This window comes from Muscardinus avellanarius (assembly GCF_963383645.1).
Source record: "Muscardinus avellanarius genome assembly, chromosome: 7".
Classification (NCBI taxonomy): Eukaryota; Metazoa; Chordata; class Mammalia; order Rodentia; family Gliridae; genus Muscardinus; species Muscardinus avellanarius.
The window spans coordinates 88883945-88954596 of NC_137793.1; the positions used below are offsets into that span (position 1 = coordinate 88883945).

At 50.7% G+C, this 70652-nt stretch overlaps 2 protein-coding genes across 3 annotated transcripts; both read left to right on the top strand.

The window, feature by feature from the left end:
• Nucleotides 1-4085: 4085 nt before the first annotated feature.
• CSRP1 (cysteine and glycine rich protein 1) lies at nucleotides 4086-14482 on the top strand (the record flags this gene model as incomplete). Of its 2 annotated transcripts, none has more annotated exons than XM_080699390.1 (5): nucleotides 4086-4197; nucleotides 10274-10442; nucleotides 11339-11468; nucleotides 13806-13899; nucleotides 14377-14482. In XM_080699390.1, the coding sequence occupies 5 exons, from the start codon at nucleotides 4086-4088 to the stop codon at nucleotides 14451-14453; spliced, it is 582 nt and encodes a 193-aa protein (XP_080555516.1). In that variant the 3' UTR covers nucleotides 14454-14482. The 2 variants fall into 2 exon arrangements, with proteins under 2 accessions (XP_080555516.1, XP_080555517.1); XM_080699391.1 differs by having other exon boundaries at nucleotides 11339-11450.
• Nucleotides 14483-29883: 15401 nt separating this feature from the next.
• Nucleotides 29884-32121, top strand: PHLDA3 (pleckstrin homology like domain family A member 3; the record flags this gene model as incomplete). Its single annotated transcript, XM_080699601.1, has 2 exons — nucleotides 29884-30325; nucleotides 32087-32121. One exon carries the CDS (start codon nucleotides 29884-29886, stop codon nucleotides 30259-30261), a length of 378 nt encoding a protein of 125 aa, XP_080555727.1. The 3' UTR covers nucleotides 30262-30325; nucleotides 32087-32121.
• Between the last annotated feature and the right edge of the window lie 38531 nt (nucleotides 32122-70652).

Consider the following 70652-nt stretch of genomic DNA (forward strand, 5'->3'; position numbering starts at 1 on the left):
GTTTTTTATTTCGAGGTCTAGAGCCCAGCCCCATCACTGGGGTCCTAAGGGGAGACCCCCAGCCAAACACCAGGCTCAGAGGATGCCCGGCCAAGAGGCATCCTCCCTGACAGGTCCTTGGGCTTCACCCATTTCTCCGCCCATGTTCCTGATTCCCCAAGGCCCTGCTGGATGTGGGCCCCTGACATGGGTCCAGGGAGAACAAGGGGAGGCTTGTATGGAGCTGTGGGTCTCCCCCAGAGGGAGAAGGGTTTTGTGTCTAGGAACAAAACACTGCTTGGAACTGGCTCCCCACCACGTGGTTAGGGGAACTTTCCTCCCTTAGGGGTGTCCCTAGGGTATGTGTATATCCCCTGCTGGTTCAGGGGGTTGGAAAGGGAAGAGAGGACCAAGGAAGAGAGCCAGCACTGATGAACTAACTGCATGTCTATCATGCGCAGCCACTCCGAAACATGCTAGGTTCATGGTATGGTCACCCGGGTCACAGAGGACACAGACGAATGGATCTGCAAATCCAGTTCTGCCTCTCCCAGCTGTGTGGCCACAAGCAAGCTGCATCACCTCTCTGAGCCTTAGTTTTCTTATTTGCAAAGTGGGCATATATACTCCATCTTCAGATGATGAAAGGGAAGTAGGATGATGTAGATAAATTGCCTGGTGGACCAATGGCAGTATGGCTCTGTATGACTGGACACACCCAGAGGTTTCCCAGGCCGAGCTGCTCTTGGATCTCACTGGCCAAGAAATGGTCTCGGCTGTTCTGAACCAGCCGCTGGCAGGGGGATGGAATCCCTGTCGGTGGCCACTTCCCCTGGGTCACTTGGTGGAGGGGGCTGTATGAATAGAACCGGAGTTCCCGTAGCAAGGAGAGGCTTCGAGTTAGTCTATGATATGCACTGCTTTTCTTGGTGACTTGTCCTTCATATCTTGTGGGTTTGCAGTCCTTGTTCAACAAGTGCATTTTGCCCCTGGAATTCTCAGGACAGAAGAGAGCTGAAGGGAGGGTGGCGCATCAGAGACTGGGAATGGGGACTAGTCCTGGGATGAGGGAGCTCAGGCACCAAGGCCACCCAAGGAGGCAGGAGAAGCCACGTGTAATTAGAGAAACCCTACCTGCCAGCTGTGTCAGGGATGTGCGGAAGCACAAGGAGCCAGGGTCTGTCCAGCACCTGGAAAGGGCAAAACTGGGCTTATGCAGCAGGCAGTGGTCCCTCTAGACCCCTCAGGGAGGACAGTGAGTCCCAGCCTCTGCACGGCTTCCTCAGCTCTGTGTGCCAGGATGGCCTGAGCACATTCTCCGTGCCAGGCCCTGGGCTGAATATGGGTCAAACCACCACCTCTAGTGACTGTGAGGGGAATGACAGCTTGGGAAAGCAGGTGGGCTGACCGCTGGGGAGGCGCCCGAAGGCAAGGGGAGGTGGCCATCCGCAGGCAGTGGGGAGTCCTCCCACTTTCTGAGCAGACACTGCTCCCGGGGAAGATCTGGGAGCTGTGTGAAGATACACCATGCCAGCTTTCCCCCACCTTTGATCGACTCTCTTGTTGCCTGCACCAGTCCTGTTACCAGGAGGGTGGGCTCTGGATGCCACCTCTATTCTCTCTCCCTTCCCTTCCCTTCCCTTCCCTTTCTTTTCTTTTCCTTTCCAGACTGGCTTGCTGTTAAGGTTGTCATTCTGAATGTGTCCTTGGGCTGTAAAGAAATTGCTTCAACAGCAAGGAATTTTTTTGCTTTGTCTAACTTGAGTTTAGAAATAGATAGGTTTGCCCTAATGATATATAAGACCCAATTTCTTTGGTCTCTCAGCTGTTTCCCCAGCTCCCAGCTTCCCCCTCATGACAACAACCCTAGCACCCTTTGCCTTCCTCTCTTTGCTCAGGGTGGAAGTTGGGGGATTGGTTCCTAGGAAGCTCTCTCAGAAGACAGGATATTTTTCTTCCAGGACCCCTAGAAACCCCTTCTCACTTACTGCCCATGAACATCCCCAATCCATAACCTTGACCTAAGGTTAGGCCCAGGCCACATGCAGAGGCTAAAAGTGGGGCCATTACTGAGAAAAAGGAGAATGTAGCAGATGCCCCCTTTACAGGGCAGCTGTGAACCCTCAGGTGAAGGTGAGAGGCGACTGAGCTGGTGGCCGGCAGCAGGAAGAGGCGTGGAGAGGAGAGGTGGTGAGCCACAGGGCCCGGCAGGCCTGTGAGGGTGAAGGGGAGAGAGCGGAGCATTGTTCCAGGTTTGAGATGAGATCTCTCAATGAGGAAGAGGATGGTCATGGTACCACAAACAGAGATAAAGAAGTCAGGAGAAGAAGGCAGTGAGCTCAGATGCTCCTGTGCCAGTCTGTGCACCTGGTGATGCCCAGGTGGACATGTGCCCCCCAAATTGGATGCACATGAGTCTGGGCTCAGAGGACAGGTCAGAACCACAGATACATGGGAGTCCTTGCATGGAGGTGACAGCAGGTAGGTTGGCACGTAGGAAGTAGGGGAGTGAGAGGGACCACAGGGAAGCACAACTTTTAGGATGCGGGAGTATAAATGTATCTCTCTCCTCTACTCCAAGAAAACCTGTACTTGGGAGGCTGAGATGGGAGGATCACAGGTTCAAGACTGGCCTCAGCAACTTAGCAAGGTTCTCAGTAATCTAGCAAGACCCTGTTTTAAAATAAAGAAATAAGCCGGGCATGGTGGTACGTGATTGTAATCTCAGTACTTGGGAGGATAAGACAGGAGTATTGTAAGTTTGCAGCCAGCCTCTTAGTGAGACCCTCTGCTTAGTGAGACTCTGTTTTATTTTTTTTTATTTATTTTTTGGTGGTACTGGGGGTAGAACCCAGAGGCTTTCTACCTCTGGGCTATACTCCCAGATCCATTTTATATTTTATTTGGAAACAGGGTCTCACTAAGTAGCTGAGAGCCTCACTAAGTAGCCGAGGCTGGCTTTGAACCTGTGTGAGCCTCCTGTCTCAGCCTCCCAAGCGCAGGGATTACAAGCATGCGCCACCACGCCTGGCGTGAGACTCTGTTTTAAATCAAGAATAAAAAATAGGGTTGGGGGTATAGCTCGGAAGTAGAATGCCCCTGGGTTCATTCCCCAGCACCACAAAAAAAAAAAAAAAAGAAAAAAAAAATAGGGCCAGGTGTGGTGGTGCACATTTGTAATCCCCAGGCTTGGGAGGCGGAGATAGGAGGATCACGCAGGTCCAAAGCCAGCCTCACTGGCTTAAGAGACCCTGTTTCCAAATAAAATATAAAATAGGTCTGGGAGTATAGCCTGGGGGTAGAAGGGTTCCATCCCCAGTACCACCAAAAATAAATAAATAAATAAAAATTAAATAATAATTAATTAAAAATGGCTGGGGATGTAGCTTAGAGGTAGAATGCCCTGGATCCAATACCCAGTGCAAAAAATAGAATAAAATAAAAACAAGTATAAATAAGAAATAAAATAGACATAAAAATAAAGGGAATGTGCATGCAATATCCATCCAAGTTAAGAAAAATAACTTTTCCAGTGCCTCAGTGGCCCTCTGGTAACCACCGCATAGTGCTCTGTTCCCTGTCGTAGAGGTGATTCCTCCAAAACAATAATTTGTGATGGTCTTTCACTCGATTTCCTGTAATATTTTTTCCACCGTTTGTTCATCTCTCAACAATGGGAGCTGTGCCCATTTGTGTGAACTTTACACAGATGGGTTTGTGTTTTAGGAGCTTTGAGTGATGGCCTTTCTGTGGCTCCCTCTCTCTGAGCTGCCCTGGAGAGCCCCCTGCGGCGAGAGCTGGTTTAGCCCCGCTGCTCCGGCCGGGTACTCTGCATCGCACGCGCATCCGTATCCTTTAGGGTGCCTAGCTCAGCTCTGACAACATAGTGGCCGCTCAGTAAATAAGATTAGACTGGGGGAGAGACCCCCAAATAACAGTGGAGGATGTGGTGAGGAGCCAGCAGGAAGTGATCCGCCAGATCGTGACCCCCAGGAGCCCCACTTTCACTTTTGCTCCCTCGTCTCTGCTATTGCTTCTTTAGCACTAGAAGTCTATGTTTCCATCTCCCTGGGAGCCTAATTTTGATTTCTATGTCCCTTTTCAGAATGCCGAACTGGGGAGGAGGCAAGAAATGTGGGGTGTGCCAGAAGACGGTTTACTTTGCTGAAGAAGTCCAATGCGAAGGCAACAGCTTCCACAAATCCTGCTTTCTGTGCAGTGAGTACCACCCAGGCCATGCTGTTGCTGCTGGGAGGACCAGACTCAGCCCTTGCCCCCGCTGGCCGGGCCTGTCTGCACCCCAGGGAACTGGTCCCGTGGGATGTAAACAGCTTGACATTTGGCTAACTCGCAGCTGGGGAGGGAAGCACTTAAGGGCCTCTTTGTTCCCTTCAGAAGCTGCCTTCCTGGGGGTGAACTGGCCAGTGCTCAAGGGGGTGGCGGGCGTGCAGGGGCCGAGAGCCAGGCTGGAAAGACTTGGTTAGGAAAACTTTCCACTCCATTCTCTCTCTCTTTCTCCTGGCCACAGTCCCATCATTTCAGAGGAAGACAACCCAAAGTTTCACTACTTTGCAGACCCAAATTATCCCTGGTGAAAAAGCAATAGAGGCTGCAAGCTTATAGTGAAAGTCAGTGTGGAGGAAGAGCGAGGGTCTCCCTCTGCAGCCCCTTCAGGCCAGTGCGTCTGCCTCTCTCGTTATCTACTCTTCCTACTCGGCCTGCAAGGAGAAGAAGGGGCACAGAGTTCAATGCTAGCCATTCTTAATAATGAGAATAGTGAGAGTTGCTTCAGTCACAAGCTTGGATGAGTAGTAAGCTAGGCACAGGACACCAAGAGACAGAAAGAGGTCAGGCCCACCTGGGGGCCATGATGCTATGATGGTCCATGGCTGGCTGGTACCTGAGCCAGCTGATAGATCCAGGAAATGGCAACCTAGAGAAGCCTCTCTTTGGACCCTCAAATGATTGGTCTATTGTGACCAGAGCAGAAGATCTGTGTTAGAAGAAGAGACAACTAGCCGGGCATGGTGGCACATGCTTGTAATACCAGCATCTGGGAGGCTGAGAGAGGAGGATCTCAGTTTGTAGACAACCTCAGCTACTACTTAGTGAGGGCCTTTGCAACTCAGTGAGATTCTGTTTCAAAATAAAAAATAAAAACTAGGGCTGGGGGTGTAACTTGGAGGTAGAGTGCTGCTGGGTTCCATCCCTAGTACCACAAAGAAGAAGAGGAAAAAGAGGAAGAGGAAGAAGAAGAAGAAAAGAAGAAGAAGAAGAAGAAGAAGGAGGAGGAGGAGGAGGAGGAGGAGGAGGAGGAGGAGGAGGAAAGAAGGAAAAAGGAGGAAGAAGGAAGAACTACAGCTAGGTGTATTTCCTTAAGTGCTGGCCAAGCTAAAGGTAGTAGAGTATCTCTGATCAGGAACAGGATCAGAATTCAGATTCTACTATCTGTGTGATGACATATGTCATTCACTTTCTCTCTGGTTGTTTTCTCATTAACATTTACCTCTTGAGGATGTTGTGGGAATAGAAATGAAAGGTGTTTATAAAATGAATAAAGCCCTTAAAGCAGTTGGGAATGTTCAGTAAGTGATAGATGCTCTTCTGGATGTAGGCACATGGGCACACGTTGCCCATTGCTAAGGGGTTCACAGTGTGATGATGTGAAAAAAGGAGAAGCTTACAGGGCTTGAAGTCCCAGACCATCTGGTAGACACAGAAATGGCGTCCTGTCCATCCAACAGAAGAGGAGATTAGACAGGAGACTGGAATGTCCTACATTTCCAGGTGGTTTGGGCTCCAAAATAGGGTGCAGCTAGGCCAAAGGCCACCTGTTCACTGGATATTCTCCAGGTCCATCACCGGGCAGGCCAGCCTGACGCCACCCAGCACGGGCAGCAGAGGCCCCACACTGCCCAGTGGCTGGAGCAACAGCCCCCAGAGCAGCTGATGAATGGGGTGTTGATAATTTTCAGCAGAGCTGGCTTCCAGCCTGCAAAGGAGGCTGTGCACAGCCGCATCTTGTTATCAGTAGCTCATCACTTGGACATTTTCAAGCCATTTCTTTCTATCAGAGGGAAAAAGAGAGTGTTTTGCATTGGCCGGGAAGAGGGTCCAGGCTGCCGGGGTCTGAAGGCTGTGCTGTCCAATGTTGCTTAATCATAGATTAAAAGGAGCCATCTGGAGCCCAGAACTCCTGCCTGTCTCCTGTTTGTGGAGAATAGCTGTCGGTCAGGCATGGAGGGAAGTCAGGAATTCAGGGGGTGGCATAGGAAGGAAGGAGTAGGGCCTGGGGCAGGGTAAGAGGGGGTGTCGGGGATTAGAAACAGAAAGTCAGGCTGGGAACAGGGTGGCTGGGGGTGTTATGCAACCAACACCCCTAGGGAACAGTCACGTGTCCCTCTGGGGTCTTGGAGCCTGGGCAGTTCCTGGGTATTAGAGCTCTCAGCAGATCCTGTCGCACTGCCTATGACCCGGTTTGCTGAGGCATCAGCCCCATCTGCTTGCTCTTTGTGTCTACAGTAGCACCTGGCAGCTGGTGGGTTCTTGACAAAGATTTGTTCAGGAATGGGAAGAGTTTCACTTCTCTTTTTTCAGTCAAGTGGGTGATGTGTCCAGCTTGAATCTGGGGGAAACCCATAGAATCAAAAGTCTTTCCCTCCTAAAGAAGAGAGAGGCCTGAGCCGGGTGTGGTGGTGCCTGCCTGTAATCCCCATACTTAGGAGGATGAGGTGGGAAGACTATAGATTCGAGGCCAGCCTCAACAGTTTAGCAAGGCCTCCAGTAACTTAGTGAGACCCTGTTTCAAAACAAGAAAGGGCTGGAGATAGCTGGGAGGTAGAATGACCCTGGGTTCAATCCCCAGTAACACAAAAAGACAGGGGAAAAAAATACAGCCAGGTGTGGTGGCTTACACCTGTAATCCTAGCACTTGGGAGCCAAGACAGGAGAATCACAGGTTCAAGGTCAGTCTCAGCAAGTAGTGAGAGTCTCACCAACCCAGCGAGACCTTGTTTCAATATGAAAATGAAAAATAGGGTTAGAGGTATAGCCGAGAGGTAGAATGCCCCTGGGATGAATCCTCAGTACCACAAAAATAAATAAATAAATAAATAAATAAATAAATGCCTGGTCTGGGTGCCAGTAAGGGCCTCTTCTTTGTTGGCTAGGCCTGGGTAGTCTCCAAAAGTTCTTCTGGTCATTTGGGTCCTTACCTCTGGTTCCACTCAGCTTGGGAGCCGCACTCTCTTTCCTGAGGTCTAGGATGGGCAAGAGGGCAAGCTGCTGTAATAGGCCAGATCGAAGGAGAGCCCCCCCCCCTTGCTTCTGGCTTCTGACCTGGAGCAGGGGCTAAGTGCATCTGCTGTTCACCCCATGGTCTCAGCAGAGCAGCCAGTTCCCATTAGCAGAAGCTCAGATGCTGATAGGAGAGCCTGGCTCTGGCTTGGAGTCTGCCCTGAGGCTGCGTGCCGATCTCTGAGCTGTTACCTGCTCCCCTCTGGGGCAGGTCGGGGTTGACCAGCCAGCCCTGTGGGAAAGAAGAGCCGCTCTGTCCTAACCCTGCAGTGCTGGCTCATAGAACTGAATCCTGTGTGGCCCCGACAGAGCTGCAGAATCTAAGTGTGTGGGGGAAGCTCGCAGAGCCCTGCAGGGTCTCTGACCCTAGGCTTAGGTGTAAGATCACACTCAGCCAGCAGAAAACAATGTCTAGAATTTAGGGGCTGGGATCTGGCCCAGCATTTTTTTCTAGCTGACTATGTGTCCTTGAATTTTTTTGTGACTTTTCCTTCCAGAAGCAAAGAGAGTCCCTCTCTATCTTTGGGTGGGCTGGGGTGGGGGCCTCCTCTCCCCTGCATTTCCAAACAGCATCTTAAGGCTCCACTGAGCCAGGTGGCACCTGGGAGTACATGTTCCCAACAAATGTACACATCTAGGTTTTGTTTTGTTGCTTAACATGATTCGGTAGAAATTTATTCAGGTCTTCCTTAAATAAGGGATATATTCAGAATTCTCCAGATGAGTCTTTGGTGAACCTTATATGTGAGCAGAGTCCCTGACTATATCTGGATGGAGGGGAGGGGCAGAGGTGAGGGCGAGGTGCCTCAGGTGGGCCACGGTGGGCAGGACCGTGCTACTGAGCACAAAGGCAGGGCAGAAAGGACAGGAGGTCCTGACCAGCACAGCAGGGGAGCCAGCCCAAGGGTAGCAGCTTGTTGGCCCTGATGTTTCCTGCGCTTCTTGCTGGGGACATCAGTGAAAAGAGGCCTCCTTCCCCCAACCACTCTTATCTGTTTTCTGCTTTCCTTCTGGTCTTAGAGTCTCCAGTTCAATTTAGTTCTTACAGGAAACAATTCCAGGCTGATTCCTGACTTCCTGCCCTAGAAGGGAATGCTGGAGCCCTGGCCTGCTGTTCCTTTGCCCTTCTTTTCAGGAGCCAAGCCCCGGGGGAGGTGGGAGGAGTCCATATTTGGGTGGCCCAGGGTGCTGGAATGGGGTGGGGATCTGGAGGACTGGACAGGAGGGTCCTTATTTAGTCAAGTCTCCAACCTGGGGCCTAGGAGGAGGGCGGAGGGCTGACCCTTGGGAGGCAAGAGAATGGCACTTTGCAAGGACCCGTGCTAAGACTTCTCGCAGGGAGGCGTGTCCCAGGCTTCTAGTGCCAGGAGGAGGTGTTTGACGGTGCAGTTTAATGGGCACATTGAATTCCAGCATTAGAGGACTATCATAAATCAAATTAGGATCACAGGGCGAGTCCGAAAGAAAGAGAGTGAAGTAGGATGTTGTGAGAGTAGTTAGAGGTTGGAAGCATATGGCTTCTTGAGGCCTGGGCCTGGCCCTGGCCCTCCTGTTTCCAGGTGTACCAACTTCTTATAATACTCTTATAAGAGCTGGGTACAATGGCACATGCCTGAAATCCCAGTACTTGGGAGGCTGAGACAGGAGGATTGCAGGCCTGAGGCCAGCCTCAGCAACTTAGTGCGACACTCAGCAACTTATCAAGACCTGTTTCATTAAAAGTTTTTAAAAAGCCGGGCGTGGTGGCGCACGCTTGCAATCCTAGCATTTGGGAGGCTGAAACTGGAGGAGGATTGCGGTTCACGGGCAGCCTCAGCTACTTAGTGAGGCCCTTTGCAACTCAATGAGACCCGGTTTCAAAATAAAGAATAAAAAATAGGGCTGGGGGCGTAGCTTGGAGGTAGAATGTCCCTGGGTTCCATCCCGGTACCGAAAGAAAAGAAAAGGCTGGGAATGTATCTCAGAGAAGTAGAACGCCCCTGGGTTTAATCCTCAGTAAATAATAATAATAATAATAATAATAATAATAAATAATAATAGAAGGCCATCATATTTGTCATGTACCTATTGTGTGCAGGGTAATGGACTTAGTATGTTCCATATAAGATCTCATTTGATTATTTCCAACCTCCTTTTGGAGAGGCTGTTATCTATTAATGAAAGAACTGAGGCAGGAATGGCCAGTAACTGAGAGAGAGCTGGGATTTGAGTCCAGGCTTTGAGCTTTTCATGCTTGACAGCTGGCCCATCTCCCCTCTGAGACAGCAGGGGGCAGTCCAAGGCCCGCTGGTGTCATGGCTCACCCCATTCCATCTCTCTTACCCCAGGAGCCAGGAAATCCTCCCCACTGTCCAGCCTTACTTCTCTCTGTGGCAAAGTGATTTCTAAGACTAGAAATTCCAAATTCTGTTGTTGTGATCCTCTTGACCTGCTGATTTCAAAACCCACCATGATGGGCACTCCATACATGTTAAACTTCTCTTCAGAGTAAATCACTTCACCTGCACCTGCTGGCCTCCTGCATCACCTGCTCTGACTCCCACCAACGTGGGCAGATTGTCTCTCCTGCATTCTGCTGTGGGAGGCTGGCAAGCCCTACCTTTCTTCCCTCCTTTTTTCTCCTGTCCTGTTGGGATGCACAGTCTCTTAGCCAAGGACAGAGTGAAGAGTGTCACTTGGCATTCTGTGGTTTGGAGTCAGCCTGGGTGGTTGTTTCTGAACTGTGGGGTGCATCACAGCCTGGGGAGGTAGAAGGGTACAGAGGTCTGAGGGAGACACTCACAGAGACCCAGAAGCAGGGGCTTGGCCACCTAGAGTTAGACCCCATCCCTCTGTTCTCCAGCATGCTGACCATCCCACTGGCCCCTGTGCCTGCACAGCTCCTAAGAGGTTGGAATAGTATGCCTGCAGAGTCCCCAGAGAGCTTCCGTTTCAGGGGGCTGTAGAGAGCAAGCCACTCACCCCAGCAACGATCACCATTCCTGTGTCCTCTCCACAGTGGTCTGCAAGAAGAATCTGGACAGCACCACTGTGGCCGTGCATGGGGAGGAGATCTATTGCAAGTCCTGCTATGGCAAGAAGTATGGGCCAAAAGGCTACGGCTATGGGCAGGGCGCGGGCACGCTGAGCACCGACAAGGGAGAGGCGCTGGGCATCAAGCATGAGGAGTGAGTACAAGGTCTCCCCACTCTTTTCTTGAGTTCAGCAGTGGAAGGCTCAGGGAGTCATTTATCTAGCAAGGAGCCATAGAGCAGCCCTATGCATCAGGCCATTGGAGATGCAGAGGATCCAGCTGGGAACGTAACGGGTCAGGGTCCTCCAAGCATGGAGTCTGCAACCTATATGTTTAAAATCATCAGAGCTTGGAGGGACTCCAGGAATTACTTGGTCTAATGTCCTCATTTTAGAGATAAGAAAACCCAGGGGACCCCTGCGAGTGAGACCAGGGCTCTGAGCAACACCCCTGCCCCACCAGGCTTGCTCAGCCCCACAGTCTTTCACTCCTGCTGAAGGGAAGTCACGTCCTTGCCTTGGAAGTGCCACAGAGTGTCACTGGGTCCACCCCCAGCCTAAACATCTGCTGACCTCTGACCTGCTGGTACAGGGTGGCTGTCGGCTGCCAGCCTGGCCAGCTCCTCAGCTCTGGGGCGACGGACGGAAGTGACGGATGAATTACCAAGTTTCAGCCAAGGCCACTGACCCAGTGGGGATGATTCATCAGCAGATTTCCTCTGGAGAGAATCTGATAAGAGGCCAGCTGCAGAAATGAGGGGCAGAGGAGGGCAGTTCTTAACAAATGAGGCGTTAGATGATTCTGGGGATTACACTGGGTAACTGGGGAAAGTATGATGTTTCAGAGAAAATAACATTGTGCCGAGTCTTGGTTTGTCCATCTATAATGGAGATGATGAGCTGAGAGGTCCTGGTAGCCTTAGCCTTTGTGATTGGCTGGGAGACTACCTGCTTGGCACCAGGTGAAGGTGGGCTGATGCCTGTGCAGTGCCAGCCCCACCTGTATTAGTCATTGTAAGGTATCTCTCTCTTCATATCTTTCCTTGTGCAGAGCCCCTGGCCACAGGCCCACCACCAACCCTAATGCCTCCAAGTTCGCCCAGAAGATCGGCGGGTCTGAGCGCTGCCCCCGATGCAGCCAGGCAGTCTATGCTGCGGAGAAGGTGATCGGTGCTGGGAAGGTAAGGTGGAGAGGGGAAGAAGACAGCTTCCTGAAGTGTGGGTTCCAGAACTTTGCAAGCAGTGTTTCTAGCTCTGCTCAGGGTGGTATAAATGCTGGGCTTTTTTTTTTTTTAATTTATTGGTGCATTGTTGTCATACATTTTAATGGAGTACAAGATGGTAGAGGCATACATGCACACATCACCCAATTAGCCCTTACTCAATTATCACCCCATTGGGGTGATAATTGGCCTAGTGATTGACACTGATATGTTTGTGAATGTACATCATGTACATTAGGGAATTTCCCTCTTCCCCCTTTCCCATCCTTCTCAATTAGGTCTCCTTATTTGCTCGTCTATGGTTTCTCCTTCGTCTAGAGTTCCTCCTATGACCCATTTTCTCCCTAGCTTCTGCATATTAGGGAGAGCATCCAATTTCTTACTTTTTGTGACTGACTAATCTCACTTAGCATAATGTTCTCCAGCTTTTTAACCCTTGCCCTTCTAAAGAAGAAATAAACCTTTGTCTCTGTGGGTTGCTTGTCTCAGTCTCCAAGGAGCTCAGCACCCATGAACCACAACATCCCCAGAGTTGAGGTGATTCATAGGGAGTTGCAAAGATGAGTCTGTATCTGCAGTTGAGGAACACAGTGTCTAAGGGTACATGGATGGGTTTCAGAGAGTCCACAGTCTCCCTGAAATTACATGCAAAGTTTTGTGGAAAGATTTCTTTTTCTAGGAAGAGACTCACAGTGGTCATCAGACTTTCAAAAGGACTTGTGGTCCCCAGATGTACATTCTGTTTCTGGGATGTGTACTCTCGGAAATCTACTCTTATACCCCCCAGGGTAGAGGTTTTCAAGGTTCAAGGCCTATCTCAGCCTCCGGGGACCCTTGGCCAGGAGCCAAGCCTAAGTTTGCCTGAGTCTGAAGCCCTCGCTCAAGGGGATAAGCCACCATCTCTCTTTTGACTGGACCAGGGAAGAAATATTTGAAGACCTGAAAGAATTTTCAGATGTATGCATGAGCAAAGAAATTAAGCTTTTTTTTTTTTTTTTTTTTTTTTTTTTTTTTTTTTTTTTTTAGGGAGGTGGGAAATTAGAGGATGGGTGGATGGGTGTTGGTCTAAGTGCAGTTCAGTTCCCATTCAGGTTGGAGAGCTGGGATAGCAGCCTCTGTGAGGAAACCAGCCTGGGAGATGTTGAGATTGCTCAGGACACAAAAGGGAGGACTGAAACCCGTGTCCCCAGTTCTGCTCCTTGGACCCCACTGCTGTCACTTGGGCACGTGAGGAGGAGCCAGGGGGTAAAGTCCAGCAGCCAAGAAATCTACAGGGAGCCAGCTTCCTGTCTCGCCCTCAGCCTGGGCGCCGGTGGCTCTGCTGCGGAAGTTTCTCTGCCCTTAGAAGGCATTGTTTTGTCCTGCCTGCTCACTGCCAGCCTCTAGCTTCTCCTGGGCTTAGCAGAGCTGTCCACACATCAGCCTCTTTGCCTGCTCAGCTGTTGCTGATGGGAGCCAGCTGCCGGGGAGTCTCTGTCTGTGTGAGAGGGGGCGGTTGCTGTTCCTCCCTGGGAGGCTTTCTGCCCCATACTGCTGCAGGACACCTCTTAGAGCCACAGGGGGCCTTCTGTGGCCCCAGGAGGAACTGCATTCCTTGGGCCTGTTCTTGCTCAGTTCAACTCATCTCACAGTCCCATTCTCCTTCCAAAGTAATACCAACAGCACTGACTCAGGACCTCGTCTGTGCCAGCCCCGGGCGGCACTACACACTGATGAAGTCGTTTAGGGCTCACAGCTGCCTGGCGAGGGAGGGGCCATGTCATTCTCCAAGAGGTGATGGCCTTTGGGCAAATGAAACACAAGTTCCAGAACTTTAGAGGCCAGGCTGGTCCAGGAGAATCCCAACTACACATGCCTGCTCTGTGGCTAGGTATCAGAGGTTTAAATGTCAAGTACTCACTCACATCCTCTGCAAGGCAGACAGAGAGGACAGGGGAGGCTGTTAACCAGTAAGAGGCAGTAACAGGAGACCAGAGCCTTCGCTTACACCACTAATCCACAGCAGAGGGGTGTGTAGAGGGCTTGTCTGGCCCTGCTGATGCCTGGGTGGTTACCTCCCTCCCTTGCCTGCCTTTTATAGTATCACTGAGCAGAGCACCATTGTGGTACCTCACGGCAACATATCACTGAGGTGAGGTGAGGTGAGGTGGGTGGGGTCAGTCCCTGGCCCTCTCTCTCCATAGCCCAGCAGGCTTGGGAAGTGCCCGTCCACCATGGCTCTGTCAAGGGGAGTGGGCTGGGGCTGGGGACGCTCTAAGCCCTGGCATCAGCATTAACTGTTTCCTTCCTACCTAGTCTTGGCATAAGTCCTGCTTCCGATGTGCCAAGTGTGGCAAGGGCCTCGAGTCAACCACCCTGGCAGACAAGGATGGCGAGATTTACTGCAAAGGTGGGCCATTTTACCTCTAATGGAAGATCGGGAGGCCCTAGGGGTAGGGAGCCCAAGCAATTATGCCTTTTCTGATTGGGAACCAATTCTGGGCCTTGGGGTCCAAGTGGCAGAGCATCTAGTAAGAGGCCTTCATTTCTAATGTGGGGAGAACAAGCTCAGAGGGAGAATCAGAGTCAGGTGGCAAATCAGGTCAGGGGACTGGGCAGGGCCCTGGGTTCCCAACTCCCTATCTACTGCTCTTATAGCAGATAATGCACCTTCTCTCATTTCAGTGGCCCAGGAAATGGGTACCTAGTGGTACCAAAAGCCTCCTCACTATTGAGACTGAGGCACAAGAAGAGATGGGGGGGCGCTGGTAGATCGTTCTCCAGAGGCCAGGCTCCAGGGGTGGCAGAGGGAGCTGCCCGGGGGTGGGGGTTGGGGGTTGGGGGTTGGGGGGAGAAGCACATCCTTACCCCTCTCCTCTCTCTGCAGGATGCTATGCTAAAAACTTCGGGCCCAAAGGCTTTGGTTTTGGACAAGGAGCTGGGGCCTTGGTCCACTCCGAGTGAGGTCGCACTGCCAGTCACCCCTGCCATGCTTTCCATCGCCGTCCCCTCCCCAGCAGCCTCTGAGACCTCCAGGACTCTTCTCTCTCACTGCCCAGCTGCACATCACTAATGACTTGAACTTGGGCATCTGGCTCCCTTTGGTTTGGGGGTCTGCCTGAGCTCCCACCCACTAAGGAACTACCCCTGCCTGACATCTCACACCATCACTATCTGTCTTTTTAGTCTATGCAGGACCAGTCCCTCTTTCCCCACACCTCACCCCACAGACTTCTGTTTTTAGCCTTCTAGACTGAGTGGTCATTCTCAGCTGGCCAAGATACCCACGAGGAGCAGCAGCAACAGGCCAGGAGAAGGGGAAAAGCCAGACTAAGATGGGTGGGGGAAGGCTGGGTTTATTGTTGGATCTCAGATATTCTTTTACATAGAAAGAGGCTGGGCTTCTGGATGTCTTCTAGAATAAGCCTGAGGATTCCCAGCTCAAGGAGTCACTATGGGAGGCAGACAAGGGCGTGAGCCATAGAAAGAAGCCACTTGCTTTTCTAGTTCTTTTGCCTTAGAGCATCTGTAGAACTGGGGTTCTTGTACTTGGGATTGGAGGAAAGCAACCCAATTCTAGGGACTGCAAAGTCAGGAGGTTATCTAAACACTTTAGATATCTAGTTCCATGTTGGCTGGCGGGAACCTAGTGAAATACTTCCAACATACATTTGCCTTTTTCAGTGGTCTAAATCTAAAGGTCAGATCTGGCCTTGGCTGTGATCCTGAGGTTGTGGTGGGCAGCTCCTCCCTTCTCCCAGCACAGCCCAGGCTAGTGCTCTGTCCTGGCCATGCCTGATTGTTCCCCAGATGCGAAGGAAGCAGACACATCCTCAGCCTTCATCCCATACCCCTTCCCTCTGTGTCCAGTCCTCAAGACCCCCCCACCCCCGCCAGCCCCAAACCTGCCCCTTCCACTCCAAGCTTCTCCAGGGACTTTCTCTGGTCACATCAACCTGTCCCTTCCAGAGGCCCAGGTCAGGAGCATTGGGGAGGCGGGGGAGGGGCTGGGCACCGATGCTCCCAGCAACAACACCATCTGCAGCTGTCCACTGCAGGGCTGCAGGCACAGGCTGTATTCAAGCTGATTTCTTATCTGGTCAATAAAGCTGTTTAGAACAAAACTCCGGTGTCCTGCTCCTGTGTCTGTGAAGCACTGTTGCACCCTGGGGACTGGGAGGGACCTGGATTGATGGAATCACATTAGCAGGTAGCCTGGTGGGAATGAATCAAAGAGGATTCGCTCCTGCTTTTTTAAGGACTGCTGGCTTTTCAGTACCAATGCTAACTGAACCATTGTGCCTGATGTGACCCCACCGACCGAATACCAGGCTCTTACTCTGTCTGGCCTCCACTTCCCACATCTGGGAATGAGAACTGCATGGACTTTGGCACTGGAGAGGCCCAGCGAGGCCCCCAAGTGTGCTCAGAACTTCTCCCAGCTTGGAAAGCCCCAGTGGGAGAGGGGAACTCAGCCAGAGGCACTTTTGTGTCAGATCCAGAAGGCTCACTTCTGCATAGGAGGTGAGGGCTGGAGTAGGGAGGCTCAGCTTCCCTCCCCCCTGTGAGAACCCTCACAGCCAAGACCACAGAAGCCCTGAGTTTTTGGAAACAGTTTCCTCTGATGGGTTGTATTGTGTCTCATCTCACAGATACCTGTCTGGTGCTTTGGGGCTGGACTTCTGTTTCAGCCCTTCTGGAAAATGTATCCACATTGAATTTTCAAAAAGAAAAACAAGCAGAGGCTTTAGCAACAAGGACTCATCTGCATATTATTCAGTGACCAATCCGGGAGGAGCCTTGACAACCCCACCACCTGGAATGGGACCCTGTGAGTATAAGGCCCATCGATGGTGCAGAGCAGCGGGCAAGTGTTGGCTGGAGATCAGGAGAGACTGCTAGTCCCGGGTGGGAGCTGGCTGGGATCTGAGCTCCCCAAGTAAGATTGAGGTCTTTTTCACCTCATACTTCAGTAAGTATGGCTGGCACAGGGCATAGCCCACGGGAGACGCTCAGGAAGGTTTGTGTAGGGAGGAGGATGGCTGTTTCCACAAACAGAAATGAGGCCTACTCTGGGAGCAATCCAGGTCAATGGGCAGGTTGGGAGTCTTTGGGGCCCAAAGCTGTAGACAGGCTGCCCTCTGCTGGCTGCACGCCGGGCCTCTCGCAGCACAGTGGCTATCCTGCTGCAGAGCCATGACCTTCCCTTCCCGGCCTGCAACACAGAGAGGGGAGGGGAAGGCACGCATCTCACACACTTCTCTCTTCTCTTCTCTTCTCTTCTCTTCTCTTCTCTTCTCTTCTCTTCTCTTCTTTCTTTCTTTTTCTTCTTCCTTCCTTTCTTTCCTTCCTTCTTTTTTCTTTTCTTTCTTTCTCTCCTCTCTCTCTCCTCTCTCTCTTTCCCTTCTCTTCTCTCTCTCTACTCCATTCTCGCAAATTGAACTCAGAGGCTTTCAATCTCCAAGGCTGAACTACACCCCCGACCCTATTTTACTTTGAAACAAGTTCTCACTAAATTCTGCGGGCCACGCTAAATTGGCGAGGCTGGCTTTGAAACTTGCGATCGTCCTGTTTCAGCCGCCTAAGTACTGGGTTTACAGGTGCGCACTACCATGCCCAGCTTGGCAGGCACGTCTTGGGAGTGAAAAAAGGGTAAAAGCAGAGGGCTGCAAGCCACAGGTGGCTGGGCCCGGAAGTGCCCACAGGGAGAGCGCCCAGTTGGGGGCGCGCCAGGGCAGTAGCAGAGGGAGGGAGGTCAACTAAGCCGCGGAAGGGCCTGGCATCCGCTCTACCAGAAGACACCAGGTGGCGCTGTGGAGTCGGAGCAAAAGCAGACGCTCCCTTTCCATGCATACCACGCCCCCCTCTTCTCCCCTTGGGTCCAGAGGACCCTTGCTGGCACGCGTGGTTAATCCCAGATGGTAGCCTATCCCTGGGAGGATTTGTACTAATAGCAGCCCGTGGAATTCCAACCCTTGGGACTGACCCAAAGGAAGAGGGTGAGTGCGGATCCTGATGTCCATTCAGGTATTTCCTTTCTGTAATTAAAGCAAGGGTTTCTGTGATCTAAGCAAGGATTCCCTCCAGGGTGTCCAGGAGAAAGCATGTTAGGAGCAACCCCAGCGCAGGAGTGGCCCTGGGCTTTTAGGCTGTGATGGGAAAGTCCGCAGGAGTGGCCCTGGGCTTTTAGGCTGTGATGGGAAAGTCCACTCGCCTTCCTGCCTTGGAGAGCCTTAACAAGCTCTTTGAAACACGTGAGAGGCTAGGGTGGGACAGGAATCCCAGAGGGGGGCAGACCTCAGGGTGAGGACAGAGATGGGGGTGGTGTAGATCTGCTATTAGGTGTGTGAGTAATCTCTGAATCAAGTGCCTAGCAACTTTTTGCGAGGGGTAGAAACCCAGTAAAGCCAGGGCCTTCAAACCTGGAGCTGGAGGGAGTAGTGGTGGTCAGTGGAGCAGAGTGAGGGACCCTGGAGGATCAGGCACTGGATGGTCCTTGCTCCCTCCCCCTCAGCTCCTGGGCCTGCCTCCAAATCCACCCCCTTGTGAGAATCTTTGGGGACAGGCTTTTAAAATAGATTCCCAGACCCACCCCTAGAGATTCTGATCAGATTGGCCTGGGTGGGGCCTGGGAATATGTATTTGTGATCCTGACACTCAAGCCCAGCCAGGCTTGAGAACCTGTGGCCTAGTCCAGCCTCCCAGCCAGGGAACCCTCTGCCCTGTAGCCTCCTGCCTGATGGAGCAACGCTGAGCTGCTTGGCTCACCTGGCTGCTGGAGCTGCCTCTGGACACTTCCAGCGATTTGAGAGGACTTCCTGGAACTTTTAACTTCTGTCTCCTACAGTCATCCAAAGGGGGTCTAATCCCTCTCTTGCACAATAGTGCTTCAGAGACTTGCAGAGAGCTGCACTTCTGCCTGTGGGTTCCCCTCCTGCCTGCACCTGCTGCAAACATCCTTGGGCTTTCAGAGGTTCCCAAGTGAGATATTGGGAGCCCAGAGAATCGATTTCATTAGGTGAAGAGTAAAGGGGGGGTGGGGGTTAGGGATGGGGTGGGGTGGGGGACTGAGGATGTAGCTCAGGGGTGTAGCATTTCCCTAGCAGGGATGAGACTCTGGGTTACATCCCCAGTCAGTACTGCTTAAAAAAAGAAAAAGAAAAGGAAAGAAAATAAATTAAGAAAGAGAAGGAAAAAAAAAGAAAAAGAGCCTGGGGACTTGTGATATGTGGGGGGGGGAGCAGAAAGCAGCTCTCTCTGGGAAATATCTCTTTGGGGTCCAACTCCTCCACCCTTGCCTTTTTCTTGTGGACATTTTGGAAACATTAACCTATCATCTCATGGGATTACTCTATGCCACTCACTGTTCAAAGACCTTAAATATATTAACTCATTTTATCCTCACAATAACCATATGAGACAAGGCCATGCCATTGACAAATGGTCAAATTTAAGTAAGGGACCAAAGAACTCGGGAGCTATCCTGAAGTCAAATGGCAGAGCAGGATGTACATGCAGGCAGCTGTGCCCGCACTATTGTACTGACACCCAGTGCAGAAAGGGCCCATGCAGTATAGGGGTGTATAGGCAGTATAGGAGTGGCCTAGGATAGAGAGGAGGACTCTAGTAGTAGCTAACATTTACTAAGCACATACTATGCACCTGGCACTGGTCTATTGCTGTCTTATTTGATGCCCACTTTATCACTGAAGAGAAAGCTAGGAATCTGGCAATTTCTAAGTGACTTATCCAAAGCCACCGGCGAGTGGTGGATTCCAGATTGGAACCAGCTGTGTGACTCTGGGGCAGCCTCCTCCCCTCTGGGTGTCAGCTCCTCATTTGTGAAATGAAAATGTTGGCCTAAATTAGTTCCAGGGAAGTGCTTCTCAAGCGTAATGTGCATACACATCTCCTGGGGATCTTGTAAAACGCACATTCTAGTTCAGTAGTTTTGGGTGGGGCCTGAGATGCTCACAAGCTCCCAGGGGAAGGTGGTGCTGATGCTGTGATCCCAGGACCACACTGGAGCAGCCAGGCTCTAGGGGAGCCGCCCCACTCTGATGTTCTGAGTTTATGGGCCTAGGAAGACTCGCCCCAAAGGCCACGAAAACTCAGGAAGCAGATTATGGCGGAGAAAGCCCTTAGTGGGCATTTTCCAGGCCTGGACAAGCCCTCGGTTCCTTTTCTGAAGTACCTGCCCCTGAGCCTTCTGTACTTCCGCCCTGCTGACCTTTGCATGACTTCTCCAGAGGGCTCAGGGGCTTGGTCCTGGGCCAAGGCGGATTGTTGCTCCTTGTTAGAGACAGGAAGAGGAGGCCTGCAGCCCTGCCTCCTGAGGACACCAGTCCCATGACAGTCACGCTATCTAGTCCTTTAGGGATATTCTAGGCACATGGTTAGGTTATGTTCTCCTCTTCCCTTGAAGTTAGATGTGGCCACAAGGCTTGCTCTGCTATCTAAAATGAGATAGAAATGACTCATGCCACTTCTCTAGGGAATCCTTTAAGAGCTACCACCTAAGTCTTCATATACCTTCCCTGTGGCATAGATGGAAGGAAGCAGGTGTTGGATGGAACCTCCATCAACCTGGATCAGTGTGTTCTACAAGAACCGCTCCTGGCAGCCCAAGTGGGACATGTGGTATGAAGGGTGTAGCCTTTTCTGGTTAAGCTATTTGGGGTAGGGGAAGTTCCTTAGTATAGCATAACAGAGCCCAGGCTGACTGCCAGGTGTACCAGTGTCAGCTGTAGCATACCAAGGCCACCTTAGGGAGACAGTGCTTAGCGCCGGGGAGCCACGCTTCTGCAAAGTTAGGATCACGGCCTGTCAAAGATCTAATGCTTAGCTCTGGCCGGGTCTCTCTGCAATAAGAGGCAGTATCTTGGCCAGGGTAGGAGGCTTTCTTGAGCATGTAAGCTCTATCTCCTCCTGTTTTGCCAGACCCCATGAAGAGAATTCTGATTCACCCACAGCCTAGCCCAGAGCCAGCTCACAGAACATTTTATGCACACTCAGTAGACAGAATGTACTCTAAAGTTCCTGTCTGTGAATCTTTCTGTGGATTACATCCAAGAAAGTCCTGCTAGCCTCCCTCCCCACCTCCAACCACTTGTTAATTTCTCCTTGTCCTTGGTCTCAGGTTGTACAACTCACAGCTTCCTCTTTTTCCTGATCTCGACAGTAGCATGGCATAGAAATTTCCCTGTTTTCACCCAGCGTGGTGGCACATGTCCACCATGTCCATGATCCCAACTACTCAGGAGGCTGAGGCTGGAAGATCACAAGTTTGAGACTAGCCTCGGCAACTTAGTGAGACCCTATCTCAAAATAAAATTTAGGAGAGGTCAGGTGATGTAACCCAATACCTTGCATGTGAGTCCTGAGTGCTGCAAAAAGATAAAGAAGAGAGAGAGAGAGAGAGAGAGAGAGAGAGAGAGAGAGAGAGAGCTCGTTCCCTATTATCAAAGTAATACTCTTTGATAATGAAATATAAAAATTCATATTTCTTTCATATTATGAAATGTTTGAACATCCCTTGCCTAGAAGGAATTAACACTACATCCTCCACCCCTGTAATTTTAGGGCAATCCTATAAAGGTTTTCTCATAGGATTGGCATTGAAATTTTCCTATGGGAGGAAGAATCCCATTCATGCGTAGGAAATGTCAGAGTTGGGTGGGGATTTATTAATCCTTCAGCCAGTGCTCACATCACCAATTAGAATGCTGCTTTATACTGTTCTGGGTGCAAATGTGTGAAAGTGAAGCCAATTCGGTCTGGCAACACCTATGGCAAGCTAAATGACCACTGGCTGTGGGACTGGGGGAACTAGAAAGATGGTGAAAAGACCGAATCTTTTGCAATAAAAATGCTTGCAAGGACAGTCATGTGCTACGTAACATGCCAGCCAATTCTGGGCCACATACATGATGGTGGTGTCCCTGGGAGCAGTGGTGCACACCTGTAATCCCAATACTTGGGAGGCTGAGACAGGAGGATCATAGGTTGTAGGCTAGCCTTGGGAACTTAGGTCCTCAGCAACTTAGCAAGTCCCTATTTCAAGATAAGGGATATAAAAGAATGGATTGCAGTTAAGAAGGTAGAACATCACTGAGTTCACTCCTTAGTACATGATTAAAAAAAAAAAAGGACAGTGGTCTCATAAGATCACAGCGGAGCTGAAAAGTTCCTACTGCTTCCTGTCACGATACCTGTCACAAAGTCATGCCACACATGTTGTGGTGATGATGCTGTAAACAAAAAAATATACAGCATTTAATTAGGTACAATGTGTAATACTTTTTTAATTTTAATTAATTTATTTTTGTGGTACTGGGGATTGAACCCAGGGGCATTCCATCTCTGAGCTACACCCCCAGCCCTATTTTTTATTCTTTATTTTTTGAAACAGTGTCTCACTAAGTAACTGAGGCTGGACACAGACCTGACATCCTGCTGTCTCAGCCTCCCAAATACTGGGATTACAAGCGTGTGCCACCACGCCCGGCTCAGTATATAATACTTGGTAATGATTATATTATTGGCATGTGTACTTACCACACTGTGCTTTTTATCATTTTAGAGTGTCCTCGTTCTAAGGATAGAAAAGAGTTTACTGTAAAATGGCACGCCAGGTTGCACCAGCAGCATCCTCCTCCATCTCATGGATGCTTTGGTTCGTAAGTGCATCAAGGATCCAGGTTGAGTGATTGACTTGTACCATCCAGGTTCCCGTACCCACACTCCATGAAGTTTGCAGAGTGACAGAATTACTCAACGATGCAGCTCTGAGTTCCTTTTGCCTCTGAGAATGTGTCTCTGTTATTAAGTGACACGTCTGTATTACTTGCATTTAAAGCACATTATTAGCTGGGTGTGGTGGCGCACGCCTGTAATCCCAGTACTTGGGAGGCTGAGACAGGAGGATCTAAAGTTTAAAGGCAGCCTGAGCAAGTAGGGAGACTCTGTTCCAAAAATAAAAAATAAGATCAGCCTAGAGGTGTAGCTCAGAGGTAGAATGCCCTTGGGTTCAATCCCCAGTAAAACACACACACACACACACACACACACACACACACACACACACACCACATTATTTTTAAAAAAAAAAAAGAGTCAGGAGTAGTAGCACACATCTGTAATCCCAGCCACTTGTGGAAGCTGAGGCAGGAGAATCACAAATTCTAGGCCAGTGTGGGTAACTTAGTGAGGCCCTATCTCAACATAAAATGAAGGGCTGGGGATGGAGTTCGGTGGTTGACCACTGGCCTGGCATACGAGAGGCTCAGGCTTTCATTTTCACTATGAAAAGGAAGGAAGGGAGGGAGGGAAAACAAAAGAAGAGAAATCTATGGAACAGAAATACAATTATGTGCCGAGGGTTGCATAACGATGGCTGGCAGGTTGGTGAAGGTCACTAGTTCCTTGGCGAAGGTCAGTCTCCCTATGGTGTCCTGGCTCCTTTGTCCAGCATCACTGAAGATCGTGCTGATGCTCCCACAATGTGGGCATACAGATGGCAAGATGGCATGGGAAAAGGGAAAATTCTGCAGGCCCCAACCTGAACTCCGAGCCCGCAAATCCAGTCTCCGTCAGACCCAAGCTGGGATCAAATGCCTTCAAGTCCAGACCCAGCCCCATCAGAGAGGGCAGTGGGCGCTCTTAAGACGAAAGGGATCCCTGGTGAATCAGGAAAGTTATTGGGCTGGAAAGTGATTAAAGGGCTGAGCGTGGGAGGGGATTTCCACGGAGAGAGCCAGGCCCAGGAGCAAGCCTGGGCGGGTCGGCTACAGGGTTGCTGCCCACTTGAGGTCTGTCGCAATGGTGCCCATAAAACTCAAGTCATTAGAGACTTGAAACCTTGGTTAGTTTTTAGAAAAACAGAGATAGGAGGAAACCCCAAAGCCCGGAACAAAGGCGGTACATCAAAGGGATAGGAGCAGGGGAGGAGAAGTCTGAGGAGAGGTCAGCCGGGGCAATGGGGAGAAAACCGAGGACAGGAGGGTGGACCCAGAAGCCCAGAAGCTGGGAGGAGGGTTGAAAGCTGGTTCTCAAAATGTCATCTGGGACCAAGAGCACCAGAAATGCAAATTCTAGAACCTACGCCAGACCTACAGAGTGGACTCAGGAATGGATTCCTGCTCCATGGAACAGTGAAGCCAGGAAACCCATTCTTGGGGGCCCATCTAGGGGAGTTAGGGGCGCCTGGCCTGATGACTCGGATGTGGAAAAGGCTGAGGAGGGAGAAGCAAAGATCCTCTTTTCTTGCCAGACTTTCTTGGAAATCTGTACTAAATTTGCAAGGTATTGGCAGCCTTTACTTTACAGACAAGGAAACTGAGGTCAGAGTCTAGAAGTGAGTACCGTCCAAGGTGCCACTGAGCGGGGCTGTTCTCCCTCTCTGACTCCATTCCCTGGGTCTCGGGTGGGTCGTAGAATTTGCATTTCTCATGCTGTTGGTCCCGGATGACATTTTGAGAACCACTGCTCAGGACCCCTGCTAAGAAGTGCAGAATCTTAGGTTTCACTTTAGACCTACTGAATTAGAATCTGCATTTACAAGATCCATGGGGGATCTTTTTACATATTACAGTCTAAAAAGCTCAGGTCTACAACACACAGCCTTTTCCTGGACTGGGGAAAACCCAGGCAACCTAGGTAAACCTTCTAACCCCATTTCTGTGGGGCAATGAGACAGCTCCTGTGGCCATGGGGACCCTGCGCCTCCACTGTGTTTTCTGAGACTGGAGAACAGTGTCGAGGACAGAGACAGAAGGGTCTCAGCCCTGGGGTCTGCGCTGTCCTGATGCTTATACCCTACTCTAGGAGGCTCTGTAGGGCCCACCCTGGGGGCTCTCATGAATCCCTGAGACCAGCAGCTGACATCCACTTCTCTCAATCAACCCCTGCTCTCAAGGCAGCTTGCGTATATCTTAAAAATATATGGAATAGGTATGTGCCTATTTTATTTTTAAACTATGTATTGTAGCCGGGTGTGGTGATGCACGCTTGTAATCCCCATGCTTGGGAGGCGGAGACAGGAGGATCACGCAGGTTCAAAGCCAGCCGCTCTGGCTTAAGAGACCCTGTTTCCAAATAAAAATATAAAAATGGGACTGGGAGTGTAGCCCAGAGGTAAAAGGGCTTCCAGGAACCCCAGTACCACCAAAAAATTTTTTTAAATAAAAAATTTAAAAAAAATATGTATTGTGCAGGAGTGTGACATATTAAACCACGTAGAAGCATGCTTATAAAGTGACAGAGGTCACACTGGTATGAATCCTTCCAGATAGAACCTGTACAGCGGAGGTGAACTTTTGTTCTTGGGGGTCATGTTCTATACCACATTACGGAGCACCAAGAGCTGGTGCATGTATGTCATGGTCAACAGATTTACATTATGATGTGAAACTATAATGTACCAATAAAGGCACAAAAAAGGGGAAATTAAAAAATAAAATATACCACATTACACTTACTATACTGAACTATTTCCCACAGAACCACATTGGTCAGAATCTTTCCCAGTACATCGGTTTCATCATGGCTAACTGCTCCACTGCCTCAGTGTTGATTATTGTGCACCTAACCTGATCTTTAAGGGAAGCGATGCTGGCATCAGGTTAAAAAATCTAGGACAGAATGATGAACAATAAAACAGTGAACGTCTCTATCTTCCATCCCATCATTCTTCCTCCAAAGAACTACTATTAACTCTTGACTTTTGTTTTTTAATTAGTACATTTGATTTTGGTAACAGTTCAGATTTGTGGAAAATTGAGCAGATAGCTCACCATTCCCACATACCTCTTTCCCATCCTTAGAGTTTCCCTATTGTCAGTATCTTGCGTTGGTGTGGTACATTTGCTGCAATTAATGAGTGAATATTGATCCTTTTATTATTATATTACATTCACTTTTCTTGCAAAGTTCTGTGGGCTTTAACAAATGCATATCATGTCTACTGTTACAGTGTATAGAATAGTCTCACCATCACCCAAATCTCCTATAACCATCTACGTTTCCATTACTAGTTTAAAAAATACACTTAGACCTCCTTTTTTTTTTTTTTTTTTTTTTTTTTTTGGTGGTGCTGGGGTTTCTGAAAGCCCTTCTATCTCCAGGCCACACTCCCAGACCTATTTTTATATATTTTTTTGAAACAGGGTCTCTTAAGCCAGCGCGGCTGGCTACGAACCTGCACGATCCTCCTGTCTCCGCCTCCCAAGCGCGGGGATTACAAGCATGCGCCACCACGCCCGGCTTAGACCTCCTTTTTTTTTTTTTTAATGCTAGGGATCTAGCCCAAAGGCACCTCTGAGCCAAACCTCCAGCTCTCTTTTACTTTTTTTATTTTTTGAAACAGGGTCTCGTTAAGTTGCTGAGGCTGGCCTCAACCTGTGATCCTCCTGTATCAGCCTCCCAAGTACTGGGATTATAAGCACGTGCCACTGTGCCTGGCAAGACCTCTTTTATTGGTTTATTAGCTCTGTATAGCATTTTTGATCCCCCGTAATGAAAGAAGAGGAAACACTTTCATTATCATTTTCTACCTCTCAATATTTGTCTCTCCGTTGCCAATTCAGTCACTCATTGGACAGCTATTTATTGAGATCTTTCTGCATACCAGCCAACATATTAGGTGCCTGAACAATGGGGTTGATGAAAACAGATAAAATTCCAGGTGGGCATAGAGCCTGCAAGAGGAAATAGACAATAAATAGGGAAAACAGGATCTAGAGATGGTAGTATATGCTATAGAGAGCAATTAAGCAGGGCAGGAGATACAGCTGTGTCTCTGTCTATGGGGGGGGTGAGGTTTGATGCAGGCTGTTGGGAGAGACCTTACAGAGAAGGTAGTAGCTGGAGAGGAAGGTGAGGAAGTGACCCAGGTGTCAGTGTGGGAGTGTTCCAGGCATCAGGAGCAGGTGCAAAGGTCCTGAGGAAGGAGTTCTAGTATGCCAAGGGACGGTGAGGGGTCCGTGCAGGGTCAGACAGAAGAGGCAGGCTCTGGAGGGACCGGCGGCAGCCGCGCCACTCACAGTCACTTTCCTGGGTTAGATGAGAACACTGACATGATGATGAGTGATACCATCTTACTTCTGCTTTATATTTTCAGAGTGTTAATTTACATGCTAATCTGTTACTAAAATTATCTTCAATACTCCTTCTTTAACAGTTTATTAATATTATTTATTCAGTCTTAAACAATTTTCATAATAGTCTAGAAAACAGAAGTTGATCCTTTTTGCATTTCCCTTTGCACCATTCTTGCCTCTACCCCACCTAATTCTATCTTTCTTTCCCCTTGGATGTGGGTAGCCTCCTAGAAGAGACCCTCCTTCCCACATGGTCTTCTTCCCCCCATATGGGGTGGGAAGAGTCCTTTCCAGTACAGGCTTCCCTGGGGCCATTTTGGAGGCTGGCTTGTTCCAGCTGGACTCAGATTGACTGACAGTGCAGTTCGGCTTTCCCTTTGGGGTGGCCAGAGGCTGAAGCCAGTTTTGGGTTGCTACCAGGGGACATCCTGTCCATCTCCCAGATGTAATGAATCAATAAGAATTGAGTAAGAATCTCCAGGGCCCAGCATTGCCCCAGCCTCGTGCTCCAAGAGGGCTAAGCTGTAGCTCCTGTTCCAGGGGAGGTGTAGGAATGCCCCAGCAGGGAGGCACCGCCTCCTCTGCACCCTGCTTCCCCTGGATCTCGAAAACGTCTCGATCTTCTGATAGCTTGAGTAATCCAGCCTGGGCCTGAATGTTTCCCAGATGGGCTACCAGGCAAGATGCCAATTCTAGCAGAATGAGTCATCTCTTGTCACAGGAGGTCATGAGACTGGAGGACAAGACTCCTAGCTTCCGAGGACCTGCTTAGGCCTCTAGGAAGATGAGGTGTTGTTGGGACCTGGATGTTTAGTTTAAACAAACAAACAAACAAACAAACAAAAAACCCTTCTGGCCGTAGAGTATGCCCTGCTGAGTTTCCTCCTATGGCCCTTGTTGCTCACTCTTGATAGACAATGTTCCTGCTGTGCTAGAAATTGAACCCAGGGCCTGGCTGGTTCTAGGTAAGTGCTCTGCCACTATGCTGAATCCCGGGAGTTTTCTCCCCCACCCCTCATTGCTCCAAAAGCCTGACAGCCCTCTACCCAGTAGCTCAAGTCGAAAGTCGGGGGTGGCTGGGTCATGTCTAAAGGTTCTCAGATGCTTATGTAGAAGCAGTGTGGTATCCTGGGAAGAACCTGGGTCCCTGTAGCCCCCACATACTCCTATCCTGGCCTTACCATTTACAAAACCATGACCTCCTTTAGTTTGATTGACTTCTCCGGGTTTCACGTCTTTTCAACAGAAAAATATGCCCAATAGTAATTCCTGTCGTGAGAATCTAAAATACGTGCAAGGGCTCTGTAAACTTTAAAGGCCTGTATGTTGTCAATTAATGTGTAACTGGAGAGAACATGGATGAGTCCCTGGCCCAGTGCTGGGAATGGGTCTACAGCCCATTCCCTCAAGGAAAGAACATGGCAGGACTCTGCCGCCTGGTGCGCTCAGCAGACTCCTGTGGAGGGGCAGGGGAAGAGCCAGGAGAGGGCAAAGCTGGTAGACAGGGCCCCTGAGGCAGGGCTGTGTCTGCTTCAAGCTCCATTGCTACTGTCCCCTGGGCCACAGGAGACACATCTTGTTTGCTTCTCTTCTCTGATGGCCCCTCTCCTGGAGAGGCATTCTGGGAGTCAGCAGTTCCTGTGTATGCACAGAAGGGTCTTGTGCCAGGGCTGTGGATGGAAAGCTGACAGCTGCCCTCCCTGACTTGGGTCTGCAGGGGAGGGCACCCCCTGGCCCACAGCTGGATCCTCCCCGTGCCCGCTAGTTTCTGCTCATTGGGCAGGAGATCAGAAATGCAGGGTGTGGTGTAAAGAGGTCTTCTTACTGCCATTATTACGTACCATTATTCCCATAACAATCTATTATTAACATGTCCATGAATAGGCTTTTAAGAACCTTGGCCTGGAGGAGCTGAGTGAGATGGGACAAATGAGGCCCTCGGAGAGCCACCTTCCAGGACCTGGCCTAATCTCAGGCTCCCCACCCTCCTCCAAAGACAATAACAGTGGGGAGAAGAGCGGAAAAGCTCTGAGAGTTGCCTGGCCTCGTCCTCCGCCTTTCCCAAATGATCTTTAACTTCTTCATCACAATAACCCCGTAAGATGAGAAGAAATTAATCATCCTACTCGACAGATGTGGACTTGGAGGGAGAGTTCAGAAGCTGCCCAGGTAGGCAGTCTGTGTGGAAGAGCAAAAACTAGCAAAGTTCTAGAAAAGAGAGAAACCTTCTCCCTCCCGGGCCCCCTTCAGTTTGGTGTCCAGAGAGAAGCCCATTCTGGGGGTGGGGGGAGGTCAGGGGAAACAGAACCTTGGGGAGGGGGCTGCTAGGCTGCAGCTGCGCTCAGACCTGGGCCTGACCGCACCGGCCACCTCTAGTACATGGAGGGCCGCAGACTGTGACACCCAGGTCAAGATGGGGATTCCTTCTCTCCACTGAGGAGTGGCCATGAGTGGCCTCGGGGTTCTCCTCTCTCCATTTCGCACTGGCTGCCTGCTGCACATCTCTCCGCAGCAGATGGAGGTGAAAGTCGGAGAGGGCTGGTGCCTAAGCCCTAGACAGCTGTGGACAGTCTCTGCTGCGTCCTGCACAGACAGATCTGCTTATGGGACTTGAGGCAGAGGCAGGGGCGCCAGGACCCCAGCGGCCTGGGGAGCAGCCAGCAGTTGTCTGCCGCTCCTGTGGGACCCATGGCACAACAGGACGGCCGCGCAAGGCCACCCTCTCGCAGGCAGTGACCTCTCATCTAGGAGTCGCTCCTTTCCTCTCCCCCAGCCTCTTCTTTCCAAGACCCAGGGGGCCGAGGTTCCAAGAAGCGGCAGAAGGCCGGCCAGAAGGTCTGGGCTGTTGGGCAAGCGCCCCCGCTCGGCCCAGCCCGCGCCTCGGCGCCCCGCGCTGCACGGGTGGCGAGCGCGCTGCGGCCCCGCCCCCGGGGCCCTGCCCGGGCGGGTGCGCGGCGCGGAGGGGGGCGGCGGGGCAGGAATGCGCGGCGGGAGGGCGGGCGGCGCAGGAGGCGAGCGGCGGAACATGTAAGGGCACATCCCGCGAGCTGCCGCCCAGCGCAGACAGAGCCCGGCGGAGCGAGCGGGCAGCGGGGCTCGGGGCCCCGGAGCGCAGCGCAGCGGGCAGACTCAGCAAGGCCGGCTGGAGCGGCGCGGAGGAGCCCGGGTGGGTCCGGACAGCAGCGCGCACCCCCGGGCAGGGCGCAGGTGGGCAGGGCGCACGGCCCGCCAACGCTGGGCCGGGAGGGGCGCCGCGCCCGCCACTACCTCGGCTCGCTGGGAACCTCGGGGCGCCCATGACGGCGGCGGCGACCGTGCTCAAGGAGGGCGTGCTGGAGAAGCGCAGCGGCGGGCTGCTGCAGCTGTGGAAGCGCAAGCGCTGCGTGCTCACCGAGCGCGGGCTGCAGCTGTTCGAGGCCAAGGGCACCGGTGGCCGGCCCAAGGAGCTCAGCTTCGCCCGCATCAAGGCCGTGGAGTGCGTGGAGAGCACCGAGCGCCACATCTACTTCACGCTGGTGACCGAGGGCGGCGGTGAGATCGACTTCCGCTGCCCCCTCGAAGACCCCGGCTGGAACGCCCAGATCACCCTGGGCCTGGTCAAGTTCAAGAACCAGCAGGCTATCCAGACAGTGCGGGCTCGGCAGAGCCTGGGGACTGGGACCCTCGTGTCCTAAACCAGCAGGCCTACCATCTTGCCGTCCTGCTCCCGGCTACCGCTGTGCGCAGAGGTCATGCCAGGTAAGACCGGGGTGGGGTGGGGGTGGGGGGGACTGAGGTCTCTTCCCCCCCCCCTCTCTCTATGCTCCTCAATCCTCTACCAAGAGAATCAGGGCCCAGAGCTCCATTTCCAAGCCAAACAATCCTAGGGAAGGGTCCATCAGAGAATAGAAGCCCAGGAGTCTGAGCATGGGAAGCCTGGGCTGGTGGCCAACGAGGCAGAGCTGGCCTCTCCCCTAGGGCACCAGGCAGGACAGTCCTAAAAGCCACCCAGGTTTCTGAGAGGGAGATGGGAGCCTTGTGACGGGCCTGACCATAATTTGATGAGCCCTGGTTCAGATGCAGGGACATGGCCTGCACATTTCCTCCACCACCCACCCAGGGCAGGCTCCTAGGGCTAGGAAGAACTGTGCATGGGGATGAACAGCAGAGACCCACCCTCTTCCTGCTGGGATGAAAGCTTGTCTTAGAGTTTGAATGTTGAATTGAGGCAGAAAGGCAGTATCCTTCAATTAGCAAAGGAGTCTTTAGGGGTTGGGAGCAAAACCAAGGGTTCAGCTCCCAAGGGGGGACCCCAGTGGAGATTTTGCTAGGTCTCCCTGAGGGGCCCAGCTACCCTTTCTGGACTGTGGGGTTGGGCTTTAAAACCGACCAGTTGAGAGGACAGGGGAGCTGAGGGATGGGCAAGGAGGGCCAAGGCCAGGCCACTGATGCCATGAGGGATGTGCCTGTCCATCAGCCTACGCATGGGTGCCAGCCACGGCCAGGCTGGGCCAGAGGAGGGCAAGCTAGAAGAGGGGACAGGGCACTGGGGCAGGGAGGGTGGCTGCGTCCAGGATGGGGTCATAAGTTGTTTTTTGTGATGTCTTCATCCTCCTTGACCAGTGGAGCAGATGGTGGGGGTGGGCACTCTGTGGTCAGGAAGGCTCAGGGGAGGAACCAGGAATAGAACCTAGAAGCCCTGGCACTCAGCCCTGTGCCCTCTTCCCCAGATGCCGCTCCCTCCCCGTGGGAACACAGAGCAAGGTTGAGGAAGGGTTTATACCACTCTTGGCCTCACTTCTCTGATGGAAAGCTGTATCCCGTTGCCCCCACTCCACCTCCTACCCCGCCTCATAAGCCTTGGCCTGCACCTTCATCATTCCAACAGGTAGAGAGCCCCGGTGAGCCTGGCGCCCCATCTAGTGCCATGGCCCCTTTGATCCTCCTTAACTCCCTCCCATGGCGGAGTGAGGGCTGCTGAAGACTGCTGAGAATGGATCCACACTGATCCCTCAGGCTGACAATGGGGGCGATCTGGGGGAAGCAGAGTCCACTGAGCGCAGCATGTGGTATAAATAGTCGGCCCGCTACCCACGGGCTCCATCGTGGATGCATCCAACCCCAGACTGCAGATATTTGGAAAAAAACACTTATACTGAACATGTATAGGTGTTTTTGCTTGTTGATATTTCCTAAACAGTATAACAGCTACTAACATTTACATGGGGAGTGGGTATTATAAGTAGTGCAGAGATTATTTAAAGGAGTTGGGAGGTGTGCATAGGTTATACGCAAAGACTACATCATTTTATACAAAAGATTTGGACATCTAGAGTTTGGTATCTGTGGGGTATTCTGGAACTGTCCCCTCGGGTAATAAGGGCTGCTGTATTATTTTCTGTGTATCCTGGTGTAGAAAAGGATGGGAAGGTCTTTAAAAAAAACAAACAAACAACGCCCTGCTTCTAGTGGAGACTACTCCAGTGTTGCCCCGTCCTAACTGCTGCTCTTTCTCACCAGCTTCCCTGCCCCTCTGGCTGGTGGAGACCTGACGTGCACCCCGTGGCGAGGCAGAAGCCATGGACGCGTGGGGGCTTCGGAGCTGAAGGAGTGGATGGGGCTGGAGGAGGAGGACAGAAGGCCACGTATTGCTGAGGATGAAGATTCAGCTCCTGGAAGCTCAGACTGTTGGGACGTGCCCAGCTCAGGGTCTTCCAGCCACGGGCCCTGCCTTTCATACCATGGTGGAGAGTTGGCCTCAAAGCCCTTACCCACTGTGGTCCTGCCATTGGTTCTGCAGACTGCTGTCAGGCCCTGGCTCTGCCCGACGCCTGGAGGAGGCAGTCCCCTGTGGGGTGCTGAGCCAATACCACAGGACTCAGAAGGCCAGCCTGGTGTCCAAAGAATGAACCACCATGGGACAGCTTCTGGACTCAACCTTGAGGAGGGGGAGCTGCTGGGCCTGAGCCCACACCTGGGGGTCTCCTGCTGCTTTGGTCCTTCTGGGACCCCCACCCATCCAGGCCCTCTCTTTGCACACTTCTTCCCCCACCTCTACCCATCTTTCCCCCACTTTGGTGCTAGGCCTGGAGGTGGTGGGGGTGGGGTGGGGGTTCGGCCATTACCATTTCATGCCTGTCTTAAAATGAAGATGCCCTGTAAAGGGCAGTAACCACACTGTTTGCTGAGTGAAATTCTTTGCCCGTAAATCACCAGGGTTAGAGCATCTCCCTTTCCACCCCACTTTCCCAGTCTATAGCCCATTCTGAAGTCTCTAGCCTGAGTAGAAGAGGATACTGCAGCTTCAGGAGATCCAGCCTTGCTGGTTCTAGGAAGGAGGGCCCTCAGTGTGGCCGAGGGGTGTCACCACGGCCATCTCAGTCCCTAGATGCTTCTGTAGATGCGTCTTGCCCCTTCCATCCTGGGAGGTGGCTCCGATTTCTGGGTACAGCTTACCTTCCTGCCATTTACGCACTCAGACTTACATATTTATACGGAAAGCCTTCTTTACTGCATGGTTTAAAAGGAGTAATATCAACACGGGGGCACTGAGATGCAGAGCGATAGCTGCCCTGAGTTGTACAGAAACTGCTGATTGGGTAAGCCATGACCTTGCCGCGTGTGAACAGCAGCTCACTCTTCCTTTCTTTCCTCCATCTCCACCCGCTCTCACTTTCCCTGCTGCAGAGTGGTGGCCACCTTCAGAATTTCTGGCCCCCTTCAACAATTTGAAGTCTCTTTTAATACCCTTTTTATGCTCCCAACCTGTTTTGTCTCTCTCTGGACTTCTGCCTTCCAATCAAGACTTCCCTGTCTCATGTCCTGGTGCCTCGGTCCTTAGAAGCATCTTGCTTATCTGCGGTGTGAGCTATATTTCACAATTGAATAGGAATTTACAGTTCCTATGGCCTCTCTCATCTCAGTAGGCTGTACTGTCACCCGAGGGCAGCTTAATCCCATCATGGCAAACAAGCAACATGACCGTGGTTGGTGCTGAGAAATATCCAGGCTCAACTAGAGTGCTGTGGTTAGTTGGTGATGTCTTCCGTGGCCTTTGGGAGAGAGATGGGGAGAAAGGCAGCACTTACACAGGGGATGAAGAGAAGGGTTGGTCACCACCTCACTCTTGGTTCAAGCTCTTTTATGGCTTCTCCATCTTCCTATAAAATAATAATGCCTAAAATAGAATCCTTGATTATTCCTCCTCCTCCTCCTCCCCCTCCTCCTCCTCCTCCTCCTCCTCCTCCTCCTCCTCCTCCTCCTCCTTCTTATTCTTGTACTGGGGATTGACCACAGGGATATTCTACCTCTGAGCCAGACTCTACAACCCTATTTATTTGTTTATTTATTGTACTAGGGATTGAACCCGGGGGCATTCTATCCCAGAGTTACACTCCTAGCCCTATTTTATTATTTTATTTATTATTTGTGTGTGTGTTACTGGGGATGGAACCCAGGGGCATTCTACCTCTAAGCTACAGCCCCAGCCCTATTTTCATTCTTTTATTTTGAAACAAGGTCTCACTGAAGACCTGTGCTTCTCCTGTCTCAGCCTCCCAAGAACTGGGATTACATATGTGCACCACCACGCCTGGCCTTATTTTTAAAATTTGAAGCCGGATCTTACCAAGTTGCGGAGAACCTCACTAAGTTGTTGAGGGCGGCCATGAACCTGCAATCCTCCGATCTCAGCCTCCCAAGTACTGGGATTATAGGCATGTGCCACCACACCGGGCTGGTCCTTGATCTTTGAGTCAAACCTAAGGGTTACTAGTGGAGGAAATGAAAGCATAAAGAAAAGGGGTATTCAGGCCCTCCAAAATGGGGGATGATGTGAGCACACAGCTCCAGACCACGAGACAATCATTCAGCAAACTCAATGCTTCTTATGGGTCAGGCACTGAGCGCTGCACTGGAGATACATAGACAAAAGAGGCTCAATCCAATCCATGCCCCCAGGATCAGAGAGCTAGCAAGGAGATAAACAAATGACAATTGGTGCCAATAGGGAGGCAAAAGGGCACCAGGCAGTACTTCCTCTGTCCAGCACTGTTGGCCTCAGCAGAGCTGAGAGATCATTCTAGAAGCTCAGCTGCAAAGGGCAGCGGCTGGCACAGCTTGTGTGGGGTGCCAAGGGCAGAGGGCAGGTGGAGGGTGGAGGGGGAGGCAGGCTCCGGTTTCTGGTGTTCCCTACTTTTTTGGAACACTCAGCCTTGTGGGTTCCAAGTATGCTTCAGTTCTTGCCCAAAGCCAGGTTTGGTTTCTCCCCTCCCTAGAGAGTCCTCTGGAGAGACCCTCTGCAGACCCGGATGCACACATCAATAGAGGCAGTGGCTGTTGCATTGAGATAATCATTGACACCATTTGGAGATTCAGGGGCTTCCTGAGAATTCCAAGCCTCAGCATAGAGGTCTAGCTCCCAGACCAGGATTTTTAAAAAGACAATGACCTCTTTGGGGTGTTTTTTTTCTCTCTGCTGGGGCAGGGGCACCCTACTTCCTGGGCTCAAGGTTGCCCTCACTCTCTGAAGTTTGAGATTCTGATTTTCGAAGAAGGAGCAAAGGCCTTCACCCTAGGAATGCTTGGCTGGACCGCAAAGGAGGGTCAAGACCCCTTTGGGGGCACAAACAGGCCTTGATGGTGCCAGCAGACATGCATGAGATGGAAAAACTTTTCTCAGTTGGGCCCCAGGATGCTGTGAAGCCAGGGAGGGGCTGTTGCCACCAACTCTCCCCCTGCCCTGGCAGCCCCAGCCTAACCCCCGCCTGGTACGTGAGTCATCGATGGGAAAATGAGACAGGGCAAGTCTCAGCCGAGCAACTGGGAGTCCACGAGGTGGGGTGGGGAGGCCGAGGGGGGAAGGGATGGGCTCCTTCTGGTCAGGGTGAACTGGGGTTGGGAGCTGAGGCTTTGGCAAGAGCGAGCCTGTTGCAATGGAGAGGAGTGTGAAGGGCCCCTGGGAGTCCACGGGCTGGAGCTGCAGCAGGAAGGAGTGAGGGTGGATCTGTGGGGCATGGTGGAAGCCATCTGGAAACCCAGGGCACCTGCATAGGGGCTATGGGCAGCTGTCACACCAGGGCCAGGACCCAAGGACCCTGGCCAGAATGTGCCGACTGGATGCCACGCTGCCCCGAGGCTGCCCAGAGAGCTCTGGCTTGGCCTCTTCTGGTCTCCGGCTCCATCTGTCCACCGAGGTTCACCAATGCCATCTGTCTAGAACACAATTCATTCTGCTGAAACCACCAGCGGCTTCCCCACTGCCATGGGGGAAAGCCAGGCTTCCTGACAGGAGCCTCTGTCTGTCTGTCTGTCTGTCTGTCTGTCTGTCTGTCTGTCTGTCTGTCTCTCCTCTGTCCCCACACTCTTCATGCCCCACACTCCAGCATGCAACTGTGTTCTAGGACCCGTGGAGACTTCCTGGTACTGTGAGGCCTTTGCGGCCCCCCCCCATACACCCCACCTGCCTTCCCTACACATTTTCATATTGTTGATTCTGTCCTCTGCCACATCACTACCTCTGAGAAGTCGTCCCTGACTACACCACCTAGAGGCCAGCCTGAGCAAGTGCTCCCTCCGTGAGGCTCCTCCTCCATTACACTGCGCTGCAATTGACGGCCTGTGCCACTAGGTTGGCTGGTTCTTAGATTTGTCGTTTGGACACTCCTGGTATCTTGGAGTATCTAGCACACAGTAGATTCCCTGCCTCCCTCCCACCTTCTCTTTTTCTTTCATTTTTATTGATATTGGAAATTAAACCCCGTTAGGGGTTACGTTAGGGGCATACTACTTCTGAGATACATCCCCAGCCCTTTTTTATTTGGAAATATAAAGTCTTGCTAAGCTGTTGAGGCTGTCTAGAACCTGCGATCCTCCTGTCTCAGACTCCCAAGTACTGGGATTATAGGCCTGTGCCACCATGCATGGCAAAATATTATTTAACTTTTTGTGTGCGCATATGTTTGTGTGGTACTGTGGATTGAACCCAGGGGAGTACTACTCCTGAGCTACAACCCTAGCCCTATTTTAGCTTTTGATTTTGAAACAGGCTCTCACTAAGTTTCAGAGGCTATTCTCAAACCTGTAATCCTCCTGTCTCAGCCTCCCAAGTACTGGGATTACAGGCGTGTGCCACCATGCCCCGCTACACAGATTCATAACAATAAAAATGGCAAATAGTATGTATGTTTACGCTGTGCCAGGCCTTGATCCAAGAGCTGCACAAATATGTACTGTGTTAAATCAGGTAACACTCCAACACCCTCGGAGGCAGGTCCTATTATTATGACTCCCATATTTTACATTAAGACAACGAGGGGCAGAAAAGAGAGAGCCACCTGTGAGCTGTGTAGTGGGCGAGTTTCACGGAGGTGAAAGGACCCTGGCATTGAAACAGGGTGGGGTCCAACAACAGGAGAGAGCTCAGAGAGGTGTGCGTGCGTGTGTGCGTGTGTGTGTGTTTGGGGGAGGGGAGGATCTTCACACACCCACAGGAGAAAGGCCTGGGGCAGAAATGGCCTGGAGAATGGATGGAAAGAGCATTGAGACTCTGGAGGAATGACTGGGGTTCCGGGATCAGAATGTTGCTCCTGTGTGGGTTTGAAATGCTGTGTCTCGGGGCTGAACCCCCCCTGGCCTGCAAGGACTAGGTTCCACAGCCGTAACTTCTGCATGGCAGCAGCTCTGGTCCCAGAGCCCTGGAGGGAACACTCATAACCTGCTTGGTGACCACCATCCTGGTTTGCCCAGGCTTCTCCAGGTTGAGTCCTGAAATTCCCACATCCTACAAAGCCCCTTTGTGCTGGACAAACTGGGGCAGTTAGTCACCATCCCCTGCCCCAGGGGTGAAAGCTCCAAATCTCCCCTCCTATTGCTCTCACCGGCCAGCTCCGCCCTGGCGCTTAGCCCGCTGAAGAGGCTAGAGCGGAGTCCCAGCCAGTGGGCCACAGTGCAACACCCGGGGCACCACCACCTCGCCTTGACCCAACACTGCCGTCCCAGAGAAGAGGCGCCGGCTGCAGGCGCTGGGAGGAAAGCCAGCCAGGTGTTCCTCAGAGCCTCTTTATCAGCTCTGGGGGCTTCTACTGGGGCCCAATCCAGTTCAACTCAACCTCAGTGCCTTGTTGAACACCTAGCATTTACCACACAGGTAGCAGATCCTGGCCTCATCGAGCCCCCAAGGTCACGGAGACAAAGAAGGCAGCTTGGGAAAGGTGCAGGCAGAGGCCAGAGGGCCAGAGGGATGGATGCAGGAGACATTTTAGTGGGTCCTCTGAAGGGAGGACAGGCTCTGGCTATGGTGGGGGGAGCATTCTAGGTGGATTAATTGCCTCTGCAAAGGTTCCAAGACCAGGAAAAGTGAGATGGGACAGGAGACACAAATAGGTTTTTACCAGAAGCTGGGGCATGACCACATAGCACAGAGGAGATGGGGCTGGGGGTTAAGCTTCTTTCTATAGGTAGTGGAGCCCATTCGTGAGCTCAGCTACACACATACACACACACACACCTCTGTATACACGCACATTCCTTTTTTTTTATTATAAAAAACATGTTCATCGAAGAAAAATGTCAAAGGACAAAATTATAATGAAGGAAACAAGTATCACTTTCACGTTCTTATCTTTTGGAAATCATCTTTGCATTTCCACCTACATTTATTTCTATGTAATATATAATTATTATATACAATATGCAATTACAGGGTCAGGTGTCATGGTGCATGCCTGTAATTCCAGTACTCAGGAGGCTGAGACAGAAGGATCACAATATTTTTTTTTTTTTTTTTTTTTTGCGGGTCTGGGGATGAAACCCAGGGGCATTCGACCTCTGAGCTACACCCCCTGCCCTATTTTATATTCTTTATTTTGAAACCAGGTCTCACTGAGTTGCAAAGGGCCTCACTAAGTAGCTGAGGCTGTCCGCGAACCGCTATCCTCTAGTCTTAGCCTCCCGAATGCTGGGATTACAAGCGTGTGCCACCACACCCAGCTAGGATCACAAATTTGAAACCTGTCTCAGCAACTTAACAAGACCCTTAGTAACTTAGCATGACTCTGTTAAAAAAAAAAAATGGCTGGGGATGTGGCTCAGAGGTAGAATCCCCCATTAACACACACACACACACACACACACACACACACACACACACACACCCCGCAATTGTATCTCAAGCATGAGGTCATGCTGTGTGTAATTCAATTATTATTATATCCTGGTTCTGTGTGTGTGTGTGTGTGTGTGTGTGTGTGTGTGTGTGTGTTACTGGGGACTGAATCCAGGGGCATTCTACCTCTAAGCAATACCCCTAGCTCTTTTTATTTTTTATTTTGAGTCAGAGTCTCACTAGATTGCTGAGAGTTTGCTGAGGCTGTCCTTGAACCTGCGATCCTCCTGTCTCACTCTCCCACGTACTGTGATTACAGGTGGGTGCCACCATGCTTGACTTATATCCTGGTTCTTAAGGTGTCAATATATTGTGATTATCAGGCCATGCCATTAACAAATTTTTTAAAGTGTCTGTATTAGCTTATTATATTTACTATTATTCTTTTGGCAACCCAGTCCTTTATTATTGAACACTGATGTGTTTTTGCTTTTTCTCTGTGGTATAGAAGGCAGAGATTACCATTTGTGCATTTGAATTTCTGGTTGTGGTCTCAGAATAATGACTGAGGTGTAATGTCCAGGTCCCCACTGGAGGGTGGACGGGAGGCGCTGACTGGGCTTTCAGGATGGAGGTTGCTCTGGTCTGTTGAGATGCAGAAGATAGGGCATCCAGTTAGCACTGAGGTAACGAGGGCTAGAAGAACAGTGGGGGGTGGAGAGGCAAATAGGAAGTGATGGGAAGATAGAGACTAGTGTGCAAAGCGCCCACTTCAGGGCAGGCGCTTGAGCACGGCGCCCACGTGGAGGTGTCCAGTAGCAGTGGAAAATGAATCGCTCTAATCGCAGCCCTGCATGAGAATCTTCACCTGTGACTTGGGCAAATTACTTGGCACCCCATTAAAATGGGGATGGTAATAGGCCTACTTCCCAGGATTCGTCAGAAGTAATTAAGAGAATGCCTGTAAAGTAGATAAAGCACACAGATAGTGCACATCAAATGTTTGTTTTTATAGTTATGTTAATAATCTTCCCAGCAACCTGGCTTTGCCTAATCCCCATCTAGAAAACTGTGTGTAATTAACAACGTAAATTAGTAACACTTAACTCAGTGCTTTTACCCAGTTCCAATCCCTAGCCTTCACAGAGTGTGGTCTACATGTCAGACTCCATGCTAGACTTACCTCCTTCAAGACAAGTACCCTGATCTTACAGAGGGTGAAGCCGATGCTCAGAGGAGTCCATTGTCTGAGATCCACAGCGGCTGGCAGTGGATCTGGGGTGGAGGGAGCTGGCTCCCCTCTCACCTGCCTTCCCGCTGTTTGAACTTCCTGGCTGGAATTGAGGATGGGGAGAGCAGCATGGCTCTATCAAGACTCCTTTGTCAGCAGACTGTGCTGCGTGGTTGCTCTCCTCTCCAGCATGGCTCACTGGGCTCTGTTCCAGTGGCTCAGGGACCTGCACACACACCAAGCCCCCCGGCCCCGGCCCCCTGCCAGGAAAAAGAGGGCCAAGTGTGCAATTTGTCTGACTTTACAAGACGTGTTGCCGACCAAGCCAGGAGGAGAAGGTGCAAGTTTGGCCCTGAGAAACCTTGGCTGACTCCCTGTTGTGAGGGAGGGTGCCTCTGCACTAATCAGGGGAGCACAGATACAAACCGAGCTCAGAAAGCTGCTCCCAAAAGCCAAGAGCGTCCATTAATGGTGCTGGACTGGGTGGTCGGGGTTGTGGTTTGGAGTTTTAAAGCTATATATGCAAAGGGAGGATTCAGGGCCCTCTGTGCTCATCCCACTTCCAAAATACATGCAGCCAACGAACATTTCTCACAGTCTGGGTGGTCTCCCATGTGGGTCCCACCTGCCTGGGATGGTGGATTTCTCCAGCTGATAAAAACACAGGCCACTCCCCGCAAGGCCTGTGGGGCCCCCTCCCTGTCCCTGGACTCTTTGTCATCACTGCTGTTTCTATCCAGGGCTGTGACTCAGAGATCCTTCAGATGTGACCTTCAGAGTGTAGTATCACAACAGCCCTGTGAGGGGACATTTCCTAATAGTTAAATACGATAAATCCAGAGCTCTGGGGAGTAAAGTCTCCTCCCCATGGTAAAACCAGGGTTCCCGATCCCACATTCAGTTTAGAATGGAAAAGATAAGTGTACCTATCCAGGGTCCTCTACAGTGAGCTAGAACATGCACGAGAGCCAGCTGGGAAGTCAGGAGGGGATGTCCCCAGCTCTTTTACCCTGGCTTCTATGGGGGCATTGGGGGCTTCTGTGCCAGTGCCCACTGTTAGGCTGAGATACTTTCAACAGAAAAGGCACTGGAAAGTCCAGAAGGTGCCTAGGAAGATGGAGGAGGATGAGGGCCCACCTTGCTTTGCATAATGTCTCCTGAGTTCCCCATCTAACACTGACTGGTCCCCTGGCTGCACAGTGGTGAGAGGGCCACTGGACCCCAGCAGCCACTGGAACTGACTTGCAGCCAGCTGATTAACTGTCCTCAACTGGACCATGCAGGGCAGCAGCGCTGGCGTTTTCTTACATGCTGTCTGCTGGATTCCCAGGCCAGCAGCTAGGTTGGGGTACGGTGCGCAGGTGCTCAGTAAAGACCTGCAGAAGAACGAATGTGCAGTTGTGCATGTGAGTCGGGTGCACGTGTGAGGTCCTGGGCTCACTGGCTCCCAGGCGAGTGCCTGCTGTGTGTGGGCGGACACGGGCTGGGCTGGGCTCCCAGAGCTCCTGATACACTTCAAACAAGTAGGGCCTGGAAGAAGTTAGGCCGGTACACAGTCGGGGGTGCACTGACGGTGCCCCTGAGTGCTCTCTGCGGGAATGCTGAGAGCCTGGAACCGGAGGCAGCACTTCTGGGTCCTCATTCAGGCCCCACGTTTCCCAGCTCTGTGACCCTGGGCATGCCCCTGCTTGCCGGCCCTCACTTTCCTGCTTATAAAACAAAGCAGTTGATCAGCAGTTGCCACGAATCCAGGGGGTGGGCAGAAGCTCCTGGATGCTGATAAAGCACAGACCCCTGGCCCTATTGACAACCTACTGAAGCTGAACCTCCAGAAATGGGCCAGGTATCTCTATTTCTAGGAAGTTCCCATAGTGATTCTGAAGTTGCCAGACCAAAGGAATGCTGCTCAGTGACCTCTGAGAGTTGGTGGCAAGTGTAAAGAGCTCAGGGTACAGGTCCCTGGGATTTAGGGCCCAGGTGCTCGGTGAAGATTTATTGGATGGAACCTTCTGAATGTTTCTCTCTCTCTCTCTCTCTCTCTCTCTCTCTCTCTCTCTCTCTCTCTCTCTCTCACACACACACACACACACACACACACACACACACACACACACACACACTGCAAGCTCACATACATACATTCACTCAGCCTCTGTGCCAGGGTCCTGGGGCGCGCCATCTGGCAACAAAGGCAGTCTCCTTCCTCCATTTCCTGTGTTTTCTTGACTGTAGCTTGTCTTTTGTGGTTGTCTTTGTCAGATCCTGCCAGTAGCCAAGAATTCCCTGCAGAAAGGGCCCCCCCATCCTGGGGCAACTGGACTCTGGCCACATTCTTACTGGTTTAGACTTCCGTTTTCAATGCGTTTAGACTAGGAACTATAATTCTCTCTCCTTCCAGGAATACTACCTACATAAGGTCAAGAATAAAACACAAAGCAGCCGGGCGTGGTGATACACACCTATAATCCCAGAACTTGGGAGGCTGAGACGGGAAGATCACAGGTTGGAGGCTAGCTTCACCAATTTATCGAGGTTCCCCAGAGACGTAGTGAGACTCTCTTTCAAAGTAAAAAATTAAATAGGGTTTGGGAGTTTATCTTGGAGGCAGAATGCCTCTGGGTTCAACTTCTAGTTCTAAAAACAAACAAACAAACAGGCAGACAGACAAACTTTATATAGGAGAGCATGAAGTAAAAATCAGATTGAATGCCAGGCATGGTGGCACACTTGTAATCCCAGCGCTTGGGAGGCTGAGACAGGAGGATCGCACAGGTTTGAAGCCAGCCTCAGCTACTGAGTGAGGCTCTCAGCAATTTAGTGAGACCCTGTTTCCAAATAAAGTATAAAATAGTTCTGGGAGCATAGCCCGGAGGTAGAAAAGCCCCTGAGTTCCACCCCCAGTACCACCAAAAAAAGCAGGTTGAGTTCCTTGGGCCAGCTTGCATGGCAACCCTTTCTGCTCTGGCTCCCGCAGGACCTCCCTGCTCTCCATCCCTGCCTTTACCCGACCGACCCATCCTAGGTGCTCCTTTGAGACCCAGTCTAAAGTCATGGTGACAGACTCTAATGTGGCTCCGCCCTCTGATGAGCCCTGTTTCCTGGAATCACGCTTTGTCCAACTCCCTCCCTTGGGAGCAGACGGGCCTAGCGACTGGCTCCCAGCACATGGGATGGGGGCCGCTTTTGCAGTGAGGCCTCACAGAACTGTGATTTTCGTCTTGCTCATCCTGACTCTCCCCCGTGCTAAATTTTTATCCTATTTTATTTGTAGTGCTAGAGATGTCTTACTTGTTTTGATGAGGCAGACACCACAGTGGGAAGGCCCGCTTGACAAGGAACAGAGGGTGGCCTCCAGCCAACAGCCCACGAGAAAACAAGCCCGCTGCGTGGGTTTGCAGATTCCTCCCCATCTGAGGGAAGATCCCACTCCTGGCAGATGCCTTCACTGTGGCTTGGTGAGAGACCCTGAGGCAGAGAACCCAGTCATACCGTGCCTGGATTCCTGACCATAAAAATTATGAGGCCATAAATGTGTGTTTTGTTTTTGTTTTTGTTTTTGTTTTTGTTTTTGTTTTTGTTTTTGTTTTTGTGGGTCTGGGGATGAAACCCAGAGGCATTCGACCTCTGAGCTACAGCCCTTGCCCTATTTTTTATTCTTTTTATTTTGAAACAAGGTCTCACTGAGTTGCAGAGGGCCTCACTAAGTAGCTGAAGCTGTCCGCGAACTGCGATCCTCCAGTCTCAGCCTCCCGAATGCTGGGATTACAAGCATGTGCCACCACGCCTGGCTAATGTGTGTTGTTTTAAGCCACTAGGTTTGTGACAGTTGGTTACATAGCAATAGGTAACTAATACAGACACCTTCTCCAGGAAGCCTTCCAGGGTTCTTTTCTCACTCCAGTCCTGGCCCACTGCCCCATCCTTGTCCTTCACACAGTCAAATTGACTGGTTTTCTCTAGGAAGGGACCACATTATACTATTTTTTTTTTTTGGTAATATTAGAGATTGAACTCAGGAATGTTCTAACTCTGAGCTATTCCTCAGCCCTTTTCATTTTGAAGCAGAGTCTTGCTAAATTGCTGAGGCTGACCTGGAAGCTGCGATCCTCCTGTCTCAGCCTCCCAGTACTAGGATTATAGGCGTGTGCCACCGCATCTGTCTCTCTTCGCCTTTTGTCTTCAAAACAGCTGTGCCCCTTGGTTCACTGGCAAGGTGCCCTGTGGCTCGCGGGCACAGCACTGCTAATCCCTGCTTCTGAGGTCGTGTCTCCAACTCTTCTCTCTGCAGTCTTCTTGTGCCTCCCTCTTGTAAGGGTGTGTGTGATGGAATTTAGGTCACCTGCTCATCCACAGAATCGCATCGAGATCTTTCATGGAATCCCAGCCACAAAGCCTTTGCCACATGAGGGAACTTTCAGAGGATACAAGGATTAGAATATGGACATTTTAGGTCCATTATTAAGCAGTTCCAAAGGGCATGCCCAGCAGAAGGGAAACCGAAGCACAAGGCATCAGGACATCACATTTTCTTCTGGAAATCAAAGCCTGGAGTTTGAACTCTCAGCCCCACCTTCCTGCCACTAACTGCTGTCCCCAAATGAAGTGAGGCTCAGGACAGACAGGGCCAGCTTTGACTCTGCCCATCTCCTGTGTCCCCTGGCTCCTCTTCCTGCCCCCTCCCCTCTGCTGGCGCCGGCGTAGGAGGCCCTGGCTGCATGACAGGGAGTCTGGCCTCCGAGCAAGGACTCTTCTTTCCCTTTTCTCCAGAAGCATCTTTCCCCAGCCCAGGCTGGGTAGCCCCACAGTGCAGGAGGCTGTAAATCCCTGCCCGCCCACGGAAACAGCTGGGTCCCAGGCACAGCCTGTGTACTTAACCCCTTCCAGGCCTGCGGACCCCTCCCTGGGCTGAGCTAGAAAGGGGTGGGATTGCCTTGGGCCGAAGCAGGGGTTTAACCTATACATGTGATGCTGGAAGGTGGCCCTAGTATCGTTTATCAGAGGACTTTAGACTGCTCATCTTGCCAGCAGCCAGGAAGGGCTGGGCTGGTTGACCCCAGTGGCTGGCAAGGGCCACGGGAGGAAGGGTGTTGCCTGAGGCACATGAGGCTCCTCTTCGGTCATCACTAGCATCCAAAAGGCCTTTGTTCAGAACCAGACTATACCAGGCTCTGGGGTGAGTGCTGGACCAGCTGGAAATACAGCACACACCAGCCACAGGGAAGGGTTGCTGACAGCTTGCTGTTTACCTAGCTCTCTTCTCACCAGGCTGTAAGTTGACGAGGGAGCAGGGAACTTGTTTATCTCTGGCACATAATAAGTTCTCTATGAATGATACAGGGGGTGCCGGAAATTGCCAGCTCTTCAAAATTATTTTTTTCTTTCCATCTTTTTCTATCTCTCTCGCTTTTGCTCTCTGGTGCTGGGGATCAAACCCAGAAACATTTATCTCTGAGCTACATTCCCTTCCTATTTATTTTTATTTTGGAATAGGGGTCTTGGTAGGTTGATGAGAGTCTCACTACTTGTTGAGGCTGTTCCTGAACCTGGAATGTTCCTGTTTCAGCCTCCCAAGTCCTTGGATTACAGATGTGCATTATCATATCTGGCTTTATTTTTTATTTTGAAACAGGGTCTTGCTAAATTGCCTAAGTTTCGATCTGTGAATCTGTGATTCTCCTATCTCAGCCTCCCAAGTACTGGGATTACAGGCATGTGCCATCCTGCCTGTAATCCTGACATCAGATCCATCTGGGAAAGTTAATACTGATTTGAAAGGTGTGAAAATGTTCGGTAAAGTTAGGACATTATTTTTAAAATCTCTAAGAAACTAGAAGAAGTCATTTGTATTTCTGAGTGGGTAGGGAGGCTACCATTATCGTGAACATGTGGCCTGGTAATAGGTTTCCAAGGCCACTATTTTATCTGATCTTTCCCATCCTTAGACTATAGATGATCCCTTCTCCCTTTGTGGATAAAGAAATAAAAAAATCCAGAGAAGTTCAGAAACTTGCTCAAATTCACACAATAGTTCAGGGCATGGTGGTGCACTCCTGCAACCCCAGAATTTGGGAGGCTGAGACAGGAGGGCCCCAGACTTGAGACCTGCCTCAGCAACCTAGTGAGACCCTGTTTTAAAATCAAAATTAAGAAGGGCTGGAGGTTTAGTTCAGAGGTAGAATGGCCTGAGTTCAGTCTCCAGTACTTTAAAAAAAAAAAAAAAGGAAAAATAAAAGAAACCGCATGGTTGTGTGACACAGGAGTGGGGATGGGAGGGAGCCCAGGTGAGCCGCAAGAAGGTGGTGAAGGTGCCCTAGAAGAAGCAGGGCCATCGGGAAGCAAAAAGAACATTGGAATACCATGTCCAGAGTGAAGGGAGCTCTCCTCCAGTCCCTGTCCTGGGGACTTAAGGTAGTAGCTGGACAATAATATCATCTTAAGGAATGCAGACTGTGGTTTAGCACTGCCAGGTGCATGGTATAAATTACTGAGCAGTTTGTCCAGTAAGGACGGCAAGGGAACAGGGATGGAATGATGGAATGGAAGTTCTGAACACAGGGTGGGCAGAGGCTCCTTGATTAGCGACAGCAACCACGCTGGCTCAGAAGGCACAGAACAAATTCTAGTGAGTGCTGGGCTATGGTGGGTGGGAGGGAGGTATCAAGACGCAGTCACAGTGCTCTAAGAGATGGCTCCGTGTGAGCCTGGTGGGCTTGGCAGGGCCCTGGTGGGTCACGATCTGCTACAGAAAGACAATAGCCCCAGAGAGCCTTCTCAGGACAGGGCAGACGGTGCCAGGCTGCCCAGCAGGACAAGGGGCCCTTGTGCAGGCCTCAGCCTCAGATCCTGCCCCACCCTCCTTGGCCTTGGAGGGGATGGTCGGAAGTGCAGATCGCAGAGCGCCTGGTGGGAGGGAGACTGGAAGCTCATGCGCTGCGGGGCCAGGGCTATGGCTGGGGTTACCTGGAGGTCTCTAGGGTTGGGCTGGGCTGTAGGTTCTGGGTTTCTGGAGCCTGGAAGAGGCAGGCTTCTGGTGGAGCTGGAGGAGTGGTCTCCTTTGGGCAGTACAGAACAGAGACCTTGAGGTTTTCAGACTATTCTTATTTGATTTGCAGAACAACCAATGGGGTATGAATGCAAAGCAGGATTACCCCCATTTTGCAGATAAGAAAATGGAGATTCAAAGAGATGGAGCCTTTCCCAGGGAGTAAATGCTGGGGTGGGATGGCAGGTGGGCTGGGAGAAGTTTTCTTTCCATGGGTCCAGGAGATCTGAAGGCCTCCACAGAGCAGGGTGCAGGGTGCTGCTGGGGGTGAGGGTCAGGGTGCTATTAGCCAGCTCTCCAGCACAGCCCTCCTCCCGGCATTCCTCCGTCTGCACCCTCTTCCTCTGCCTCTCCTGCCCCTTCCGGGGTGAGCCCCTGGGAGCCCCGGCCAAGCCTGCAACATTCCAGGGAGGGAGGCACAGGGGCCCAGCCGGCAGCACAGATCACAGATCGACTCAGCTTTTCCTTGACATTCCACACACCCTGGGCGTTTGGCAGGAGGCCGGAATGCGCTCCATCGGAACAATTTGTCTTTCATGGTGAATTTGCATCAATCACCCCATTGTTCCTTTTCATTTTCCTGGACCACTCTAGCTGGCTCAGGGCTCCAGAGACGTGTGTATTGGGGAAGAGAGGACATGGGGTGTGTCAGTGGAGGTGCGCCCCCTGGTGGCCAAAGCTGCAAACTCCCACCCAGGTGCCCAGTTAAGCTGCTTTTTCCCCCCCTGTACTGGGGATTGAACGGAGGGGCATTCTACTTCAGAGCTACACCCCCAGCCTTATTTCTTATTCTTTATTTTGAAACAGGGTGAGGGTTATACTGCTACTGGCTGCAAGCTAATGTTAAAGAATCAATAGTCTATATTAAACAAGGCATCTTAAAGCAGAACTATACATCGTACAAGGACTGATTCGTTGATTAAAAAGATTGTGATTAGAGGCTTCCCCCTGTACTTCCTCTAGGAGAGGTGGGTCAGTGTTTGTCAGCTGGGTGTTCAGGGTGACATTATAGACTGTAGCTACTGCAGATAGCAACAGTCACCCGTACTTATTTTCCCAGTGTTTCTCTAAGGTTTGAATACATCCAGGGCAGCCTTGGAGGTGTTACTGCAGCCTTTACTGTCTCATGATGTATGCGCTCATCTGTCCATTTCCTCATGAAGGTCTCGGGGCCCCCCACAGGCCTGGAGGCGGGATCCCCAAAGGTGCACACAAAAATATACATCAGCAGCCCAGGCTTCCCTGCTCTGCCTGGAGCGTTTACTGTGAACACTTTGTTTATCCGTTTTCACACAAAGGCGGCAGCGCTCCAAGGGCTCACAGGACTCTTTTCACTGACGAGACCTCACTGGACCCTCACAGCAGTAGGGTGGCGGCGGGATCCCATTTTACAGATAAGGCTGAAGTTCACAGAGGTTAAGTAGCCCGCCCAAGGTCACCCAGTGTGTTGGCAGCAGAGTCAGAAAGCTTCAAAATCCACCGCCTTCCTACCTCGGGGCTCTTCTCTGTCAAAACAAAAACATTCTGGGGGAGGCAAGATCTCCTTACGGCCACGTAGGTGTGAATGAGCACATTGAGGTCCCCAAGGAAACTGGCTGAGAGCAGTTGAGCAGTAAAGATCTCAGCACCCACTCCTTGGCCTCAGCCTCTGCCTGAGGCGGGGGCTCAGGCAGCAGCCCTGAGTCACCCTGACTCCTCCCACCTCCCTCAGTCTGCAGTGCAGTGGGCCACCTGCCTCATCCTTAAGGCTGTCACCTTCCTAAAACTCAGGTGTGATCATCCTGCATCCTCGAAGATCAGTCACAGCTTGCCTTTACCACAGGACGGGTCCACGCTGTGGGTCCACGCTGTTACCTGGTATTCAGAGCCTCCCACTGGCTTCAGCCTCCCTGCCAGCTTCCTAAGCTCTGGCCCCACAGGCACTCTCCCACCACACCTGCGCTGTCTTTCCTCCAAACTTGTGCTCATAAAGGTCCCTCTGCCTCTTCCTACTCTCCGCCAGCTCCAGGCGCTGTAAGAGGATTCCATGAACTGGGCAGCTTAAGCCTCGACCTTTTATTCCCACAGTTCTGGAGCTGGGGAGTCCAAGGTCAGGATGCAGGTGGATCCTGTGTCTGGTGAGGGCTCTCTTTCTGGTTTGCTGACAGCTGCTTCCTTCTTGTATCCTCACAGGGTCAAGAGAAAAAGTCATCTTTCTCGGGTTACTTCTCCTAAGGGTATCAATCCCATTCATGAGGCTTCTACTCTCAAGACCTGACATCTCCCCAAAGTCTCATCTCCTCATACCATGCTAGTGGGGGGTTAGGATGTCAGTGTGTCAATTTTGCCTTTCCCCACACCCCCCTATGTCCTGGAGTCAGAGGAGCGCAAGACAGGTGTGGGCAGACCACACGTCATTGTCCAACACCCGACCCACCCGGCCCTGCTTTTCTTGCTTTGTGGCAGACACCCTAACTTTCGCTTCCCTTAGAAAGCCAAGGCCTCTGGGATATGGATGCCTTAATCTCCTGATTACCTCAAGTGCCCCTTCCTCTATCCACATCTCTCTTCCCTCCTGCCTGTGTTTCTTTTCCTCTTGAAGTCAAGCTGGCCACTGGTACTTTTTTCTTTCTATTTAATCTTTTTATTGTGACAAATATATATATTACATATTTATTTATTTACAAATAAATATATACATAATTTTACCATATTTGCCACATTTAAGTGCACAGTTCAGTGGCATTAAGTACCTTCACATTGTTGTATAAACATCATCACCATCCAGCCACAGGACTTTTTCATCTGGCCAAACTGAAACTGCATCATGCCGGGCGTGGTGGCACACGCCTGTAATCCCAGCATTCGGGAGGCTGACACAGGAAGATCGCAGTTCACAGCCAGCCTCAGCTGCTTAGTGAGGCCCTCTGCAACTCAGTGAGACCCTGTTTCAAAATAAAGAATAAAAAATAGGGCTGGAGGTGTAGCTTAGAGGTAGAATGCCCCTGGGTTCCATCCCCACTACCATAAAAATAAATAAATAAATAAATAAATAAATAAATAAATAAATAAATAAATAAATAAAAACAGCCGAGCGTGGTGGCACATGCTTGTAATCCCCGCGCTTGGGAGGCGGAGACAGGAGGATGGTGCAGGTTCGAAGCCAGCCATGCTGGCTTAAGAGACCCTGTTTCCAAAAATAAAATAGGTCTGAGAGTGTAGCCCGGAGGTAGAAGGGCTTCCAGGAACCCCAGTACCACCAAAATAAACTAACAAATAAATAAAACAAAAATAAATACATAAATAAAAACAAATAAAAATAAATTGTACCCATTAAACAGCAGCTTCTATCCCTCATTCCCAGTCCCTGGCAACCTTCCTTCTACTTTCTGTCTTAAGGAACCTTATATAAGAGAATTTCTTGCGTGTGTGACTGGTTTATGTCGTTCAGTACAATGTTCTCAAGGTTCCCATGTTGCAGCACGTGTCCTAATTTCCTTCCTTTTAAAGATGGAACAATAAGGATCTGGTGGCGCAAGCTTGTAATCCCAGTACTTGGGAGGCTGAGACAGGAGGATCCAGGTTCGCAACTAGCCTCAGCTACTTAGTGAGGCCCTCCCCATCTTAGACCCTGTTTCAAAATTAAAAAATAAAAAATAGGGCTGGGGGTATAGCTCGGAGGTAGAATGTCCCTGGGTTCAATCCTTAGTTCTAAAAAAGAAAAAATAAGGATGGAACAATAAGCCAAGTATGGTGGCACACACCCATACATCTCATTACTTGGGAGGCTGAGATGTGAGAATCACAGGTTTAAGACCAGCTTCAACAACTCAGTGAAACCCTCAGCAACTTAGTGAAATGCTGTTTTAAATAAAAAATAAAATATGGCAGGAGGTATAGCTCTGAGGCAGAACACCTGGGTTCATTCTCAGCATCCCCACCCCACGCACAGGTGGTACAGGACTCCGTTATATATCTCGGCTACATTTTGTTTATCTCTTCATCTGCTGATAGATACTTGGGCTGCTTTCACTTTTTTTTGTGTGTGTGGTACTGGGGTTCCTGGAAGCCCTTCTACCTCTGGGCTACACTCCCAGACCTATTTTTATTTTTGGAAACAGGGTCTCTTAGGCCAGTGCGGCTGGCTTCGAACCTGTGCGATCCTCCTGTCACCGCCTCCCAAGCGCGGGGATTACAAGCGTGCGCCACCACGCCCGGCTGCTTTCACTTTTTAACTGTTGTGAATAATGCTGCTCTGATCATCAGTGTACAAATAACTCTTCCGGATCCTATTTTCAAATCTTTGCGGAGTACACCCAGCAGTGAAGTGCCTGGGCCACATGGTAATTCTATTTTTATCCTCCTGAGGACCCCTTTTTCCTGTTTTCCACGGTGGCTATCCCATTTCATATTCCTACCATCAGCGCGTAAGGGCTCCAATTTCTCCACATCCTTGTCAACACGTTATTTCTTGTGAATTTGATTGTAGCCATGTTAATCAGTGTGAGGTCGCATGTGGTTTCAATTTACCTGTCCCTAATAATTAACACAATGGAGCATCTTTGTGGCCACTGGTGTATCCTCTCTGGAGAAATGTCTGCTCACGTCCCTTGACCGTGCTGAAGGCTGTCCTCCTAGTCATCTCTCACAGCTTTCCTCTCTGCTAACAATATTGCTGTTGCCTTAACTTAGGTCCTCCTCCATAACTACCTTTTATTTTTTAAAATGTATCTATCTATTTGTTGTGCAGTGCTAGAGATCGAACCTAGGGCTTCCTGTCCTTTCTAAAATTCATGTCTGACAGTGTCCTCTGGATCCTAGTCCTTTGACAGACCCACTGAAATGCTTGAAGTCCTAGATCTCTGGGCACCTGTCCTCCTCCATAACTACCTTTTATTTTTTAAAATGTATCTATCTATTTGTTGTGCAGTGCTAGAGATCGAACCTAGGGCTTCCTGTCCTTTCTAAAATTCATGTCTGACAGTGTCCTCTGGATCCTAGTCCTTTGACAGACCCACTGAAATGCTTGAAGTCCTAGATCTCTGGCACCTGGCAGGAAGACTAGGTTTCATAATTTGTCATCACCCCTCTGTCACCTCCCAGCGTCCTCCCCTTCTGCCTGTCCTTAGACTAGTCGTTCACACCCTAGTAAGGGCAAGCTACTAAGAGTCTCTCTGCACCTCATGCTGCCTCGTGCCACAGTGCCCACTGGTCAGCTTGTTCCTGGAGTTTGCAATGCCCTTTCTCCTTGGTTGCTGAATGAACTCCTATGCTTTCTACAAAACCTAGCTTGTGGGTATGCTCTGTGAAGCTGAGTCCCTCCTGGGAAAATTCACCTCTTTCTTGCTTTTCTTTTCTTTTCTTTTTTTTTGGCAGTACTCTAGATTTAACCCCGGAGGGTGCTACTACTGGGCTACACCCCCAGGCTTTTTTATTTTTTAATTTTGAGACAGGGTCTAAGTTGCCAGGCTGTCCTTGAACTTGTGGTCCTCCTGCCTCAGCCTCTTGAGTAGCTGGGATTATCTGTGTGTATCCATCACTTCCTTCTTAATACTACAATAAAACATGTATGTTATTGCATGCATTACCAATGTTTAGGGAATTTTGTGTGTATTCATGTGGACGGCAAAACAAGAGAAGTAGACTTGGCTTCCATCTGGATTTTAGTTTGCATCATGAAGAATTCACATAATCGAGGTGTGGGGAAGCAAACAGGGAGGGTATAGGAAGTGTATTTAAATCCAGGCTGAATTGCTGATTTTGAGGTCATTGCAATGGGAGATGGAGGGGTTGGTGAGAGACCATATCATTTCCTCACAGGCTGTGAAACTCTTGACTTCACAAGTCGCCCTGAGAACACACATATACTTAAGCAGTGGAAACGGAAGCCGTGATTTTCTTCTGAATCTTATCCCCAGCCAGGAATTTTCTTCAGACCTCAGCCTCCCAGAGGACGACCCGTCCACACCTTCCTGGATTCACACCGCCCTCTAGTGTCAGCGACCTGTACCTGGCCCTTTCTCCGCTCTTCTGTGGGCTCCATCTTCCTCCCTGGGGCCCCCGGCATTCAGGTGTCCTCTCCTGGGATGATAAGGGGTCTCTAGGACCTTGGAGACAGCTGTGCAGATAATGCTGGTTCACCACCACCATGTGTGTCCTTGAATGGGTACAGAGGAACTTTGTGATCCTGAAATGGAGATGTGTAAAAGCTTCTGATTTCTAAAATGATGTCTGGGAATATTTATGGATTTCAAAAGTTTCAGAGAGCCTAGTTCTGGTGGTGCATGCCTGTAATCCCAGTATTTTGGGAAGCTGAGACAGGAGGGTCACAGGTTCGAAGTCAGCCTCAGCAATTTTATTGTTATTGTTGTTGTTGTTGTTGTTATTATTATTATTATTACTATTAGGTATTGGGAATTGAACCCAGAGACATTCTACCTCTGAGCTACACCCCCATTCCCTTTTAAAAAGTTTTTATATTGAAACAGGGTCTTGCTAAGTTGCTGAGGCTGGTGTCAAACCTGTGATCCTCCTGTCTCAGCCTCCCAATTACTGGGATTACAGATGTGAGCCACCATGCCTGGCATCAGCCTTAGCAATTTAGCAAGACCGTTAGCATTAGCGAGATCCTGTTTTATTTTTTTTTTAAGGGTTGGGCATGTGTCTTGGAAGTAGAACACTGCTGGTTTCAAACACAAGAGAAAATGTTTTCAAAGAAAGTTCTATCCTCGCTCCCCAAAGTTCAAAACCACATAGCCAGTTAAATCCTCCAGAGAACTCCTGTGCTGGTCTTAAGGAAGACCTCATTATAGGAAAGATTAACAAAATTTCCCTTTTTTATTGTGTTAGGGATTGAATCCAGGGCCACTCTGCCTCTGAGCTACACCTCAGCCCTATTTGATTTTTTATTTTCAAACAAGCTCTCACTATTGCAGAGGGCCTCACTAAGTTGCTGAGGCTGGCCTTGAACCTACAACCCTCCTGTTTCGGCCTCCCAAGTACTGTGCCATCATGCCTGGCTAAGATCAACATTTTCAAAGAAGCAAGGTTGGCATTATGGTACCCGCGTTACAAATGCTTCTCTCAGAGCTGTCTTTGCTGCCGTCTAAACTTCAGCCCTAGAATTAGTGCAAATAACTTCATTGTGAACAAGGAATGTGTGCAGGGAAGGTTGAGGGGACCCTGGATAAGGGATCAAGATTGGGAATACTTCTGATTGTCACCTGGGTGTAGGGGGAGGGGAGAGTTTGGAATAGGGGGACTGTTCATATAAGGTCAGCCACTCTGAAGTCTTTACACCCAAATTAGTGATCCACACATGTCCTGTCTGTCTGTCTATCTGTTTCTGTTTCTCTCTCTCTCTCTCTCTCTCTCTCTCTCTCTCTCTCTCTCTCTCTCTCTCTCTCTCTCTCTCTCTCTCTCACACACACACACACACACACACACACACACACACACACACACACACACACACACACACACACACACACACGGTGCTCCCTCTAGTGGCATGAAAGAGAACTTCATTTCTTTCTCAGGAATAGAGAGGCAGCTCCAGAGAAAAAGTTTGTCAACGCCGGCTTGGCCTGTAGAAAGGACGCACATATACAGAAGAACCCTAAGAAAAATCATAGCTCCATCATCAGTCTGTTTCATTTGATTCTGTATGTATATTCTCTTAGACCACAAAATCCTTAGAGCTCATTGGCAATGGCCAATCCTACTCTTAGATTAAATTTTTTTTTTTTTAATTGCTGGATGCGGTGGCGCATGCTTATAATCCCAGCACTTGGGAGGCTAGACAGGAGGATTGCTGGTTCAAGACCAGCATCGGCTACTTAGTGAGGCCCTACACAAGTCAGTGAGACCCTGTTTTAAAATAAAAAGTAAAAAGTGGGCTGGGGGTGTAGCTCAATGGTAGAAAGCCTCTGGGTTTAATCCCTAGTACCGCAAAAAATAAATAAATAAATAAATAAATAAAAATAAAAATAAAAAAATATATATTGATTTCTGTTGCTAGCTGCTACTGGACAGGATTAAAAATTATACTTTATTTTGTAGATGATAATGCAAATCAGGATAACAATAATAATCTGCTCAAAACAAAGAATAGTGGAATGTTCTCAAACTTTTTGGATGCAGGACACTTTTATACTCTCTATTGAGGATCCTGAAGACCTTCTATCTAATTCAGTTAAGCCTATCAATATTTTTGATGCTTTAAATTAAAACTTAGAAATTGAAAAAATATTAATTAATTCATTTAATGTCTATTTCCCATGTTAAATATTTTATTATAAATATCTTATAAATGATATAAATAAATACAAATACAATAAAATATTTATTATAAATAAGATATTTTGTGATAAAAATCACAAAACAAAAATAAATAGCAAGAAAAGTGGCATTGTTTTACTTTTTTTTTTTTTTTTGGGTGCTGGGGATTGAGCCTGGAGGCATTCTCCCTTCAAGCTTCACCCCCAGCCCAATTTTACTTTTTATTTTGAAGCAGGATCTCACTAACGGCCTAAGTTGCTGAGGCTGGCCTTAAACCTGAAATCCTCTTGTTTTAGGCTCCCAAGTACTGGGATTACAGGTATGCAACACGGTGCCTGGCTTGTTTTACGTTTTTACAAATCCTGTTAATATTGGGCCTGATAGAAGAGAGCTGGATTCTCATATCTGCTTCCACATGGATCTGTTTTACTATTTCCATTAAAATACAAAATCATCCAGCCTTACACAGATATGTAGTTGGAAAAGAGAGGAGTATTTTAATAGCCTTTTGAGAGAATTGTGAATATTCTTTTTGGCCATTACTTCAAGTTCAACGAGTGGGAATTTTCTAAAGTTTAGCTACACTGTGCGGTTTGAAACCATATGAATGTGTTTTTCATAGTTCCCCGCATTATATAAAATCCCCCTGGTTGATTTTTTTGAACGGATGTTTTACCCATGCATGATTTGACCCATGCACATTATGTCTCTGTTGTTTGGAAGATTCTGATGTCTTGAGTTAGGCAGATCTTCTGAATGTTGACACAATTCATATACTACACAATGAATTTAAAAACTGCAGCCTTTGACATCACCCCTGATCTTATCAGAACAGTCTTTACATGCTGGGAACCTGTCTAGTTTACACTGGCAGATAAATGTTGTCCAAGATTCAAAGTTTTGCCTGAATGTTATAACTAACAACACATCCTCTCGTCCACTTTACTTGAAGTGACAGCCTTACTTTGTTCACCAATTTTGAGGAAATATCTGCCAGTATTCAAGTCTGACTAACAATGGTCTTTCCGTCAACTGTTCTGTAGCAAGGACATAGGCTCCTCTTCTGCCTGCGAGTGTTTGCCAGGCGGCTAACAGCAGGATTCGAGACTTGGCATCTCTGCATCACTTTGCATCGGCTCCCTTCTGAGTCACCTTAGATTCCAGGAACAAAATCTGATTGATAAACAGCTTGCAATGAGTCCAAGCTACCCCCCTCCCAGGCAGGAGCAACTTTCTTATCACTGACTAACCGATCCTGAGATAATGATGGTGGAAACCACCCCTAGCAAGCTCACCTGCTTTGCCAGTGTGCCCTTGCTCATCTGCCATCTATAAAACCATGAAGCCCTTGTCAGTCCCTCAAAGACAGGACTAAAGATGTGGGTCCCTCGTCTTCCTGGTGTAGCTACACTGATTAAAGTTCCTCTCCTGCTTCTCACCATTATCTTTCTGTTTGGTTTTTGGGGTGAGCGGCCAGACCTGACATGTTGGATCTCTGGCCAGGCTTCCAGCCTGTGACCCTGGTAACAATTCTTTCACTAAGTATCCTCTTGCATGACAGAATTCAGCCAGAAGTGCGTATATAGTAGAAGGGCTCTACAGGTACTAACCATCTTCAGTTTAATACTATCCACAATCTTCCTGCTTCATCAAGGACATGCTGTGGTGAAGCTGGCTTTCCCCTCAGTGAGCTCACAATGGGAAGGAGACGGTACTCCTACAACGGCTTCGCGCCACTGTCTCAATTCCTTCTAAGGCACCAGCAGTTTTACTCACCTTTGCCTTAGCAACATGAATGCAAAGGCCAACACTGTAAAAAAGGCAAATCATGCAGCCCCCTGAGTTGGCGGACTGCACTTTGAGAAGCACTGCCGCGACAAGATGGTCCGTGATGGCAAAGAGATGGGTCTGCCGCTCGGAGCCTCCATCCCCCACTTTGACTGGGAGATTGGTTTTTACTCCTCCAACTCCCTCTGTCTCCTACCTCTGGTCCAGCAGTTACCACTCTGGGAGTTTCATCTACAGGGCCTGCACCAGTGCAGAAACAGCCAGCAACTGACAACAGGGCTTCATGTCCCAGTTCTCCAGCAGCTGCCTCTGGAAAGAGAGGAGCTGAGCAGAGTGGAGGCTGGGGTTCTGCATTTGAAAGAAGCAAAGGAGGGGCCTCCTCTTTTTGCACAGAGAAGGAATGCAGCAGCTTCCCCCTGCCTGGTCCCTTGCTCAGAAGTAGGATTCCCCAGCCTCTGGAGTTTTGGAGAGCTTATCCAATCCTGGCTGAAGTCTTAAAGGAATCTCATTAGACTTTTGACTGAGGACGCCCCTCCCTGGCCAATTCCTCCACAAAGCTCCTGCAGCATGGTCATGGGTAGGAACCGGAGTGTGAGGCTGGTGGGGACGGAGGGCCTGTTGAAGCATGGGGTGCACAGAGGAAAGAGGGGAGTAGGAAGGGAGGTGGGGTGGTCAGCAAACACAGGCCTGCTCTGGCAGCTGCTTTTCTTGCATGCCTGGCCCCAGCCAGGGAACAGGGTCGAAGGGCTGGCATGGTTCAGGAGCTAAGTTTAACAACAAAGGCCCAGCTGCCCAGCTGTTGTTTCTTTGTATGCCTGGGCACATTGTTGGAGGGGCGATCAGGTCATTGCCTAAGTCAAGGGGAGTGCGCTGGGCTCCCAGCCAACCCTTAGCTGTGAGCCTCCAGCCTTATTTCAGGACCCCAAAGAAAGGCACAGAGTTCTCCTGAGCCATCAGAGGCAACTTCCCGCACTGTCTCTGGTGGGAAGGCCCCTCCCAGTGTGGTCCACCGCTCATACATTCATTCAGTGGGGCTCTTTTGCACACCTACTGTGTGCTGGGGACTGTGCCTGGCGCTGAGGATGCAAAATGAGGAGGAGGCACGGTGTCCCAGACTTGGAGATGCAGACATTTCTGTGAACAGATGATGTCAATGTTGTGGGTTACGTGTAGGAAAAAGGGACTTATTAGGGGCTATAGGGCCAGACAGAGCCCCCCCCCCCCCCCCCCCCCCGTGCACTCAGGGGCCCGGCAGGCTCAGAGGAGGTGGGAGCCAGGTAGGGTGGGAGGGAAGGGCCTCTCTCGGGCTCCCTGCTCCGAGGATGTGGAGCAGCCCGGTGTGGTTGGATCCAGGGGAGCTGTGAGGAGTGGGAGTTGTCCCTTAGGAGGTGACGCAGGGGCCGTGGAGGGAGAGGGCCCTGAGCAGCCCACGGTGAGAGCACCAAGGCAGCCCAAGCAGAGACGTGTTTTGCGGGGCAAGGCAGACCCCAAAGGAGGACCAGGAAGGATGGCAGGCTGGGGCTCTGTCCCCACCGACTCCTCTGCCCTCACAAGCTCACCCCTCTGACAAAGAGGAATAGGATTCCTGCTGCTGACTGACGGCCGCGCAGAAAGGAGCAGTGCGAAAACAGCGAGAGGGGACCAGGAAACTCGAAACTCGATGGTGGCTCGTGCTTGTGATCCCAGTACTCGGGAGGCTAAGACAGGAGGATTGCAGGTTCCAGGCCAGTCTTAGCAAGTTAGTGAGACCCTGTTTCAAAATAAAAATAAAATAAGGCTGGGGGGGGTTGTAGCTTTGAGATAGAATGCCTGAGTTAAATTTCTGCTACCAAAAAGAAAAAAGAAAGAAGGAAAGAAGAAAGAACAGAAGACAGAAAGAAAGAAACTCAAGGGCAGTTCTAGGTATCCAGGCTGTGTCTAGGTGCCTGGGAGGATCCTCCAGGAACTTGGGGTTGGGGCCCAGAGCCTCTGTGTGTTTTGTTGTTGTTGTTGTTGTTGTTGTTGTTGTTGTTGTTGTTGGGGGGGGGTCTGGGGATAGAAATCAGGGGCATTCAACCTTCGAGCCACACCCTCTGCCCTATTTTTTATTATTTATTTTGAAATAGAGTCTCACTAAGTTGCAGAGGGCCTCACTAAGCTGAGGCTGGCCGCGAACTGTGATCCTCCTTTCTCAGCCTCCCAAATGCTGGGATTATAAGCATGCGCCACCACGCCTGGCTCAGAGCCTGTGTTTTAACAAGCCATCTCAGAGATTCTGAGGCAGCACAGGTTTAAAACCACAGGGCTAGCAGGGGCCTGCTCCCCTGTGCACCATGGAGACCTGCAGGCACACAGGGTAGAGGCCCCATCACCTGCCCCTGTGAACAATTTTCTCAGAAGAAAGGTAGAACTTCATACCTGAAAAGGCAGGTGACAAATCCTAGTGCCAAGTGAGTTGTGCAGGCAGGAGGCTGGGGAGCTGGGGAAGTCCCTGGGAGTGGGCTGGGAGGAGGGCCGCCTGCAGGGGCTCCTGCCCGGGAGTGACTTCACTGCTCTGGAAACCTGCAGGCACAGGAGGCAGTCCCCTGGAGTCTGCACTGCCACGCAGTAAACAGAGTCATGTGGCTGGGGTGGGGTGTGGGACAGGCTGGGAGTTGGGCCGGAGAGGGCTGGGGCTGAAGAGGAGGTGCAGTGGTGCGCTGGGCAGGGGCGGTGGGGAGGGCGAGGCGGCATTGGTGCCCCAGTTCCCAGGCTCCCCGGCTGCTCACCCGACAGCTTGAAAAGCATTTGTTTCGAGGGCGGGGCTCACATCCGATTAGCTAGATCTCTTTCCACTTCTGTTCCCCACATCCCCTCTCTCCGAGGTGGTGAGGTGGCCCCACAGGGTCAGCGCCAAACTCCACCCATTATGGGGTTTTCTGGTCAAGCCACCTGTTTTTGCAGGGACCTGCAGAGGCACAGCCTGGCTCCAGGTGCAGAGCAGGAGGGTTATGCCGCAGTCCAGGGGGTCTGGGGTGGGAACGGGCCGACCTTGGGTCTCTCCATCCATGCAGTGCGGGGCGAAGGAAGGAAGCAGGCGGAGGGCAGAGCAGGATTCAGGTTTGCTGAGCTCGAGGTGCAGGGAGCTCCAGGGTGAAGTGAAGCAACAGGTTTGGACAGAGAGGTGTGGCAGGAAGCCTGAGGTGTGGCGAGGCAGGCGGTGCAGTACAGCCTATGAGATATGCAAATACTGAGCGGAGGGCCACAGGGTCTGCCCAGTCAGTGCAGTAGTCTGGGGCCCACAGGGCATTCGGCCCCGCCCTCCTCACTTTGCCCACCTCTTTGGCCTCCACTTCACCCCCTGGCATTCTATCAGAGCCTCCCTAGGGAGGCTAGGTCCTCCTCCTCTCTTGGTGTCTCAGCACTGAAATAATCATTTGTTGCTCTCTGTCCAAATCTCATAATTTGGTACATCAAATATCAGCAATTCTAGCCAGGCATGGTGGTGGATGCCTATAATCTTAGTACTTGGAAGGCTGAGATAGGAGGATCACAAGTTCACCACCAGCCTCAGCAACTTAGTGAGACCTTCCTCAATTTATTGAGACCCTGTTTTAAAAAAAAATAATAAGGCTGGGCGTGGTGGTGCACGCTTGTAATCCCAGTACTTGGGAGGCTGAGACAGGAGGATCACAGGTTCGTGGCCAGCCTCAGTTACTTAGTGAGACCCTCTGCAACTTAGTGAGACATTGTTTCAAAATAAAAAATAAAAAAGAGGGCTGGGAGTATAGCTCAAATGCCACTGGTTTCAATCCCTAGTTCTAAATAAATAAATAAAATAAATTTAAAAAATGAGATGTGCATGGTGGTGTATGCCTATAATCTCAGTACTTGGGAAGCCGACACAGGAGAATTTCAGGTTTGAGGCCAGCCTCAGCATTGTAGAGAAACTCTTAGCAACTTATCGAGACTCGGTTTCAAAACAAATTAAAAAGGGTTGGGAGTGTAGCTCAGAGGTAGAATTTCCCTTGATTAAATTATCAGTACCATGAATAATAATAATAAATAATAATAATGAGAAGGAGGACAAGAAGGACAAGGAGGAAGAGGAGGAGGAGGAAGAAGAAAAAAAGAAGGAGAAGGAGGAGGAGGAGGAGGAGGAAAAGGAGAAGAAGAAGAAGAAAAAAAAAAGAAAATGGGGCTAGGCCGGGTGTGGTGGCACACACTTGTAATCCCAGCATTTGGGAGGCTGAGACTGGAGGATCGCAGTTCGCGGACAGCCTCAGCTACTTAGTGAGGCCCTCTGCAACTTAGTGAGACCCTGTTTCAAAATAAAGAATAAAAAATAGGGCAGGGGTGTAGCTTGGAGCCGGAATGCCCCTGGGTTCCATCCATAGACCCACACACACATAAAAAAAAAAAATGGGGCTAGGAGTACAGCTTAGAGGTAGAATGAGTTTGATCCCCTGTAACACACACACACACACACACACACACACACACACACACACACACACTTCAAAGCATTATAGTTTTTTTTTTTTTAACTATGTGGAAGCTTGAGCCCAAGGCTGGTCCATTCCAGTTCCTAATGAAACCTAAGCAATAAACATTATTTATGGAACACTGACGGTGTGCCAGGCCTGGGGCTGGTGGCAGAGCTCAGGTTTTGGCCCCAGAGACCCAGGTGCAGATTTTGGCTCTGCCTGTGCTGTGGAGTGTAGGGTGAGCTGTCCAGCCATGGTGAGCCCCTCTTTCCTCATCAGTGAAATGGAGCTAATAATAGTGCCTACCTTGGAATGATCCTGAGGCTTCAATGAGAATATACTAAGAGCAAATCTCTGTTGGCATCAGGCGTCTGCAAAGCCCTTCGTCCACGGGAGCTCATTTCAGCCTCCCGCCACCTTCTGAGGCAGGCGCTATTATTAGCCCCGTTTTACAGAGGAGGAAATGGAGTCCCAGAAGGGTTACGCTCTTGAGTTACACTGGAGAGGGCTCCTGGTGGGTGACTGAGTGGTGACTCACTCCACTAGGCTTCCTGGTGAGGCTGATCTGTGGCTGAAATTCGGGGAGTGATAAACTCTCGATGTTTTTGTTCCTTCGGCTCTAGCCTCAGCCTCCAGCCTTGCCCACTCTCAGAACTCAGCCTCAGACACCTGGCCCTGGAGCTAGTGGTGGGCTAGACCAGGCACTGGGCGGTCACTCAGGCATGGCCCCTGAGTAGTGCGGGGAGGGCCTGCTGGCAGGGCAGATGGACCGGACCTTGTCACTTGCTAATTTGGGATCCTCTACTTTCCAAACAATGCCAGGGTAGCCCAGGGTGACAGGTGTCTGCCACCAAGGTAACAGGCCCTGGCTCCACAAACCACGACTCACAAGGCATAGCTTTTCTGGCCAGGTGCTTCTTTGCCTTGCCCTGTGGCCTTTCAAGTCCCGGGAGGGACAGGATGATGCTGGAAGCCAGCGTAACCCGAGGCTGGAAACACCCGCCAGGCCTCCTTCTTTCATCAGCGTCTGTCCTGAGTCTCCCCCTCTCTCTCCCAGATGTGCTTCTTCCTTCTGAGACCACCTGGCTCTGGTTTTCCTGCCTTCTCCTGGCAGAGTCCCATCAGTTTCCCTCCGAGCTGGGAAGCCTCAGAAGCTCTAGAGGCATGGAACCCAGAGGCTCTGGGCTTTAAGAAGAGGCCAAGGAAGCTGGGCATGGTGGCACGCACCTGTAATCCCAGCTACTTCGGAGGCTGAAGCAGGAGGATATCAAGTTTGAGGCCAGCGTGTAGTAACTTAGCAAGATCCTGTCTTAAAATGAGAACTAAAAAAGGATGGGTGTAGCTGAGTGGTAGAACACTTGCCTAGTATGTATGAGGCCCTGGGTTTAACCTCCAGTACCACCAAAAAAAGTAAAAAAAAAAAAAAAAAAAAAAAAAAAAAAAAGGCTAAGGCCATCAGCCTTTTTCCAAGGAGGAGTCCCCAACAGGGGAGGGGGGAAACCCTTTGAAGCCAGGATCACCCTTGGGTCACTGCATGCTGTTCAGAGGGGATACGGAGGCTGCTTCAATTTTGCGGTGAACCTACAGTGAAGTTCGCATCTAGAAGGCCAGCCTTGAGGTTAGGGATAATGCTGGCGTGCAGAACAACTAAGGTTGGTCTCACTGACTCAGCATAGAGGAGGACTCGGAGAGAAAGCTGGATTAGGTGTTAGAACAAGCCCAGTTGGAGCATTTTGCACGCTGTGTACAAAGTGTGTTTAAGGAAGGCAAATGGCTGCCTCAGGAAACCAAACGAAAGCACAGACAGCAGGAAGGCGACGTTCTGGAGGTCAGGGCAAGGGTGCCTGGTGCGGCTGTGTACGTTGCTTATCTCACCAGAGCTCTGAACAGGCCAGAAGAGGGGCTGCAGTGCAAGCCACACTGTGTGGGGAAGCCCTGTGCCTGCAGGTCGGTGACCAGGAGGTGGCGCTGTCTTCCAGTGTGCACAAAGCACAGACCAGCTTTGGAGTCTGTTAAGGTTTAAGGAGGCGACAGGGTTACATTAGGATTAAAAGGAGGGATAGTGCTAGAATTGGAAGTAGAATAACATTAAGGTGTCTCTGCTCTAGGGACAGCGTGGTGGGAGCACTGGGAGACCAGTCCCACTTCCCACTTGTCATGCGGCCTCTCTTCACATCCTCGGTTTCCTCCTGGGGATACTGATTTGGCCGGAGGGTCCTCCTCATCTGACATCCTATGATCCTCTGCAAGATCTGAGCTGGCTTTCAGGAAGGCCAGGGAAGTGTGCAGCTATCTCTGACTTAGGGTTACCTTGTCCTGGAGAGATGCTACCCAGGCTCCCAAACCCACTGATTTCCTCCTAGCCTCCTGGTTGGTCTCAAGCACAACCTGAATCAAGAAGTCCAGGACCCAGCAAGGCACTGGAGAGTATTAGTTTCTTGTTGCTGCTATAACAAATCACTACAAACTCAGTAATTCAAAATAACCCAAGTTTGCTGGGCATGGTGGCACATGCTTGTAATCCCAGCATTTGGGAGGCTGAGACCGGAGGATCGCTGTTCGCGGACAGCCTCAGCTACTTAGTGAGGCCCTCTGCAACTCACTGAGACCTGGTATTCAAAATTAAGACTAAAAAATAGGGCAGGAGGTGTAGCTCAGAGGTCGAATGCCCCTGGGTTCCATCCCCAGACCTGCAAAAAAAAAAAAAAAAAACCCAAGTTTACTATATTATAGTTCTGGAGGGCCAGCATCTAGAATCAGTCCCATGGGGCTGAAAGGTGAGACATTGACAGGCAGGCCTCTCTTCACATCCTCAGTTTCCTTCTGGGGATACTGATTTGGCCGGAGGGTCCTCCTCATCTGACATCCTGTGATCCTTAGGCATTATAACAAGCCCAGTTTGAGCATTTTGCACACTGTGTACAAAAGACTTGTAGTTTTTTTTTTTTTTGGTACTGGGGATTGAACCCAGTAGTGCTCTATTTTATTTTTATTTTGAGACAGGGTCTTGCTCAATTGCCTGGACCCTGCAATCCCCCTGCCTTAGCCCCCTGAGTTGTTGGGATTGGGGGCATGCACCACCGTGACCATCTGATCCTCTTTTGTGCTTCTTCTATTTGTCAATCTGTTCATGTTAACATTCCTTTAAAAAATAGGATAATTAATGCAGACAATTCATTTTTGTGAATATGTTAAAGTCTTATAAAAAGTTATTAAAATTATATGATACACATTAGAAACCAAGGCAAAAAACTCCAGTAGGGTCATCCCTTGTCCTCTAGATGCCTTCTCTGTCCCCAGCCACTCTTTGTAGATGGCACCTATCTTTATTTTCTACCTCCCCCTCCCCCACTTTGAATCCTCTGTCTCCAACCCCATCCATGCCTTCCCAGACCCTGTTTTATCTCCCTGGCTGTCTTCTAGACTGGAGCTTCTCAGGGTTGACTGACCAGGACAGGGTTGGAGCCACCTATGTGTGGCAGGACAATGTCAGTGTGCATAGGGCAGGGCCTTCCTCTCTGGGGGGGCAGGGGGCTCCTCCCCTTAGGATACCCCTGTCCACCAACTCTCTCCCTCACCAAAAAGGGAGCATGGTGTGAGCTCCCTAACCTCTTGCTGCGTGTGAGGCCTGGCCCCGGCCCCCAGAGAGGTCAGTGTCCAGCCTGCCCTGCCCCAGCCTGGGATCCTGGCCCATGTGATGACCGACTATAATAGCCACAGGATTAACATAGCAGGCATTGTCTTTCTCTGACTATAGGGTGGGTATTATGTGTTCATCAACAGTCCTAAAAATACCCAGTGAACAGGTGCAGCCCCTCGAGTTGAGATGACGATTACTCACTCGGGGGAAAGGTGAGACAGTGATACTGAGTCCTAGGCCTGGGATGCGGGGTGCCCTTTGGAGCCTAGGAAAGCTGGATTCTAGAAAACCCACCTAGAGCAAGGGGTGCAGAGTCTGCAGTCAGACTCCCATAAGGATAAAGGTGGGCCTACTGGCATACACCTCACCTCTGCCCCACAGTGTTCTCCCCAGGACAAGGCAAATCAGAGACGGCTGCGCACTTCCCTGGCCTTCCTGAAAGCCAGCTCAGATCTTGCTGAGAATCACAGAATGCTAGATGAGGAGGACCCTCCAGCCTAATCAGGATCCCCAGGAGGAAAACACCCCAGGCCTCTTCTTGCCCATGCAAGAGCCACAGACAGTTCTTTAAAGTCAAGTCTTTGGCCCTCTGAGGACTTGGAAGCACAGGCTGGGGGCTCAGTTTCCACATGTCCTTATAAAAGTGGTAGGGTCCTGGAGCCCAGGCCTCACTGGCTCCACTGGGCCTCCTGACGCCCCTGCCTGGTCCATCTCTGTTCAGCTTCCATGCCTGGCTTGGCTCTTCATTCTCCCCCTTTGGCCCTGGGGGAAATGGCTGCTTTTACTCTGTGCATGGTCTGTGTGTGCACAGGACTCTCGTGTGCTCCTGGGCATGCACACGTGGGCATACACACTTGAAGACAGCTGTGCATGCCCAGGAGCACACGTAGGTCATGCACACATGCACATATGTCTTCAAGCCTGTATGCCCATGTGTGCACTGCAGGCTGCATGTCCCCTGTGAGGTGTGCATGGTGGGAGGGAGAGGAGGGGCAGTGGGTCTGTTCTATTTTTACTGGCCAGTTGCCGTCGGCCACAGTTTTCAAAGCTCGCCCTCGGCTCTGCCCCACACAGTCTGCAGTCCACAGGAAGGCTCAGGCCAGCCCAGCTCCACGGGACTGAAGGAGGTAAGTGTCTGCAGCCTGGGACCTCGGACCTAGCTCAAGGCTGGGGCCTTTGGCTAAGGAGGAAGCGAGGTCTCGGAGATGAAAGGCGTCTCTTGCCTGTATGAGTGGGTTTGTTGGTAGAACATTTTCCCAAACACTTGCAGCCTTTGTCCCATAGAATGGCATCTTTCCTGCAAGACTCGAGATGTGAGCCCAAAGTTTTCCCTGGAAGCTGGGAGGCAGGGGCAGAACTTTCTAGCAGGTTCCTCAAGAGCCCAAGGCAATGTCTGGTGGATTGTCCTCACGAGGGACTGCCTGCTGGCAGCAGCAGGGCAGGAGAAGGGGTGGCCTGGGGCTCAGAGAGCAGGCTGCATTTGGGTGTTTAGGAAGAGCCTGGTAGGCAGTGACGGTGATCAACGCTGCAGCAGAAGGGAAAGGGGGCGCTCTGGCATGCAGACACCCAGGGGCAGCCCCACCCTGCCCCGCTGACCTAGGAAACCGTCATGTCTCTTTGTTCTTTGCCTTTGGAGGGCTGCCCTTAGCTCTCTTCATCCATCCCTTCTGTACAGGAGGACAGACTGCCAGCCTCTCTTCACCACTCCCAGTGCTCAGGATTAGAGTTGTTGGGGGCCCTTTGGGGGAGAGGCAGATGGTGACAGCATTGGGGTTGAGGACGCAGGAACCTGTGGCTACATAAGCCAGGGTAATGTCTACCACGTGACTCCTGACTGCGGGTGGGAGTGGGGCTGTTGGTGGTTTCTGGGGTAGGGGATACAGGCAGAAGCTGCTCAAGGTTTGAGAGTTATAGTTCCAAAAGTGTGGGGCTGTGGTGGTGGCAGTTAGCCCCTAGCCACAGGCTTGGGAGTCTGGCCTGTACTAGCCAGTCAAGAAGGATGGGGATGCCCTTGAACTGGGCTCCAAGGTCAGGGATGGGGAGCTAGGGCTAGAGCATGAGCCTAACCAGATAGATACTTGTGCCCCCAACTATTAGGTGTGCAGAGGTAAGTTCCTTTTCCCATTCTCTCTCTTACATTTCACGCACATACATACACACACATGCACACACACAATTACTTACACACTCACACTTCAGCCTTCATCTCACAGTTTAGTTGACAGGCCGATCCATCTCACAAGGCCTCAACAAGGGACAGTGGAGCCCCGAGTTGAGCCCAGAGTCTCTGCTCCCTCCCTCTACCCACAGAGGGAGTTTCAGGTTATCTCCTTGCTTCCTTGCACAGGGAGATAGAATCCAGGAATCCAGTTCTGAGCCTGCCTCTGCTATCTATATCCTGACTCCTTATCAGGTCCCCGCTTGTCTTCTGCAAGGCCTGTCACGCAGCCCCGTCTGGGGGGTGTCAGGGCACAGTCCAGGGCCTTGTGCCTGACGCGGGACCCCTCGCCTGGCATTCATCAGTGGGGCAGGCCCTGGAGCTTGGCAGGAGGCCTGAACTGGCCAGGGCAGGTGGGCCCCACACTGGTGACAGTGGGCTGTCCGAGGAGAAAGGGGGATGAGTCTAGCCAGACGCTAGCCCAGCTGAGACACAGCCCGGAAAGACAGACCGGGCACCTACTCTGCTGAGACCCTGTGTCCTATGAAGAATGGCATCCCAGAGGACAGATGGACAGGTGGGCAGGTCCTCATCAGGCAGTGTTTTTTTTTAGAATTTCCTCAGTGCATTCAGAGGAATGGTGCCTCTGCAAAAGCAGCTGCCTATAAAATCTAATTTCAGCCAAGTATCTCGGGAATGTATGGATAGTCTCCACACCACTGTTCCCTTTGCGCCCCAGGGAGACAGCTGAGACTCTGGGGTCATACTCTCTACCTCCTCCACCCCAGCCCCAAGAGGTGGAGCCCAGGAGACTTTCTGCAGGGTGGGAGACACAGGGGAGTCTCCAGAGCATCTTTATGGGCACAGGGGAGAGGGCCGCTCTGGAATAAAATCGTTAGGAGGCACGTTTCCAGTGTCTTTTAAAGTCTGTCCCCTCTTCTGAATCAGGTTCTTGACCCAAGTCTAAACTCTGGACCCAAGCTCTGTGCCAGCCCCACTCCATACCTCTTCCCCCCCCTTCACTGTAACCTAGCTCAGGCCTCTTGTCCCACCCCGCACACCTGACCCCACCCCAGCAGTCTCCAGCCCTCCCCTGACCTACAGTACAATCTCTTCCTCCACCTCCAGTGTGCTATGTCCAGGCCCGGGCTGGAGGGCGAGTCAGGTCTGTCTGGGAACATCCTCGGCCTGGGATCCAGGGATGGCCTGGTCAGGGGCTTCTGGCACTGATCTGGGCGGAGTGTCCTCACAGGGAACAAGGGCTTCTATGGCAACCCAAGTTCAGCTGCTGCCATGTGGCCCAGTGGATTGATCTTGTTTAGCTTCCAAGTAAGATCTGGTTTGAATGAAAGGTTCAAGAACTAAATATGGCCAGGCATGGTGGTACATGCCTATAATCCCTGTACTTGAGAGGCTGAGGCAGGAGAATAGCAGGTTCGAGACCAGTCTCAGTAATTTGGCTAGACCTTTATCAACTTTGTGTGATCCTGTTTTGAAATAAACAAATAAATATAAAAAGGGCTGGGAGGTGTAGTTGGGAGGTAGAATGCCCCTGGGTTCAATCTCTAGTACCAAAAAAAAAAAAAAGTTCTAAATATTAAGTGGTTTACCAACCACTAATTTTACAGAGAAGAAAGCTGGCTCAGAGAGGATAAGGACAGACTAGAGTGGACACAGGGTCTGCCTCACTTCCAGCTTAGTCTCCTTCCTCTGGGTCTCCCTCCCTATTCAGGGCTGTTGAATGGCGCCCCCTGGTGTTGAGCCACGAGACAGCCCCTGTGTGTCAGCCTCCATTCTGCTCCTTCACCTCCCCTGTCCCTGCCTTGAGTTCTTCCCCATAGAGCAAAGTCTAAGTTGAGATTGTTGTTTCACCCTTGCTTTCCAACCATGCTTTCTGTGGATTCTGTTTCTATGGAACAGGCAGTGTTTGGTTTTTTTCTGCCCCCCCCCCGAATTATTTAGGCTTTGCAGGTCCCATGAAGGTTTTGGAAATGTATTCTTTGTTTTATCACCTTTTAATCAAAACCAGGCAGGGTTGGGACTGATTTGGACTGGGAGATGATTTATATGATCCCTGCGCTGCTGGAATCCCTTCTGTCTGACTTTCTGCTGCCTGACTTTCCCAGACTGGGTCACTGACCCGCATGACCCAGCTGGGCGTGCAGGTGGGGCACTAACGACTCCTCTGTGCCTTCTAGGTGCTGCCCTGCCGCCACCATGCCGGAAGTGTAAGTCACCTTGCCCCCATCGTGGGCTCCAGGGAGGCAAGCCCCTCTACCACACACTTCAGCCCTATAGTTGAGGACCAGGGGTTCAATCCCCACGCTGCTCCCAGGAGAACAGACCCTAAAACAGGGACAGGCCTTCCAGGCATGATAGCACATGTCTGTAATCCTAATATCTGAGAGGCTTAGACAGGAGGATTGCAGGTTAGAAGCCAGCCTCAGCAACTTAGTGAGACCCTATTTCAAAATAAAAAGGGTTGGGGGTGTAGCTCAGAGGTAGAATGTGTCTGGGTTCCATCCCCCAAAGAAAAACAAGAATAAAACAAAAACAAAAAGCAGAAGAAAAAAAACCAGGGACACTCCTGAGTGCTTGGGTTAGAACTCAGTGGCTCCCTAGGGGGCCGGTGCCTTCAGCTGTGGAGCAGAATGTATACCCCAGGTGCCCCGGAAGCCCTTGCTGGCCTGTGCTGCAGAGCTGCCTGTCTGTACAGACCTAGCAAAGTGTATGTGTCAGGCTATGACTTAACAGTGGCCCAACACATGGACAAAACTTTGAAATTTACCTGCAAGCCCCGGGGTGAAAGTGTTCACAATACCCCCTGTCAAGGCTTCCCTGAACTCCCATGAATCCCCAATGACCAGCACCCACAGTGAGAATGCCCAGGACCCTCCACCTGGCCCCCTGCCCAATGCCAGATTTCTTTCTCCCACACCACGGACGCCAGCCCCCAGGCTGGCCTGCGTGGTTGTGCTGCTGTGCTTATAACGCACTAGGTCATACTCATGCTGTGTTCTGCTCTCTCCCCGGTCCTTCCCGTGTTGGCTGCCTGAAGAGAGGTAAGTGAGATTTGGGGTATCTCTGTGCTAGTTCACACTTCAGACCGGTGAAGGTGGGATGTTTGGGTCAAGGCTGAGATGGGGGTGTCCAGTGGCAGAGAAAATTCCCAGGAAAATAGAAACCCTGGGTGAAGATCACATGTGTGGGGCTTCTGGGATCCAGGAGTCGCTGCCCCAGCGCGAGTCTCTGGCAGGTGTTCTGGGGCTGGGACAGCAAGCAGCAAGTGTGACTCTGTGCCCTTCCTAAGGGCAAATTCTCCCTCACCTACTCTGAAAGCTCCATCATCAGCTCCACTGGCAGAAAAGGATGGTCGAGCTTTCAGAGTCCAGCCCGGGGATGGCGACCTTGGGGAAGGCA